At 37.0% G+C, this 60,025-nt stretch overlaps 1 pseudogene; it reads left to right on the top strand.

Moving 5' to 3' along the window:
- The first annotated feature begins 36,546 nt into the window (after positions 1 to 36,546).
- Positions 36,547 to 37,141, top strand: LOC100949082 (annotated as a pseudogene).
- The last annotated feature ends 22,884 nt before the right edge of the window (positions 37,142 to 60,025 follow it).

Here is a 60,025-nt window from a genome sequence, read left to right as displayed (position 1 = left end):
GTACTTAATTAAACTGAAAAGCTTCTGTACAGCTAAGGAGACAACAACCAAAGCAAATAGACAATTTACACAATGGGAAAGGATATTTGTATATTTTGAATTGGACAAAAGCTTTATAACTAGGATCTATAGAGAACTCAAATTAGTCTACATGACAAAAGCCAACAATCCCAAATATCAATGGGCAAGACAGATGAATAGAATCTTCTCTAAAGAAGACAGATGAATGGCTAGTAAACATATGAAAAAATGCTCATCATTCCTAATTATTATAGAAATGCAAATCAACACTACCCTGAGATATTATCTAACCCCAGTGAGAATGGTCCACATCACAAAATCTCAAAACTGCATATGCTGGTATGGATTTTCAGAGAAGGAAACACTTTTACACTGCTGATGGGACTGAAAACTAATACAACCTTTTTGGAAGGAAGTATGGAGAATCCTCTAAGAACTCAAGCTTGATCTCCCATGTGAACCTACAATCCCATTACTGCATATCTACCCAGAGGAAAAAAAATCTTTTTACCATATGGATACTTGCATTAGACTGTTTATCACAGTTAAGTTTACAATCGCCAAAATGTGGAAGCAGCCTAAATGCCCACTAACCCAGGAATGGATTAACAAGCTGTGGTATATGTATACCATGGAATACTACTCAGCCATTAAAAAGATGGCAACTTGACATCCTTTGTATTAACCTGGATGGAAGTGGAATACATTACTCTTAGTAAAGCATCACAAAAATGGAGAAGCATGAATCCTATGTACTCAATTTTGAGGACGATTAATGACCTAGTACACAATGGGGGTGAGGGAAGGGGAGAGCAGAGAGAGAGAAAGAGGGAAGGAGTGGAGGAAAGGAAGAGCAGAGAGAGGTAAGGAGGGGGTGGGAGACGGGAAGAGAAGAGAAAAGGAAAGAGAATGGGGGGTGTAGTCTCAGTTGTGGCACACATTTTGGGGCAAGACACAATTGTAAGAGGGACTTTACCTAACAAATGCAATCAGTGTAACCTGGTTTTTTGTACCCTCAATGAATCCCCAACAGTATAAAAAGGAATATCTTGGACCTATACTGAAAAAGCCAATTAAAAACTTTAAGGAGAAAGAACTTTAACCAACACATTCTATGAAGCAAATATCATCCTGATGTCAAAACCAGTAAAAGACTCAACTAAAAGGAAGATCTACATACAAACCAATTTCACTAATGAATATTGATGCAAAAAATAACAGTATCTTAGCCAATATATTAGGGTTACACATTATCAAAATTATACATTATAATAAATAGGCTTCATCTCAGGGATGCAAGGCTGTTTTAACATATACAAATCCATAAATGTAATTCACCAGAAGTAGGTGCAAAACCAAAGACCATATGATCCTCTCGATTAATGCAGAAAAAGAATTTGATAAAATTCAGTAAAATTTTCTAACAGGAACACTTAAGAATATAGGCATAGGGAGTACATTTCTTAAGCTAATTGAAGTTATCTACAACACACAGGTACTATGATACTGAATGGAGTAAAAATGGAAGCTTTTCCATTTGGAATTGAAACTAGACAAGGATGCCCTCTACCACTACTGCTATTCGACATAATACTAGAGGTTTTAGCCAAAGTGATCAGGCAAGAGAAGAATATAAACAGCATCCAATTGAAGGCGGGGGGGGGGGAAATGCTTGTTCTTTGCTGATGATATGTTTTTATACTTGAAAAACACAACAGACACAACTGCAAAACTCACGGAATGGGTCAAGAAATACAATAATGTCTCACAGTATAAAATCTATGTCTACAAATCTGTAGCTTTTGTATATGCAAACAACAGCCATGTTTAGAAGCAAATCAAGAACACAATTCCCTTCGCAGTAGCTTCAATGAAAATGAAATACGTAGGAATATACCTAACAAAAGAGGTGAAGGATCTTTACAAACAAAATTATGAAACCCTAAGAAAGGAAATTGCAGAAGACATTAACAAATGGAAGAACATAACATGCTTAGCTGGGAAGATTCAACATTGCTAAAAATATATATTATACCCCAAAGCAAGTAGATTCAAGGCAATTCCCCATAAAATACCATCATACTCTGAATAAGTGAAAAAAAATAGTACTTCGTTTTGTATGGAAGCAGAAAAAAAATAAACCAGTATAGCCAAGGCTATTTTTAGTAATAAAAACAAAGCTTCAGGCATAACTCTATCATACATCAGATTATAATACAAATCCACAGTATTGAAAATAGCATGGTATTGGCATAAAAAGAAAGATAAAGACATGCCAAACAAAATAGAATACCAAGAGAGCAAACCAGTCTCTACTTGCCATAGGATCTTTGATAAACCAAACAAAAGTATAGAGAGGACGAAAGAATCCCTATTCTATACATGGTGCTGAAAGAACTGGACAACCACATGTAGCAGACTGAAAATGGACACACCCCTTTCACCACTAACAAAAATTGACTCAAGATGGATAAAAGATTTAAATATAAGAAATTAGATAATAAAAATCTTAGAAAAAAGTGTGGGAAAACCTCTTGATGATTTCGGACTGGGGAAGGATTTTATGTAGAAGACTTCAGCGGCAATTTCGAGAACACCAAAATAAACAAATGAGACTTAATTAAACTGAAAATCTCCCGCATAACTAAGGACACAGCAATTAAAGTAAATAGACAACCTTCAGGATGGCAAAAGGTATTTGCAGGTTATGAATATGACAAAGGATTGATAAATAGAATCTATAGAGATCTCAAATTAATCAACAAAAATGAGCCAACAATACCATCTGTCACCTGGCAAGAGATTTGAACAGAACCATCTCTAATAAAGACAGATAAATGGCTAACAAATATTTGAAAATATAATCCTTGTTCTTCTTTTTTTTATCCTAATACCCCAACATAATATTTTTATTTTTTTATTTTTACATATACATAAGATTATTAGGTTTCCACTTTTTGCCTTCACAGAATTAAAAAGACTTAAAATTTAACAACAATAACAATGTTTAAGATAAGGACTAGAAACAAAAACCTTGTAAAGAATGAATGAAGATAAATACATTCAGAAAAGAAATCAGACAATTGCTGCAACAAAGTATTAAGCAATAATAATAATAGTAATGCAAAGAAAATCACATTAACTTTGTCAAATAAAAGTATGAATATAATAGAATGCTTTGACTCTGAGGTTCATTATAGAGTCATCAATTAACTTATTATTTTTTCCAAAGTCTCAAATATTATTTTTTCAAAGTCTCAAATAAAATATAAATATTTTATTTATAATATTTATAATAAAAGATAATTTTAAAAACTGATCATACCAAATCTTATAGACAATAGTAAAAGAAGAAATACTTTAAAATCATTCTGCTTAATCTGGATACACCAGATATTAAAATTGGAAAAAAATATAATATTATCAAGGTGAAAATACAAACATAATTCACTTTTAAATGAGGATTCAGTATCCTGTATCCTAAACAACATATTAACAAGTAAAAATTAATGTTTAAGTGATGTACTTTAGTCAAACTCAAATCCAATTTTTGTGAGAATTAATCACTATTTTCTGTTTTTTTTCTCATCCTTGCCCTCACACCCTCCCTCCTTCTCTGTCTGCTCACCCCTTTCCCCATGCCCCACCATGTCATTGTCATTAATTGTCCTCGTATCAAAGTTGAAAACATAGGATTCATACTTCTCCATTCCTGTAATGATTCACTAAGGAAAATGTGTTCCACCTCCATCCAGGTAAAAATACTGCAAAATCTCAAATTTTTAATAGCTGAATAATATTCCATGGTATACATACACCACAACTTACCAATCCATTCCTGGGTTAAAGGGCATTTAGGCTGTTTCCACATTTTAGATATTGTAAATTGGGCTTCAATAAACAGCCTAGTACAAGTATCTTTATAATAAAAGGGATTTTTTCCTTTTGGATAGATGCCCGGTAATGGGGAGGCAGGTTCAAATGGGATGTCGAGGTTCAGTTCTTTGAGGTTTCTCCTTACTTCCTTCCAAAAAGGTTATATTAGTTTGCATTCCCACCAGCAGTGTAAAAGTGTTTTTTTCTCTCCACATCTGTGCCACCATCTGTAGTTTTGAGATTTTGTGATATAGGGCATTCTCGCTGGGGTGAGATGATATCTCAGGATGGTTTCAATTTGCATTTCTCTAATAATTACGGATAATGAACATTTTTTCATATGTCTGTTGCCCATTCGTCTTTCTTCTTTAGAGAATGTTCTGTTCATCTCTCTTCCCCATTGATGTATGGGGTGGTTGTTTTTTTTCTTGTGGATTAATTGAAGTTCTGTATAGATCCTAGTGATTAAACTTTTGTCTGATTCAAAATATACAAATATCCTTTCCCATTGGGTAAGTTGTCTATTTGCTTTGGCTTTTGTCTCCTTGGCTGTAAGGAAGCTTTTCAATTTAATTAAATCCAATTTGTTTATTGTTGTGGTTGTTGCTATTGCCATCGCAGTCGTCCTCATAAAGTCTTTCCCCAGGGCGATATCTTCCAGTGTTTTTCCTATCCTTTTTTGAGGATTTTTATCACTTCGTGCCTTCAATTTAAGTCCATTATCCATCTTGAATCAATTTTGGTGAGTGGAGAAAGGTGCGAGTCCAGTTTCAGTCTTTTACATGTGGATATCCAATTCTCCCAGCACCATTTATTGAACAGGGAATTGTTCCCCCAGTGGACATTCTTGTTAGGTTTATCAAAGATTAGGTGGCTGTAAGTTGCTGGTTTCATTTCCTGGTTTTGTGTTCGATTCCAAATGTCTATGTCCTTATTTTTGTGCCATTACCATGCTGTCTTGACCACTATGGCTTTGTAGTACAGCCTAAAATCTGGTATGGTGATACCCCCGGCTTTGTTTTTATTACTAAGAACTGTCTTAGCTATACGGGTTTTTTCTGGTTCCATACAAAACGCAGAATAATTTTTCCAAATCTTGAAAATAGGGATGATGGTATTTTAATAGGGATATTGTTGAATCAGTAAACTGCTCTGGGAAGTATAGACATTTTAACAATGTTGATTCTTCCCAGCCATGAGCACGATATGTTCTTCCAGTTGTTAAAGTCCTCAGCTATTTCCTTTCTTAAGATTTCATAATTGTCTTTATAGAGATCCTTCACCTCTTTTGTTAGGTATATTCCTAAGTATTTCATTTGGGGGGGGGCTGTGGTGAAGGGAGTTATGTCTTTAATTAACTTCTCATCTTGGCTGTTGTTGGCATATACAAAAGCAACTGACTTGTGGACATTGATATTATATCCTGAAACATTACTGTATTTTTTAATGACTTCCAAGAGTCTTGTGGTTGAGTCTTTAGGTTTCTCTAAGTATAAGATCATATCATCATCCAAGAGGGAGAGTTTGACCTCTTCTGCTCTATATTCCACTTAACTTAGAAGAGTATAGAATTCTGGGCTGGAAATTGTTCTGTTTAAGTATATTAAAGATATATGACCATTGTCTTCTGGCTTGAAAAGTTTCATTAGAGAAGTCCACAGTCACCCTGATAAATTTGCCCTTTTAGATCAGTTGGCAATTACTCCTGGCAACTTGCAAGATCTTTTCTTTTGTCTTAAATTTAGATAATTTCATCATAGTGTGTCTTGGAGAGGCTCTGTTTGAGTTGAGGTGACCAGGGGACCCATATCCCTCAGAAAGAGTATGTCAAAATCTTTGGTGATATTTGGGAAGTTTTCATTTATAATATTCTCTAGAATGGCTTCCATTCCTCTGGGGCATTCTTCTTCCCCTTCAGGGTTCAGGGATACCTATAACTCATTTGTTTGAATGCTTCATAGAGTCCTGTAATTCTGTAAATGAATGTTCTGCTTTCTCTACCTTCTTTTCTGCCTCTTTAACTAGCTGAGTTATCTCAAAAGCTTTATCCTCAACCTCTGATATTCTTTCTTCCACATGGTCTAATCTGTTATTGATACTTTCTATTGCATCCTTAAATTCCCTAGCTGACTGCTTCAGTTCCTTCAGCTCTGCTATATCTTTTCTATATTCTTCATACAGTTCATCTCTAATTTGATTCTGTTTTTGGATTTCCTTTTGGTTATTTTCCACTTTATCAGCAATTTACTTCATTGTTTCCATCATTTCCTTCATTGATTTCATCATCTGTATTCTAAAAACCCTTCATGTCATTTCTAACATTTCTTAATCAGAGGAATCCTCTGCTATAGCTACAGCACAATCGCTAGAAGGAGTACTCTGAACTGGTATTTTCATGTTGCCAGGATTTTTCTGCTGATTCTTCTTCATGAGTGCTTTCTTATATCTATTTCCTTAGCCCAATTTTTCTTTCACTTATTCTTGCTCTTTAAGTAACTGTGCCTCTGGCCTAAAGTTTTAATGAATCCTTTTGGTACAGGACCAGAAGGATGAGAAGATTGAAGAGCAAGAAGGGGGAAAATATTTTAAAAAGAAAGAAAAAAGAGAAAGAAGAGAGGGTGAGTAAAAGGAAATATTGACAAAAAGAAGAAAGGCACAGAAAGAAGAAAACAGGAGTAATTTAGGTTTATAGTAGGGTACTGTGACTCAACCTTAAAAAAAAAACCCAACCTCTGGGGGTGATGGAATGGGTGGTTCCCTTGAAGTCAACGGCTCTTTGCCAGCTGGATCAGACACAGTACCTCACCTCTACCAGGTATAGAAGAAAGACAAAAATACTGTAAATCGAACCAAAACAAACAAGCAAAAACCCTAACAGGAAAAAATTGGGGGGGGGACAATTAATAGGGGCAGAAACGTTGACAAAAATGAAATTTTACTTGTTAAAGAAGGCAAAATGGAAGATTGTATTTAAACTAGAATAGTGAAAAAAGGGAGAAAAACGAGCAGAAATAAAAAATAATAATAAAAAAATTTCAAGGAAAAATGTTGAAATTAAGAAACAAAAACCCAAAACCATACAACCAAGCAGTATATATATATATATATATATATCCTGCTGAATGTTGTCCAGGGAACAGGTGACCTTCTGAGGCATGAGATGTTGATTGCAGTATTAACATAAGTGTTTGAATTGGAGACTGGAGGCCTCTGCTGGTCTCTCAGACCCTACAGGCTTGTGAGTCCAAATGTCTCCTTAGCCCACTTAAAAAACACTCCAAACTATGAACCTTGGCCAAGCAGAAGCTTTCCAAGGAAGGTACTTATGGCTGGGATCTCTCCTGGTGTGGCGTGGCTGCCCTCTTATCCAGTGCACCAAATCCAGACTCCCTCTATGCACCTGAGGGCCCAGGCTGTTAATTTGCCAAACACTTGGATCTCCACTCTTCCCCAGCATCTCAGTCCCCACCTTTGGGAAGCTCAGTCACTAAATTGCTCAGTCAAGATCTCCCAGCTAACTCCACACTGCAGCATGCAGGGGAAGTTCCCCCACATTAGCTGTGCAGGCAGCCCATAGATGAAAAATATTAGCTCCCCTCTGGCTCAGCACCTCAGTCCTGGGCCCCCGACAATGCCCAAAGTCATTTGTACACCTGCCCAAGATTTCCCAAGGCAGTTCAATCGAGGGCCCAAGTCCAAAAAAACCAAAACAGCCCACAGGTAAGGCTTTTCCTGCTTGTAGTCTTGCCGTTGCTATGGTTACAAATGCGGGCAGCCTCCAACCGAACAAATACACCCAGCACTTGCCAGTTTTCCACTGCATCTGTCCTCCTTATGGGGTCCAGAAGTCTCTTGCTGACTTCTTGTGCCACCAAAAGGAAGCCTCTGGGCAAAACCCACCAGCCAGAGATTGGAGTCTTCTCTCCCCATTCTCACTGCACCCAGCTGCACAGAAGCCTACCCCTTGTTCTTATTCATCAGAGTAATTCAAATCAAAACCACTCTGAAATATCACCTAATCCCAGTGAGAATAGTCCACATCAAAAGTCTCAAAGCTGAATGCAGATACTGGTGTGCATATGGAGAAAAGCTAACACTTTTATACTGTTGATTGGACCGTAAACTAATACAAGCTTTTTTAAATGAAATATGGAGAATACTCAAAGAACACATATTGGACCTCCCATTTGATCCCACATTCCCATTACTAGGCATTTATTCAGAAAAAAAATTATAGTAACAACATTTTCAGCAGATTGTTTTGATATTCCAGCTCAATTTATAATCTCCAAAATGTGGAAACAACCTAAATATTTGCCCACCATACCAGGAATGTATTAACAAGCTGTAGTATATGTATACCATGGAGGACTATTCAGCCATAAAAAGATGGAGACTTTGCATATTTTGTATTAACCTGGATGAAGTTGAAACACATTATTCTTAGTAAAGTATTGTAAGAATAGAGAATCAAGAAACCAGTGTACTCAATTCTAAGATGAAGACAATAGATGATTTAATACATGCCCATGTAAGAGAAAAATTCAAATCCATTGAAGGTGGGGGAAGGGGAATGAGGGATTGCAGAAAGAGATTGAGGGAAGGGGATGGGTGTGCTCTCAATTAATGGGTACAGTGTTAGGATTTATGGCACACCTCTTGGGGGTGTGACATAATTATAGGTGGGACTTTTCCTAACAAATGCAAACATTGTAACCTAATTCTTTGTACCCTCAATTAAGCTGAAACAATAAAAAAGAAATATTTATCTAAAAATGTTAATCAAATATAATTTGTAATAATGAAAATGGGGAAACAAATGTCCAACAACAGGGGACTGGTTAAAAAAATTCCGTTTCTTTCTTCAAAACAATATAGTAGAAGTTGATAATTTGATGTGTAAATGCTAGAAGTATGCCATATCATTTTAGAGAAACTCTATATGTTTTTAACTCTGCTCTTACAAAAAGGTCTAACCATTTTTCTAGCATATCAATAAATCCTGTTTTGTTCTAAATAAACATTCAGCACCTTTTATGATCTGGAGTTTATCATTCAAAATGTTGGCTTCCCTAAGCAGCTTTGTTTTTTTTATATTCATGATAAACTTACCTTATGAATCTTCATCCAAATAATAATTAAAATGCTAAAGAGACTAGGGTGATAAACAATGCTGTGTAGGACAATAATAATTAACTTTTGAAAGTAATATAAATCAACACTGTTGGGCGGTGCCTGTGGCTCAAAGGAATAGGGCGCTAACCCCGTATACTGGTGGCAGTTTCCAACCTGGCCCTGGCCAAAAACTGCAAAAAAAAAAAAAAAAAAAAACACTGTTTGGGCTCAGTTGTAGTTGTTTAATTAAGGTAACTCTAGCATTCAGCTATCATTTTCTCATCTTATTGACTAGAAAATTATAAAACACTTTATCAAATGACTTGTTGAGAATGAGAGATACAATATCTGTGGCCTTCCCTTATGTACCTATATAGTCACCTCATCAAGAAAGGAAATGAGACTCATTTGGTTAATGACCTGTTTCTCATAGACCTTTTTTGCCTCCTATATTCCTTCTAAGTATGCAAAAATTATTTACAATATAATATTCTTGAATTTTTCAATCATCAAGGTTAAATTTTACCTATGCATAACTTCCAAAATCCTACTCCAAAATCTCTTATTATCTTACACTTTCATAATTGGTTGAAAATTACTAATAGTGGTTCAGCAACCAAATCAGCAAATTATTTCAGTTCCTTTAGTTTTAATTTCCTGAGTTGGAGAGTTTCATCTACAAAAGGGGACTCTGTTATCTTGAGAATGCCTCCCCTATCTTGGGTGCCCTTTCTTTCTTCAAATGAATAATATGATTTAATTTTTTTATACTGATGTCTCCCATGTCAGTTTTCTTTCTGCTCTGTCTTGTTTCTCACTGGAAAAGACAAATGAATATGTCATTGCTAATTATCTGAATGAGATGAATTCTGTGTGAAAATGTTCTCAATATAAGAGCATTTTTTAGTATTTATACTTACTGTCATTATCTCTCACTTTTATTTACAATCAAAATAGCATAAAACTAATGTCATCTAATCATATAAACATTAAACAAATTAGATTTGTATGCAATCATAAATCAAAATCTGCTATGCTCATAGGAGACAAAAGTTTGGAGTGGGGGGAAAGTCACCAAAGTGAAAAGTGAACAACCAAAACTGTTTGAAGTCAATCTAATAAAATAACACATGAAATCTCAAAAGCAGGCAAGGAAAAAAGATCAGACATAATAAAGACAAAGATCTTACAGTTGATTAGACTGTAAGACTAATAAAGACTAGCAAGATCCTATAATTTAGAATTAATAGATTAAGAGTAAAAAATAATTAGTAATACATTTCAAAATCAAAATGACTAGTTTGGGGACAATGTAGGTAAAATTGATAGGAATTGAGGGTAAAAAGAAGTTACTTTGCCAGCATGCCAATTCCATAGTAGTAACATTAGTATCTCTTCTCCCTGACATATTTTTCTCCAAATTATTAGCATTATTTTTTTTGCAGTTTTTGGCCATGGCTGGGTTTGAACCCGCCACCTCCGGCATATGGGGCCAGCACCGTACGTCTTTGAGCCACAGGTGCTGCCCTCTTCTCCAAATTCTAAAGTAGCAAATAATGTCTAGGATCTGAAGATTATTTTATTTTTCTTTTACTTAATTAATCTGCAAAAATGTTCCAATCAAACACGATTGTGGTGATATTAATAAATGTGCCATAAGAATTAGTGCAGAGAGCACAAAGAAATATATATATTGGTTCCAAAGTTATATAGCTGACAGTTATATTACATTTGCCCTCAGATTATGAGTAAAAATTCAGACATGGTGTATTAATCTTTCTAAGATGCACACACACACATGCACACACACACACAACTAATTCTTTCCTGACTACTAGGAACCCCATTATATTTTGATCTCAGATGCCAGGTCCCACATCAACTTGGCTGACGTTTACCCTCTGTACCAGTTTCCTAAAATTGTCTCATTCCAAATTATTTACCCTATTGGAGATAATCTTTGATTATCTTTTATTTTTATAATCTACATCATTTTTCTTTCATAAATATGAATATTTGAGAACCGACTGTATATACTACTGATATACAGCCTCAACTTTGTCTCTTCTCATTTAAGATTCTACTATCACAAGACTTCTTTGATGAGCCCAGAGATCTGATAATCTTTTTAAAAAGAGACTTGTCATGACCTTTTATAAAATATGGAATTGGGCTGTATCTATGTGAGATAAATGTCTGTTTACAGGAACCTAGAAAAAACTAGTTGAGAACATGCCTGGATGTGGCACATAGTCATGTAATTCAGGAAGTTTTTTTTCTGGAAAGTTTCCTTAATGTGATAGAACATAATGGTTGAAAACAAATTTCTAACGAAGTATTTGGTAGGGTAATGCCAGTGCTTACATTTATGCATTCATTCTGAAATTTAGTGCTCTGGCTAGCTGCTTCCTAAAAGATTTATTTCCTACATTATATGTAAAGTATGTGTTAGTTAATCTTTTCAGTAGTAAAAGAATGTGCCAAATTTCTTGAAACTTATTGAGTTATGCTAAGAGACACATTGTTTCTTAGTTCAAAATTTAAGGAAATGAAAATACAAAGCCTAGATGTACAGAAAAAAATAAATAACCATTGATGTTCACTTGAATTGCATCCAAATCGAAGATAATTTCTCAGTGTTCAATTTTCACTATCCATACCATTCTACTCAATTCATTGAGCAACCATTCTACTCAATTCATGCCACTGTAATAGACAAGATCATTCCAAAATAGCCTCCAGTCATCTTCCTTTTTCAAACCAAACAGAAACACTAATTAAAAATAAAACATCTGGCTCAGCACCTGTAGCACAGTGATTATGGCACCGTCCACATGCACCAAGGCTGACAGGATCGAACTCAGCCCAGATCAGCTAAACAACAATAACAACTGCAACAAAAATATAGCCAGCCATTGTGGTGAGCATCTGTAGTCCCAGCTACTTGGGAGGATAAGGCAAGAGAATTGCTTAGGCCCAAGAGCTTGAGGTTGCTGTGAGCCGTGAGGTCACAGCACTCTACTGAGGTTGACATAGTGGGACTCTGTCTCAAAAAATTAATAAATGAATAAATAAGTAAAAATAAAAATATAACTTGTTTCATCCATCTATGAGGTTGAGTTTTATTATTTTATATTTTGGAATAGTTTTCTTTTAAGACCTCTATAAACATAACATTTGGTTATTTAATTACCTATAATCTGTGTGTTAGTGCTGAAAAGAATCAAATAGGCCTTTGATCTCTTTCAAAATAATTGCCTTTGCAGTGATTTTTTTGCAGCTAATAAAACCATGGTAGAGATAAAACATTAGGAATAACACGAAGGCTACATAAATAATACCTTTAGAATTGAATTCTTTAAGAGAGTCCTAAAAACAGCAATTGCCTTGATGAAGAATACTTACTGAGTAGTCATTTATTTCATTTTCCATTAAGTAAAATATATAAGGCACTTAATTCAATGCTATGTACCTGACCATTACTTAAATAAAGATGATAATGACTATGATGTATGCAGGAAGCTTTCTCTGCAATAGCACTCAAGCTCAACTTTCTTCTTAGGCAATTTCTTCTAAATGAACTCATGTATTATAGTTAGTATAGATTACTGTATATTTTTCTCTACACATTTGTGCATATTAGCATTTTATTAATCTGTTTTCTCTTCTTTAAGATAATAAAAAACATAGCAAGAAGAGATATGCTTCAAATGAAACACCTTGAACAAATAGTAGGTATTGTTAGTAGTAATTACCTCTAACACAGTAGTGTTCATATCCATTGATCTATGTGTTCTTCTTACCAAACAAAATCTACATGTTTCCCTTGCTCAGTTAAGGTACAATGAGGCAGGTACATTCAAAAACTGATGGTAGATGTGCAATTTTGTACAGTTCCAAAGAGCAAATAAAATAGTATTAAACTAATAGTACATGTTATACTTGACTAACATCAATTAATTTATGATAAGGGCATAATTATAAAATACACAAAGACTTCTTTGCAAAATATTTATCAATATTTGTGATAAACAAATGTTTAGCAGTAGATTAAATTATGTTGATTAGGTATTACATGGCTATAAAAATCTTCTTGAGGTGCAATATATATTGGCATTAGAATATTTACAAGATATTGCTAGTTGAAAAAAACAAGTAACAAAACAGTATGTTTAGATGATACAATTTGTTCTGGAATTTGTACACATAGGGATAAAAAAGAGACTTGAATGACATTTGTCTTCAGTAGTAGGGGGTTATGGGTGATTTATGTTATCTTTTTTTCTTTCATATGGTCTCCCAGTATTCTGCAAAAACAGTTTGTATTATTTTAGACATTAGGAGTGAAAGATATCAATTGATACTTTTCTTCTTTTACCAGTGAAAGCATGGGCATATAAGATGTTTTGAAGGGCTTTCACTTCAGCATTATAGTTCTCTAACTCCCTATTCACTCCTTTAAAAGTAGTACCAAAAAACAGAGATGGAATGGGATGACGGAGTGGGTTAAACTTGCCTGGCTTCCTGTATGTCTGCTAGGGATTTTCTACCCTGCCTGAGTCTCTGAGTCTACCCTCCTTCCAACTCCTCAGAAATACCTCACTGACTACACCTCTGCCAAATGCACTCTCTATTACTGGATAGGAATTCTGATCCTAGCCCCGATTATTTTCCTGACCTAATTAGCTCAGATGGTCTATAAATACCTCTACTGAATCTCTGGAGTTTAGAGGCAGCTCTGACAAAACAGCCTTGCTTGTCTTCCTTTTAATCCTCCCTCCCCACTCTGGTGATTTAAATGCACTTAACAGAATTCTACCCCAGCCCACCAAATCAGCCTCTCCCTGTATTGCCACCAAAAGAACCCCCTCCCTGCAAAAAAAAAAAAAAAAAAGAAAGAAAGAAAAAGAAAAGTTGCATAAGCTTTTATTCTTCCTACAATAAGCATAGAAGGGGACAGATAGGTACACACCACACACATCTACCAGATTTCCCAGAGTAAAAATTTTGTCACTGTTGAAAATGTGTTAAATTTATCAAATGTACCTGAAGTCAGGTTCTAAATGTAAATAACCTCTTGCATTCATTCTGTGACTGTGTGAAACTCACATTTTTAATAATATTTAAGATAAATTCTGAGTACTGTTAACATCTGTATAATTTCAAAAATAAAGGTGGACACTAGTTAAAGCAGTAAAGAGAGATTTTAAACAGTAATAACTATTGCAAAAGAGGAAAAGAGTTCAGGTGAACTGAACTCAACTTCCATTTGTACAGAGGTGATAGCATTTTAAATGGAGAATGAGGAAATAGGTAGGAGGCATGAGTAGAGGCTCAATAGGGTTAAAAATGTAAAAAGTTACAAAGAGATAATCAGTGTAAATTAAATTAGGCCAGGTGCATCTGCTAGCTTTAAATTATTGAATTCAGGATTCTATTCTCTCTGAGACTGGGAGAAAAGGCTTATCCTTGAATGTTGGTTGTAGCAAAGTGTACAGTTTGCTTGAGTTTTCTCAGGCAAGACTTTAAAGGGGGCTAGAGCCATCTTAGAGATGTGCCCTTGAACTGTTAGAAACTAAATTAGTGTTTTGGTTGAGTCTTTATGGGCCAAACTTGAGGCCTGGTCAAGAAAAGGGCCAGATAGAGATTGGTCAAGGAGAGAATATTTGTCATCAATAATTCTAATCATTTGGCCACACTGCAAATTTCTCACTATAAAGTTCATTCTCACATGTCACATATTGTACTAACATGGGGAGAGAGTTGGATGTGATGAACAAGGAATGTGTATTATTCTCTTTGCCCCTCCAAATGATATCTTTCTACCTCTCTACTCTTTTCATTATTGTGGTCATCTTTTAAAGCTCCATGCCAGTGCTGTGGAGAGGATTGAAATAAAAACAGGAAACTTAGGTCTCACAGCTAATTTATTCAATCATTAAATCTCTAGTAAAAGAATTCTAAAGTTCCACCTTTCAAGCTCCCAGTTCAAATAGACTATGTTCATCTAAATTTTAAACTGAACAAATTTAATGAATGTGTTTTTCTTCCCTCTTAGTATTTTCCTAGCCTAGACTGTTTTTCTATAGAAGTATCCAGTTCTTACATATTTTCTTTTTGTTTTCCCTATAACTTTTCCTATAAATTTCTATTCTGTGCTCCTTAAAATTAGAATGACTGAACTTTGACACAGGGTTCTAGGTATATACATTTTTTTATTATTCTCAAAAGCTTTATGAATTTTAATATTCATAGTTGTCCAACCTTGCACATAAATTCTTTCATCTCTGAAATTCAGGAACCTTGTTGCCTTAAGTTTTAGCCCTTTCCTTCTTTCCTCATGTAGATGTTGGCTCTTCTTAACGATTGTAGATGTACTAGAAGACTTAAATATTTGAGTTGGATAATTATTTCATTTTTTATACTAGAACCTTTCTCTAATTTTAACTACCATTCCTGTAATGGGTAAAAGCCTATCTAGGTTAGAACAGGAGACCTAGATAGGTAAAAGCCTATCTAGGTTCTGCACAGGAGAAAAATAAAACCAAGTGAATTTCTAACTAGAGTTTTACTTTTCTTCCTTACATCATAGTAGTACTAAAAAATGCCTCATACTTGTATAATCATATGAGCATTTTTCTTCTACAAGCTAAAACATTTAAGATTAATTATTAAAATGGAGTTTTATTGTATTACGGCTTTGTATTAGAAAAATTAATGCTTTGTAGTTTTTTCTAGAACCTTTGTTAATGATTCCATGTTTCTATAATTACTTCTTAATTCTTTAACAGTATTGTATCTAACATTTTGTATTTGGGGTAATTTTCCTGAAAATATGTTTATTTAAAACCAACCCATGATGAAATTCATTCATACTTTTTAATCTTCTCAGCCTTGGGAGAGTTTTCTGATGTTCTGACCACAGACCTGAGGTGTACCATCTAGAGAGAAGGTAAGTATCTCTTGCAAATATGGAGGCCCAGAGACAGTGTATTATAGAAGAAAATCTTAACTAAGGACCAAAAAAAAAAAAAAAGAAAAGAGAAAATCTTAACTAAGGACCAAGATATCACAGTTCTTATCAAAGACTTCACTATTAACTAAATACATGACATGAAAGAAATCACTTGGAGCCTCTTCTGTTATGTAATTTCATTATGGGCTCCATCTTCCATACTATTTACTAAATTATTAAATATTATTGAAGATTGTCACCATCTCTGATAGTCACAAGGTCTTGGTCTCCTAATGAATAAAAATAAGGCTTCCTGAAAGTAGGGTACCTGTCTTTGGCTGGAAAATAAAATGAGATTCAAGAAAGACTTCAGAAAAAGTATCACAACCAAACATAAGACAGGATACCATGAAGAAGAGTTCAAACTTTTGCTTGAATTTACATTTTCTCATTATTTTTATAAACATAACATCAATAAAGGATAAAAACAATTAAAGCCACCTATATGACAATGTACCTACTTACTTCAAATACTTCATAGACCAACTTATATATCTATCATGATAGGTTAAAATCAACTAAAGAAGAAATGATTTTCCTTAATTTTATCCTTTGTATCTGAAAATATTTATGATTGCATTTTTTATTTTTTTATTAAATCATAGCTATGTATATGCAATCATTTGGTACAATGTGCTGCTTTTATATATAATTTGAAATATTTTCATCAAACTTGGACCTACACATAGTCATCAATAAGATTTTCACCTGACTTATCTTTATTGTTGACTCTTGTATTTCCCGTATTCAAACCTAGAACAATATGTTCCTAAATCATCCCTTATGAGCCAATTTTTAGTATTAACAGTGAATCCCTCATGATAATAATGGTATAAATGGTGACTAGATTCCCAGGGTAGCACACAAAATAAATTTAATTAATGTGAGTGAATAATATCATCAAGATATTGGTTAAAAATTATAACAGTTTTTTTTGTTTGTTTGTTTCATGTCTTAAATATTTTATCTGGAAAGAATCAAATTTGTTAATGGTAAGAGGTGTAGGTCCAATTTCAGTCTTCTAGATGTGGTTAAACAGTTCTCCAGTACCATTTACTGAATAGGGATTCTGTTCTACAGTGCCTGATGAAGTTGAAACACATTTTTCTTAGTAAAGTATCTCAAAAATGGGGGAAAAGGTATCTAATATACTCAATATGAAAACAATATATAAAAAACTACATGTCCACATGAAAGAAAAAACACAAGTCTAGCAAGGGGCATGAAATAGGATGGGGGAGGAAGTGAGGGTAACTGGCAGGATCTCACCTAATGCCCCTGGGTGAAGGTATGAACTATAACTTAAATTTTACCTTAGAAATTAAAAGAATGTAACCTAAACATTTGTACCCTCAAGTTAATCAGAAATTTTTTGAAAATTATAACCTAGGACTGTATTGGATAATGGTCCAGAAAATACCAGTCAAAACTAGACCAAATCCTAGTCAAAGCCAGGATTTGAAAAGGCAGGTGATTTGGAGTCGTGTTTATAGCTGGGAGTTACCTAGTAGGCACCAGAAAATAAAGATCATAATTCAAGAAAAATTGAAACTTACCTTATTATGTCCAAGAGAAAGGAAAGAAAAAGAAGGGGAAAAAATGAAAAATAGGTCTTACTGATAGGCCAACTAGAAGTTAAGCTACTCGCCTTGCCTGAATGAACTGCAATATAATTACATAACCATAATTTGAGTGGCATCAACATGGAAATAAAATTTGGTGACTTTATAACAAAATATTCTTTGATAATTCAGTAAAAAATTTAATCCTAAACATGTCTTCCTTCTTGTTTAAGGGAGACTCAGAGGTGTTTTTACATATACTCACAAATGACAAGTTTCCATGTCTACAGATAGTTTCCATCACTCTGCCTGACATTCCTACCTTGACTTCTTGGCCAGTTGAAGCTTGCATAATAATTCCATGAAATCACGTCTTGTTATTGAAGTTTTTATATTGTTCCTGATGGTTCATTTACATAGAAAACCAGGATTTTATTTCAATAGCCATGACACTGAAATGGAGAATAAAACTTCCTCCTGTATTTCCTGCCCATCATCTGCTCTGTTAATGAGACTCAAAAGCAAAAGCTCCTCATTCTTTCTATTTCTGATCAACCTTAAGGACATAAATGCTGCTCTTTTGTTTTATCCACCCTTTGAATGACTTATTGACCTTTTTGGCCCAGACATTTACCACAGTTTCCGAGGACAAGACCAGAAGTCATAACTATCCCCTGGTTCTCACTGTCACCTGAATTTTTGCATTTATAGTCCTTTTTTACCTGATATATCCACCAGGCTTATAAAGCAACTTTGAATATCTCAACTCCCATTTTTCTAAAAATAAATAATTGCCTTCACCATTAGGATAACATTCTAAAAGAGTATAAGTCAAAGAGTCAATTTCTCCTTTAGAAATCGGGTGTCTTTAGTCTGAGAAGTCATCTGTCAGCCCCAACTCATCAAGTTTTTGTCATACTTGAGGATCCTTTACTCTGATCTAAATAAGCTCCATTCTAGGTATACAGCAGCTCATCATGCTTTTTTTGATATCCTAGAATCACATTTTCTAAATAATTGATTCTTATTTAGACTTCAGGCTAAAGAAAAGACAGATTTCTGGAACTTGAAAAGCTATGAGAAAAAATATTCAATATAATTATTCACTAGAGAATTGTAATCAAAGGAGATACCACTACACACCCACTAGAATGGCTATAATTTTTTAAAAAGAGGAAATAACAAGTATTGACAAAGACGTTGGGAAACTACAATCTTCATACACTGCTGGTGGGAAGATAAAATTGTAGAAAGTGTGGTGGTTTCTCAAAAATTTAAACATAGGATTACAAAGTAACCAGCAATTTAATCCCTACAGCTCTATCCAAGAAAAATAAAAACATAAATTTTCACATAAAAATGTTCATAATCGTATTAGTCATGATATCTCCAGAATGGAAGCAATCAAATTGTTCATCAATTGATAAATGAATACACAAAATGTTATTATATCCATACAATTGATTTTCAGCCATGAAAAGTAATAACGTATTGATACACACTACAATGTGGTGAACCTTAAAAACATTGTGCTAAGGGAAAAAGAAAAGAAAAAGGTGTCAGAGTAGGGGCATCATTTGTCAGACCATTCCAGCAGACAGGTAGGATATCAGAGAGGATGAGTTACAACTCATGTGTGGATCACAGAGAGAGAAGACAGAGATGGCTGGAGAAAAATTGTGATGCTAAGAAGGAAGAAGACAAAGAGATCAGCAATGATCAAACAATAGAGACTTGGAGCACAGTGAAGGTGTAAAGGGGAATTCCCCTTTCCTTCCTACATGCCTTAAGTGAGCAGCAGACCACTGCCCTACTTTTGAAGGTGTTTCCACTCTCCAGGAGCCAAAGCACAGTAACAAATAAGGAGTAAGGGGGTGAACTAGTGTGTCTCTATAGTTTGGACAGTTCTTAAGGGGAATGCCCCTGGGAAAGTGCCATGAGAAGCTAAAGTGCTGGCTTTCTTAATCCAGATGCTTCTTTCCCTGCACCTCTCCCATCCACTGCGACTGAAAAAGCAGTTTGAGCATGGATTAACTAGGCCCTTACTCATCCAGTACAGACATGAGGGCAATTTGAGCTGAGAAGTTTGAGAACAGCCACTTCTCTCTGGCAGGTGCACACTTGACACTGAGGTGTCCACAAAGAGAGGAGCTTCCACCTCTCACCTTGACGATGTATGGTGGAACATGGGTACACATTTTGGCAACTCTCGGTAGATCAGCATTTCCTGAGGTCACACACTGGTGGTTCAGATAAGTAAGCCAGTTGCAGTACACCATGAACTTGCGAGTAGTGCCAGTGTTATGGGAGAAGTTTGAGAGGTGGACTTGGGGGGGGCAAAAAAAACCTGTTTAGACAAATCTGACTGAAGAGTGTAGTAGGGCCCTGAGAAATGGGGATCTTGGAGGGCACCCATTACCCCATACAGGAGAACCACCATATTGGATAGGAGCATGTCATTTGGACAGCAATAGCAAAGCCCCTTGTTCCATGGAAATTGAACACCTCGAACTCAGTCAAGTGCACTGAATGCCCTGATGCTATGACCCCTCCCACAGTCATTATAACAGAGAGAGAAATTTAAGGCAAGAAGTACCTGAGTGTCTCTTTCTTCCTGGTAGATCAATGGTGAAGGCTGGGGTATCCACTGACACTAAGGCCCACACCTCTTCCTTTGAGAAAAGGAAGAAAAGGAACACCCTGCTGGCCAGTCTCTCACCGAGATGCACACTAGAGGGGCAGACACACAACCCAGGAGGAGGTTTGAGAGTTGAACTCAGGTGGTGAGGGAGCCTACATGGACTAAACTGATGGAAAACAGCTGTGGGGGTCCAAGGGACAGAAATTTGGGAGAGCATACACCCCTACCCACAGATAATCTATGTTATTGGATAAGGGCATAAAGATTTGGTTAGGGGCCTTAGCAATCAAGCATTTATGCCCCTTCCCCATTAACAACACTCCCAGTTTGGAGAGCCTCTCCTAACCCTCCTAACAGTGGCTCCCTGTAGTGGCCATAAAAGCAACTTCTGAGTCATACGATAGCTTTGCAACCTTTCAGGCTCCCACAACCAAATCATAATCTAATTTACTCTTCACACCACCTCAGTGGTCATGGAGATCAAGCAACCCTCTAGGAGCTACAGGGCCTCTCTTAAAGGTAGGAACACTCAAATACTCCACCTGAGGGATCAGATCCTACAATGGGCACAAAAGAAAATCTCAGCAGCTGGCTCTGTCACATAAACATAAACCAATGATAGGGATAAAAACACTATAGCTCATCAGAGCATCTACCAGCTCAATCTAAGAGGGCATGGCTGATTCATACCCACAAGTAACACCACTATCTTGGATAATAAGATGTGAGGCTCAATACAGTTCATAATACTGGGAAGAATTAAAGACTGCAGGATAGGGGCAACATGAGAGTATCATCAAACATGTTTTAACACCCCATAGGCAACTTAGAACAAGTACATATCTCTCTAGTCCCATCAGGTATTGATCTTTAGGGATGCAGGGACAGTCCTGCAGGCCAGTCCAAGTGAAAAATGACTCTGTGAGTGGCTAGAAGAGAAGGAATCTGTGAAAAAACTATGAAACTATGAAAAATCAAAGTAAAAGTACAACCCCCAAAATAAACAGCTGCTCTTTTTTAATGGATATCAAAATTAAAATATTGAAATGACAGATAAACAAACATGGATTATAAGAAAACTCCAGAAAATCTGAGAGAAAATGTAAATCCAGAACAAAGAAACCAAAAAAAATCTAGAAAATGAATGAAAACTTCACTAAAGAAGTAAAATTATTTAGAAAACATAAATAGAACTTAAGGAAATGAAAAATTTAAGGAAACAAAACACAGTGAAATGTTTGAAGAATAGAGTAGACCAAGCACAAGAAAGAATCTCAGAACTCAAAGACACCTTCAAATTAAACAAGTAAGTCAAAGATAAAGAACAGAGACATAAGAAAAATGAATAAAGCCACCAAGAAATACAAGGTTGTGTAAAGAGGTAAAATGTAAGAATCATATAGTAAATCCCTAAGAATGAGGAAGAAAATATGCAAGAGATGGAAAACCTACTTGAGGAAATAACTGAGGAAAACTTCCTTGGTCTTCCTGGAAATTTAGATATCCAGGTACAAGAAACTCAACAAATACCTGAGGCATTCCTCACAAATAGGCAATCACCAAAGCACATAGTCATCTGACTGGCCAGAGTTAACATAAAGGTAACACAAGGTAATCACTAATCTTCATTCTATACCTAGGAAGTTACCTAAAACAAAATAGAAGAATCTCAATGTGTATTTCGTGGTTAGATTGATCAATGAATATATATTTAATTGAGAACTATACGTCTTAGAAAGGATCTTTTTTCTTATTGAGCAATTTGTACATAGGTCATAAATACACTTATGCCATTATGGAATTTAATGTGTCTATTATTTGTACAAATTGGAGTGATTACATCCTACTAATCAACATAGCCTTAACTGCATTTACCTAATTACAGCATTAAGACATTTGTGTTCTACACCTGATGATCCAACTTGTACTTCCAATATGCTCCATAGGTGTGGTCCCCCAACTAACCCTCCCTCTAATGACCCACCCCTCCTCCCTTCCCCTCTCCCTCCCCTTCTATCCTTCATCCTAGGCTATAGTTGTGTTTCATTTTTCATATGCAAGTGTGAGTGAATATAAATTGGTTTCACGGTAGTACTGAATACATTGGATATTTTCTTTCCATTCCTGAGATATTTTACTAAGAAGAATATTTTCCAGCTTTATCCATGTAAACATAAAAGAGGTAAATCTCCATTTTTTTAATGCTGCATAGTATTCCATGGTATACATATACCACAATTTATTAATCCATTCATAGGTCTATGGGAACTTGGGCTTCTTCCATGATTTGGGAATTATGAATTGAGCTGCAATGAACAATCTGGTGCAAATATCTTTATTGCAAAATGATTTTTGGTCCTTTGGATATACACCTAGAAGAGGAATTGCAGAATCAAATAGCAAGTCTATATTTAGATCCCTGAGTGTTCTCCAAACTTCCTTCCAAAAGGAACATACTAGCTTGCATTCCCACCAGAAGTGTAGAAGTGTTCCCTTTTCTCCACATCAACGCCAACATCTGTCGTTTTGGGATTTTGTGATGTGGGCTACTCTTACTGGAGTTAGATGGTATCTCAGAGTACTTTTGATTTGCATTTCTCTGATCATTAATCATGATGAGCATTTTTTCATGTCTGTAGACCATACGCCTGTCTGCTTCAGAGAAACTTCTGTTAATGTCCCTTGCCCACAATGAAAGGGGATCACTTGGGGGGTTTTTTCAGTAATAATTTTGAGTTCTCTATGGATTCGGATTATTTGACCTTTCTCAGAAATATAACTTGCAAAAATCCTCTCCCATTCTGAGGGCTTTCTATTTGCTTTACTTAGTGTGTTCTTGGCAGTGCAGAAGGTTTTTAATTTGATCAGATCCCAGTAATGTATTTTTGATGTTGCTTCATGTGCCAGGGGTGTCCTCCTCATAAAGTATTCTTTCAAGCCAATTTTTTCAACCATTTCCCCTGCACTCTCTCTAAGAATTTTTATTGTTTCATGTCTTAAGGTTAAGTCCTTTAACCAGTGAGAGTCAATTTTTGTTAGAGGAAAAGCATGTGTTCTACATGTCAGCCAATTCACCCAGCACCATTTGTTGAACAGGGAATCTTTTCCCTAATTTATATTTTTAATAAGCTTATCAAAAAATCAAATGATGATAAGTGTCTGGGTTCACCTCTTCATCTTCAATTCTGTTCCTTACATCTACCTCTCTACTTCTGTGCCAGTACCATGCTGTTTTGATCACTATCGATTTATAGTATAGTCTGAAGTCTGGAAGCATGATTCCTCCCAATTTGTTTTTATTTCTGAGTAATGTCTTGGCTATTCAAGGTTTTTTCTGATTCCATATAAAATGAAGTACTAAATTTTCCAGATCTTTAAAGTATAGCAGAGGTACTTTAATAGGGATCACATTAAATCTGTAGGTTGATTCTTCCCAGCCATGAGCATGGTATATATTTCCATTTGTTAACATCTTCAGCTATCTCTCTTATCAGACTTTCATAGTTCTCTTTATAGAGATCTTTCACATCCTTAGTTAGATACACTCCCACATATTTCATTTTCTTTGGCACTATTGTAAAGGTAATAGAGTCCTTGATTGTTTTTTCCCCTTGACTATTGTTGGTATATATAAAGGCTACAGATTCGTGAGTGTTAATTTTGTATCCTGAGACATTGTTGTATTCCTTGATCACTTCTAGGAGTTTTATCGTTTATTTCCATCAGTTTTCCAGATATATAATCATATCATCACAAAGAGTGACAGTTTAATCTCCTGTGGTCTTATTTGGATCGCTTTGATTGCCTTCTCTTGCCTGATGGTGGTGGCTAAGACTCGCATTACAATGTTAAAAAGCAGTGGAGACAGTGGGCATTCTTGCCTGGTTCCTGATCTGAGTGGAAATTATTTCCATTTTACTCCATTCAGTACAATATTGACTGTGGGTTTGCTGTAGATGGCCTCTATCAGTTTAAGAAATGTTCCTTCTATACCTATTTCCTTAAGCATTCTGATCAAGAATGTATGCTGGATATTGTCAAAAGCTTTTTCTGCATCAATTGAGAGAATCATATGCTCTTTGATTTTTAATTTGTTTATGTTATGTATTATATTTATGGATTTACATATATCAAACCATCCTTGGGACCCTGGGATGAAACCACCTGGTCGTGATGTATAATTTGTTTGATGTGTTGTTGGATTCTGCTTTCTAGGATCTTATTGAAAATTTCTGCATCAATATTCATTAGAGATATTAGTCTGTAATTTTCTTTTCTTGTTGTTTCTTTTTCTGGTTTGAGTATCAGGGTGATATTTGTTGCATAGAATGTGTTGAGAAGTATTTCTTCTTTTTCTATGTTTTGGAAAAGGTTAAGTAATATAGGTAGTAGTTCCTCTTTAAAGGTTTGGTAGAATTTTGATGTGAAGCCATCTGGCCCTGGGCTTGTCTTTTTGGGGAGATTTCTTATAGTTGATGCTATTTCGGAACTTGTTACAGGCTTGTTCAACATTTCCACTTCTTTCTGGCTAAGTCTAGGAGGTGGCATGTTTCCAAGCATTAATCTATTTCCTTCATATTTTCATACTTCTGAGAAGAGAGTTTTATTTATTTATTTATTTCTGTGGAGACAGAGTCTCACCGAATCATCCTTAGAAGAGTGTCATGGAATCACAGCTCACAGCAAACTCCAACTCCTGGGCAGAGGCGATTCCCTTGCCTCAGCCTCCCGAGTAGCTGGAACTACAGGTGCTCACCACAACACCTGGCTATTTTTTTGTTGCAGTTTGGCTGGGGCTGGACTTGAACCCACCATCCTTGGCATATGGGACTAGTGCCCCACTGACTAAGCCACAGTCACCACCCGAGAACAAAGTTTTCTGTAGTATTCATTAAGGATTTGTAGAATTTCTGAGGAGTCTGTTGTTGTTTGGCTTTTATCATTTCTGATTGATGAAGTTAAGGATTTTACTCTTCTAATTCTGGTTAAGTTAGCCAAAACTTTATCTACTTTATTGTCCTTTTTAAAAAAACAACTCTTTGATTACTTAATCTGTTGTATGATTCTTCTGTTTCCAATTTCATTTACTTCTTCTCAAATTTTAGTTATTTCTTTTCTTCTGCTGGGTTTAAGGTTGGAATGTTGTTCCTTTTTCAGTTGCTTGAGATGCCCCATTAAGTTGTTGACTTCCTCTCTTTCGGTTCTCTTGAAGAAGGATTGCAATGCTATAAATTTCCCTCTTAGGACTGCCTTTGTGGTATCTCTGAGGTTTTGGTAATTCATGTCTTCATTGTCATTTTGTTGCAAAAAACATGGTAATTTCTTTCTTAATCTCATCTATCACCCAGCTATCATTCAGCATGAAGTTATTTAGTTTCCATGTTTTTGTATACATATGCAGATTCCTGATGTTACTGAGTTCAACTTCTATTCCATAATGGTCTGAGAAAATACAAGGAATGATTTCTATTCTTTTAAATTTGCTGAAGTTAGACTTGTGACCTAAGAAGTGATCAGTTTTTGAAAATGATCCATGGGCTGATGAGAAGAATGTGTACTCAGTTTTGTTAGGATGAAATGTATTACAGATATCTGTTAGATGCAAATGTTGAATGGTTAAGTTTTAGCCTAAAATTTCTTTGCTTAGCTTCTTTTTGGAGAATCTATCCAGGACTGCCAAAGGAATGTTAAAATCCCCAACAATTATGGTGCTGGAGGAAATCAAGTTGCTCATGTCTGTTAGTCTCTCTTATAAATTGAGGCACATTCTGGCTGGGTGCATAAATGGTGATAATTGAAATCTCATCTTGTTGAGTGTTGCCTTTAACAAATATGAAGTGGCCATCCTTATGTTTCCTTACATTGGTTGGTTTGAAGCCTATTGTATCTGCAAATAAAATTGTGACACCTACTTTTTTTCTGATTTCCATTTGTCTGAGTTACAGATGATCATCCCTTCACCCTGAGTCTATGTTTATCTTTTAAGATAAGGTGAGTTTCTTGAATGCAGCAGATGTCTGGCCTCAGTTTTTGTATCCAGTCAGCCAACCTATGCCTCTTTAGAGGACAATTTGAGCTATTCACATTAATTGAGAGTATTGATAAGCCAGATAGTATTTTGGGTATCGAGTTTTTTGAAAGTCTACTGGACGTTTTTAATCCTTTTGCCACTGTGAAAGTTGGAATTTGATCAGAAGTTTCTGAGCGAGTTTACATTGGTGGTAGAAGATTGTGCTGTTCACTATGGAGGATAGGTCTGAGGATATCCAGCAGAGCTGGTTTAGTTATGGCACATTTCTTCAACATGTGAATGTCATTAAAGTATTTAATTTCTACATCATAGATGAAACTCTATGTTTAGCTGGATACAGGATCCTGGGTTGAAAGTTATTTTGTTTAAGGAGATTAAAGTTTGATTACCACCCTCTTCTAGCTTTAAAGATTTCAGCAGAGAGAGCTGCAGTCATTCTAATGTTCTTCCCCTTGTCGGTTATTATTATTATTTTTTACCTGGGCTGGGCTTGAACCCACCACCTCTGGCATATGGGGCTGGGACCTTACTCCTTTGAGCCACAGATGCCACCCCAGGTTATGGTTTTCTTGCATTATTTCTTATGAAATTCTGCAGCTTGCAGAATTTTTTCCTTCATATTAAGTTTGGCAAAGCTAATTATAATGTGTCTATGAGAATTTTTATTTGAGTTGAGTCATGCTGGTGTTCTGAAACTGTCTGCTATCTGCATTTCAGGATCTCTTGGCATGTCTGGAAAATTCTCTTTGATTATTTAATGAAGTAAAGCAGCTGTATCCTTCACAGCAACCTCATCACTTTGAGGTATTCCTATAAGGTTATAGATCTCTTTGAATTATCCCAGAGTTCTCTGAGATAATGATCCATTTTTGTTCTCCACTTTTTTTCCTCTTTGAGCATTTTGGAGCGTTCAAAAGCATTGTCTTCAATGTCAGAGATCCTTTCTTCTGCCTGTTCCATTCTGTTACTGAGAGATTCTACTATATTTCTGAGATCTTTGAGGGCTACAAATTCTTGCCTCAATGGGTCAAAATCTTTGATGATTTTTGTCTTTAAATCATTGAATTCTTGAGACCTCTTTTGAATTACTCCTTGAAATTCTAATTCCATCCTTACCTCCATTCTGTTGATCTTATTTGCTATCCAAATTCTGAACTCAATTTCTGACACCTCAGCCTTTGTTTATGAATGAGATCTTGTGCTGTGTCCACCATATTGTTCCTTGGGAAAGTTGATCTACTCTGATTATTTATGTGGTCAGAGTTTTTCCACTAACTCTGCCTCATGATTGTTTTTCAGCATTGGCTAGATGGGCAGGTAAGTTGAAATTGGATTGGAAGTTCCTGGGATTGTGGTTAACCAGCCCTTTGTCAAGGATCTGGGACTGATGACTACAGCTTTTTCCATATAGCTTTGCAAAGGAGCCATATAGTATTACAGTCTGAGGCTAAGGAAATCTGCTTGGTGTGGTGAGGTTAGGTGGCTCTGTCTTGTATTCAACTTGTTCTTGTCTGATCCTAGTGGATCAGTAACTCTGGTGAAGTCATAGCTGTTAAGAAATACAAGCAACTAAAACAGCCCATCCCCCATGGACCACAACTGGAAGAGGAAAATCACCCCTTCCCGTTATCACACAACCAGAGTACCACCCAAGAGGGTCTTTGGGTGATTGGCTCAGGTTAGGAGTTCCAAACCAATTGACCCAGTCAGTACGAACTCTCAAGTGGGAAAGTTCAAAAGGTCTCTAGCAACAAGATGGCAGAGATCTACTGACTGCTAAAATTTGGATTGCTCTGGTGATCTGTGGAGTTAGAAAACCCCACCCAATAGCAGACCTGGACCAGGGGGCTCAGTCTCTTTCTCCATTTTGCTTCTCTTTCATGCCCAGTCACTGGTGACCCCATAGGGCTGAGGTCCTGCTCCCTCCAATAAGCAGATGTGCCAGGGGTTTGCACCTGTCAAATTCAAAGGAAGGTCAATGCCCCCACAGCCTGGCCACTACCCTCTGCTACCAGCCAGTTGGGGGATCTGAGGCCTGCCTTCCTTGGATACTCAGTAGCCAGTGGCGAGTGTTCCGCTTGTACTCAGTCTAATCCTGAGGGTAACAAGTTAGCAAATGCTTTTCTCCCTTAGCTACCTCACCTTTGCCCCAGCAGCTCTGCAGCACGTGTATCCCTATGGAGTGAGTTCTGGTTTCCTCTGGAAATCTTCATAGTTGGGGAGGTATCTCTCCAAGATTACACCCTGGTGGGATCACTCTATTCTTGCTGGATCTTTGTGGGAAGTGATCCTGCACAGTTCCCAGATGACTGCCATAGCCAGGGAGTTCTGGCTGTAGGAGCAGGTCCGAGAGCACAGGGCACATGGATCTAGCAGTAAGATGCTGCATAGGGTTCTGGCAGTGCCTGGAACCCAGTGACATCAGCATGGAGAGCACTCAGCTCACAAATCTGGCCAGATGGGGGCTGGGCAGAGGCAGGGAGGTCTTGGGAGTAGTGCATGGGAAGCACAGCTCTAGCAGGCTCTGGGGGAGGGGAGATGAGGAGGTGGCGGCACACTTTGTTGGGGGGGCGTGGCTCTTGAACCTCCTTCCACAATCTCTGCATGGGTTAAGCTTCTGGTTCATCAGGCAAGAGGGGATGGGTTTACTGGAAGTTCAGAATGGCAAGTAAAATGTTAGTTCAATTTTTCTGCCTGGCAAGAGAGTGTTTAGAGTCAAAACAGGGTCCCTCTGAGGAAGTAGACCCCACTTCCTACAGCTCTCACCCATGGGGTGAGACAAGTAGTTCTCTATTCCCTGCTTGCCTGTAGAAAAACTACAGGAGCAAACGCAGAGAAAAAGGAAACAAAAACAAAAACACAACTTTCTTGGGGGCAGGGATGAACACTTTTCCTGTAGGATAAATTTTCTGCCTGAAGTCTGCTTTCATGGAGTCGCAGCTAGCCTCTGCAGAGGTGAACTCCAGTTATTACTCTTCTCTCTTGGCTTGGCTCCCAGTCTTCAGCTTAACTGGGTACTTTCTGGACATTATCCTTTCCTCTGTAGGGGAGCTTCTGTTGGAAGCTGGCTCCTGTCAGCTATATTGCCCCTCCCCCCTTAGAAAGGATCTTATGAAGCAGTCAAGGGAAAACAAATACTAGATCCATTTTGTAAAGAAATAAAAATCTAACCTAAGCAAAAAAGACTGACACATTTTCAAATGATTAAAAACTTTACAAAGCAGCATACAATTAGGTGTAAAATTAAATGTTCTAAGTATCATTTAGAGCTTTGAGTGATAGTGAAGTTTTGGGTAATTGAAACATTAAATTATTGATATTCTCAGTGAATAACTATATATTCACTGGTGGTAGGGTAAGATATCTGACTAGAGCAACTTTAACTTAAGCACCTGTTCAGAAGAAAAAAATTGGACAGAAGTGAACTTAGAGAAGTTGAAATTGGGATATTTGACACAAAGAGAATAAATCAAAGTGTCCAACATCCCCCACTGAGACAAACCATGAGAATGAGTAAACAGGAAGGAAGAGAACAGATATAGATATCAGGTATGAAGCAATTAGACTAAACATGCCTAGTAAAGAGAAAAGGAGAGCCCCACTGATCAGGTGAGGCTTTCTATGGGCTTTCTTCAAGCAGGGAACAGAGGACCTTCAATCTCACTCCAGAGGAGAGAACTACACAGTCCCACTTCTCCTGCACCTAGGAATTTCCAGTGCTGAGTCCCCATCTTGCCTAGCACAAGAGTGAACAACTTTCCTCTCTGCCATCTTGAGCCCACAGCCCATCTCCTCACCTCTCTAGTTGACCAAAAGACCCTCCCTTGGCAGAAGCTAGCTTCCCAACACCCAGGAGAGGCAAAGTGCCAGTCTGTCCCTGACAGCCTAGAGGGTCTGCTCCATCCCCAGTCACCCAAAAGGCAAAAGAGCCCCTGACCACAGAAGCAAGGATTTCAAAGGCCACTTTCTCTGTCACCACAACTGGCCAGATCATTAAGTGGCCACAGGAGGAGGGGGAGAAAAGCCCTGCACTCACAGTGTGTCTGGTAGAATCCTTGGGTTTCTCTGTATTGTATGATCTGGTTAGCTGATGGTGCTCCATCCCACACTGTGAGAAAAAAAAAATGTGACTTGGCTTCACTGACTTCAGTGGAGTGGGATCACTCCTGGATCACTCTCTGGTGAAGGGAAACTTTCCTCTGCCCCCTGGAGTAGTTCTGCCCAGGCTCTGTGCCTGGAAGCCCCTGCTCCCCTCCTTAAAACTAGGGAAGAGACAGGCTTAGCCTCAAGTGATTCCATTCTGGGAGGGTCCAGGAAACAGACTGTGGGTCACAGATCCCCTCTCCCAGCTGTGTGATGACTGCATTGTATTCACTTGCAGGCAGGACTGGGTGGGGAAAGGGGGAACACCTTTTTGAACTTGGTAACACAAGGAGCATTCATGCTGGGCCAGGGTATGTTGGAGCAGTCTTCAGATTACCCATTTCCAGCCACCAACAGGGTGCCACAGTGGTTTGAGTCTTTTACATTAGGAACACCAGTAAAAAGCCACATCTCTTTAAAACTGAGTGGAGGGCAGGATGATATCAGGACAAAAATGGTTCCTGCTAACTGGGAGACCCCCTCCAGCCTAGAAGTATCACATGGATGTCTGCTCCCAACACTATCCTACAAAACTTTGACAAAGCAAGGCCTATCCTCAGAGAAGCTCAACCTGCATCTCAAGAGTGAGATTTGTGAGGCTGCGTGGGAAGATAAACAAGTATAAGGTCCACTTAATCTGAACAGTACATAGTGAAGGAGTGGTGAGCTGCATATGTTGGAGCCTCCAGATTTGATTTTACCCCTCCAGTTTTAGTTGCCAGTAGGTCCCTGGGGTTGCTCACTAAAGATCCTAAATTAGATTATCTCTCAATAATTATTTATCAACAACCTAATATTCCTGTTTTAAAAGTATAATAAATATATGAATAAACTGAAAATTCACATAGAGAAGAACCATAACTTTCTCTGTCACCACAACTGGCCAGATTACCCCTGGAAACATGAAAAATCAGAGTAGAAAAATATGTCCAAGAGATTTTAAGAGAAATACAACTGAAATTGCTATCCATAGAGAAATTGTTGAAATGACAGAAAGAGAATTCAGAATATGGAGGACAAATAAAAATGAATGGAACAGAGAAGATAAAAGAAATCCAAACAAAGTCCAAAGTCTGTCTCAAGAATTTAGTCAAATTAAAGACAAAGTCATGAAATATATGGCTATAATTGGGAAAGGTATAGCAGAGCTTAAGGAATTGAAAGAAGCATTCAAGGAGATTCAAAACACAGTTGAGAGTCTCAGCAATAGAGTAGAACATGGATAAAAAATAATCTCAGAAGTCAAAGGCAAGACTTTTGAACTAACCCAGTAATTTAAGGAGGCAGAACAAAAAAAAAGAATAAAGACAGAGTTTTATCTGAGAGAGTTATGGAAATGCTCCAAAAGATAAAACATTTGAATTATAGGGATTTCTGAAGGAGACAAAGATGAACCAAAAGGCACAGGAGCTCTATTTTAAGACATCATGGTAGAGAATTTCCCAAACATCACAAGAGAACCAGAAATCTAGATACTAGATAGTTTCAGATCAATTGAAATAAAGCAACTCCTAGACACATGATAATTAACTTGGCCAAAGTCAAAATGAAAGCAAAAGTTCTGCAAGCAGCAAGCCATAAGCAATTTCTTACTAACAAGGAGGAAAAAATCAGGATGACAGGGGACTTCTGAGGTGAAATTTTCAAGCCAGAAGATGGTGGTCATCTGTCCTTAACCTGCTTAAAATAATTTTCAGCCCAGGATTCTGGATGCTGCTAAACTACATTTCACTTTTGACAGAGAAATTAAATATCCTGACATGCAAACACTGAGGAAATTTGCCACAACAGGGTCAGCTCTGCAGGAAATACCCTACCCATTCTTCACACTGGCCTGCACAATGGATCACTGGCAAATTAAACACATAAATAAATAAATTAAAGGCAAAATCTCACTGCCAAAATGACACAAGGGATAAAAGTAATCAACAGATCTCTACAAAAAAAAAAAAAATAAAAAAAATAAACAGAACTGTAGTTTATCAATTAAACTATCACCTTATTTAACAATTCTCTCAATAAATGTGAATGGATTGAATTTCCCACTGAAGAGGCACATGCTGGCTAAATGGATAAGAAAACACAAGCCAGATACATGTTGTCTTTGGGAAATACATATAACCTCTAAGAATAAAACAAGGTTCAGGGTAGGGGGACAGAAAACAGTATTTCAGGCAAATGGAAATCAGGGGAAAAAAAGAGGAGGGTTTGAAATCTTATTTGCAGAAACAATTGTATTTAACCCAACAAAAATGAGGAAAGACAAAATAGACATTGTATACTGGTCATGGGAAAAATAAAACAAGAAGAAATTTCAATCCTAACATCTATGTACCAAACTTAAATGCCCCTAGATACAGAAAACAAACCTTAACAAATCTACAAAATATGATATACTGAAATTCCATAATAGCTGGGCATTTCAGTACCCCTTTTACTGATGGGTGGTACCAATGAAAATATATGTACAAATAGTCCAAGCATAAAATAAACAAAGAGCAGTAGACTTAAATATGGCCTTAAAATAAATAGGCTTAACAATCATATACAAAAAATTTTATCCTAATGAAACTGAGTGTACATTCTACTCATCAACCCACAAATCATATTCCAAAATTGATCATGTCTTAGGGAAAAAATAAAATCTCAACAAATTTAAAAGAATAGAAATTATAACTTGTATCTTCTATGACTAATATGAAAAAAAACAGAACTCAACTCCAATAGAAATCTTCAAATGCACATAAAGTCATAGAAACTAAACAACTTTATGCTGAACACACAGATACCTGGGTCAAGGAGATTTAAAAAAAGGAAATCATTAGATTTCTCAAATAAAATGACAATGAAGACACAAGCTATAGAAACCTATTGGATACTGAAAAAGCAGTCTGAAGAAGGAAGTTTATAGTATTAGATCCCTACCTCCAGAAAACAGAAAGAGTGCAAGTCATCAGCCTAACAGACCATTGTCAGAGTTCTGTGGGGACACTGTTGGGGATCAACAGGGAGGCAATGCTTGGAAAATAACAAGACTTTATATCTACTTAATGTATAAAGTCCAGGTAGTGTGGACAGTCATGCATTGACTCACATGACAAGTGACAGCTTGAAGCAATGCAGCAACCATCTCACCCTTTTATTAAGGAATTGAAAGAAGCCTTATTATTAAGGCTTTAGAAACCTTTTATTTATCTCTAAAGCAAAGCATCCATGCAAAAATGTAAAGGTAACAAAATTCAAAAATAAGATTAAAAGAATCCAAGGCCCCAGGAAGATTGGGAGAAAAGACAAAAGCTGAATAATCAGTAACATAGGGTAGTGAGTTGTTAACAACAGCCAATGAAGGAGTTACAAGGAAACTTTCCCTTTTCCCTTACATTGGTTCACTGAAAAGATCAACTCACAGTTATGGTAGATTAAAAAAAGAAAGGTTTATTTCCAAATACCATGTGCATGGGGAGGAACCACAAGAATGATTTCCCAAAATCTCCATGATGGTCAGTGGCTTTTAAAGATGTTTTTTAGAAGGGCGGGAGAAGAGTGTGGAAAATATACACAGCATTTGGTTGCAAGAGGGAATGTGTGTTGATGGGTGGAAATAGATTGATTTGCAGATTAACCCCTCATGCTTCAATCGACCTTAGGGCCCTGTCTATGTGATAAGGAGTCCAGTGGACTCTTTTCTGTCTGTAAATCGGGTTACTTAGTTTTACTCAGGTTTTATAAAGGAGAGGCCAGTGCTTTCTGATCAAAAATGATCTTTTCATTAAAATATGCTTTATACCAAGTAATCATATTTTGGGGTGAAATTTTCTTAGCTCTTTCATCAATAATGACTTTAGAAAGGGGGAAGGGAAAACAAGTTTTATCCCTGTAGGGCAAATAAGCCAGCTTCCATAATCTAACTGCCAATCAGGAATTCAATGGGCTCAGTCCCAACCCCCTGATGATTCTCTGTTCAGGACATTATCCTGTTTGGGCACATCTGTGCTCCTTCCATTTTCAGTGGTCTTGATAAGGAGCCCCAGAGATGGCTGACTTGCATGCTTTACCCTGAATTCAGGTGCCCTGTTGAGAGATCAGCCAGTCTACCTCCTACATTCCATCTCAAGAAGCTAGAAAAATGAAGAGCAAAATAATCTTAAATCTAGGAAAAGAAAAAAATAACAAAAATTACAGCCAAATTAAATAAAATTGAAGACAGAAGAGCCATTTGAGGTCAGTAAAACAAAAAGTTGATTCTTTAAAAAGATTAATAAAAATTGATAAATCTTGCACAGATTAACTAGAAGTAGAAAAGTAAGATTGCCAATAACCTCAATCAGAAAATAAAAAAGGGAAATAACAAGAGATACCATAGAGGTACAAAATATAATCAATGATTATTACAAAATACTCTATGCCCAGATATTTGAAAGTATCAAAGAAATGGATCAATAACTGGAATAACACCACCTTCCTAAACTAAACCAGAAAGGATTAGATATTTTGAATAGACCAAAATCAAGCGCCAAAATTGAAACAATCATTTAAAATCTTCTAGAAGAGAAAAGTCCTGGACCAGATTGTTTTCCACAAGAATTGTACCAAACCTGTGAAGAAAAACTAGTACCTGTATTGCAGAACCTATTCCAAAATATGAAGAAAGAAGGAATCCTCCTCAACACATTCTACAAAACCAATATAATCCTGATACTGAAACCAGAAAAGATCGAACAAACAAGTAAAAGTACAAACTGATGTCATTGATGAAAAGCTATACAAAAATATTCAGTAAGATCCTAACCAACAGAATACAGCTACACATTAAAAAGTTGTACATCATGATCACGTGGGCTTTATCCTGGTGATGCAAGGATGGTTCAACACACATAAATCCAGAAATTTAATTCACCACATAAATAGAAACAAAAGCAAACTCAATATGATCCTCTCAACACATGGAGAAAAAGCATTTGACAAAATTCAGCATCATTTTCTGACTAGAACACCTAAAAAAATAGGGATAGATGGGACATTTCATAAATTGATAGAGCCCATCTATATCAAATTTATAGACAATATCATTTTGATTGGAGCAAAACTGAAATTATTTCCATCTAGAACTTGAAACAGACAAGGATATCTATTTTCTTTTTTTATTATTAATTAAATCATAGTTGTGTACACTAATGCAGTCATGGGGTACAGTGTGCTGGTTTTATATGCAATTTGAAATACTTCCATCAAACTGGTTAACATAGCCTTCATACACTTGATAACCTTCTCTTGCTTTATTGTATTTCCTAGGCCATCCAGCATTGTGTTGAATAGCAGTGATGATAGCAGTGATAATACTGCTATTCAACACAATGCTGGATGGCCTAGAAAATGCAATAAAGCAAGAGAAGGTTATTAAATGCATACAGATGGGACATTAAAGGTCAAACTCTCACTCTTCATGGACAATATGATTTCATACTTGGAAAACACCAGGGACTCAACCACAAGGATCCTTGAAATGATCAAGAAATTCAGAACCATCTCAGATTATAAAATCAATGTCCTACATCAGTACCCCTTATATATAACAATAACAGTCAAACTGAGAATAAAATCAAAGACATAATATCCTTCACACTAGCTTCAAAATAATGAAATACTTTGAGTATATCTATCAAAATGTGTGAAGTATCTCTAAATAGAGAGCTATAAAACCCTGAGAAAAGGAATGGCGGAAGATGTTAACAAATGGAAAGACATACCATATTCATGGTTGGGAAGAATCAACATTGCTAAAATGTCCATATTACCGAAAGCTATCTACAGATTTAAGGCAATCCCCATCAAAGGGCCAACATCACACTTTGAAGAACTTGAAAAAACAGTACCTGGATCTATATGGAACTAGAAAAAATGCTGAATATCCAATGCAATTTTAAGAACTAAAAAAATATATATCAGGCATCATATTGTCAGATTTCTAGTTATAATACAAGTCTACAGCGATCAAAACAGCATAGTAGAGATCAAGTCACATGTCAGCCAAAGCTAGCTGTATTCAGAAGAGTTGAACAAATGTTTCAGTGAACCCTGGGCTTAGCTGAGAAAAATCAGAGGTGTCAACAGCTCCTGAGAGAAGGAGAGCATAAGGCCCAAGATGGAAAATCATAAACCAGATGATACTAAGAAAAACTAAACACATTTCATTATCATAACCAGAAAAAATAACCAGCTTCCAGAAACAGAAAGGAATTTACTTGAACATGGATCAGTATATATTGGGCTTAATGCTGCTCTCTATGGCCTAATAGCAAACAGTCTTTTTCAACACATGGTGAATGCAACAAAAGCTCATATTGCCACTGGCTTACCAATGGCAGTGCTTCCATTTCTGACAACAGATGTAGCTTACAGAAGTTTTGTCACTTCACCTTTGACTACAGGTTAACTGAACTGTGAAACCTGTACTGTAACACTGAGTGGACTGACTGGTCTTGTTTTTGGTGGTCTGTATCCTGTTTTCTTGGCTACGCCAGTGAATGCTGGCCTAGAAGCCAGGTATCAGTCACCTCTGCTACCAAAAAAAGGAAACATCTTAACATACTGGATTAGAATTTCTAAGGCTGTCTTTAGAAAGATGTTATTTTCCATTTTTCTGCAGACTGTGTTTACAGCATACCTTGAATCTAGACAATAAAAAACTACTTATAAAGTCCCTTCAATTACCTAAACCTGACCTAGAAATTCATTGAGGACACACTGTAAGCAAATGTGCACACACAAAAAAATAAAATGGCAAAAATAAGCTGTAAAAAGAAAAAAAAAAAAAACCAGCATTGTACTGGCACAAAAATAGAGATGTAGATATATGGAATAAAATAGGGAACCCAGAGGTGAACACAGTGATACATCCCCATCTGATATCTGATAAATAAAACAAAAGCATACACTGAGGAAAAGAATCCTTATTTAATGCATGGTGCTATGAGAAGTTGCTAGTCACTTGTAAAAGACTGAAACTTGACCCTCACCTCTCAATACTAGAAAAAAATTACTCTTGCTGAATAAAAGATTGAAACTTAAGACACAAAACAATAAAAATCCTAGAAGAAAGTGTGGGAACAACTCTTGACAGCATCAGCTTAGGAATAGAATGCACTAATAACACCCCAGTTGTAGCAACACAAAAAATAAATAGGACATGATCAAGCTTTAAAGCTTCTTCACAGCTAACAGTACAACAACTAAAGAAAACACACAAATTTCTAAATGGGAAAAGATATTTTCATGCTATGAATCTGACAAAAGACTAACAGAATCTATAGAAAACTCAAAGTTATCCACAAGAAAAGAGAAAATAACACCATTTGTAACTGGGCAAGAGACTTGAACAGAAAATACTCTGAATAAGACAGATGAATGGCCACGAAACACATGAAAAAAAGTTCACCATCTCTAATCATCAGAGAAATGCAAATCAAAACCACTCTGAGATATCACCTAAGTCCAGTGAGAATAGCTCACCTCACAAAGTCCCAAAGTTGCACATGCTGGTGTTGATGTGGAGAGAAGAGAATGCTTTTACACTGCTGGTGGGACTGCAAGCTAATACAACCTTTTTGGAAGGAAGTATGGAGAACCCTTGAAGAACTCAAATTAGACCTCTCATTTGATCCTGCATTCTCTTTACTAGGCATCTATCCAGAAAGGAAAAAAAGTATTTTACCATAAAGACATTTGCACTAGAATAATTGAAGCTCAACTCATAATTTCTAAGACATGGAATCAACCCCAGTGTTCATTAACCTAGGAATGGATCAAGAAGCTGTAGTATATGTATACCATGAAATACTTTTCAGCCATAAAAAAATGGAAACTTTTTATCTTTTGTATTTACCTGGATAGAGTTGAAGCACATTCTCCTTAGTAAAGTATCACAAGAATGGAAAAGTAAATGTCTAATGTACTCAGTACTAATATATAACCTGTACAGGAATAAGTACACACCCGTGGGGAGAAAAACACAATAAAATTTAAATATAGGGATGAGGGAAGAGGGAGAAGGGTTGGTATTCTCTTAACTAATATAACTAATATGTACAATGTAAGGGTATACAGCACACCCCCTGGATGATGGGCTCAACTACAACTCAAAATTTCCTAAGAAACACAAACACTGTAACCTAATCACATGTATGCTCATATTAATCTGAAATTTAAAGACAAAATTCTTGACACAAATCAAAAAGAATGCACAATATATCATAACCTATGGGACACAGTAAAAGAATTTAAACAAAGAAAGTTGACTGCAATAACTGCTTACATCAACAAAGTAGAAAAGCATCAAATAAATAATCTAATATACATTTCAAAGAACTAGAAACACAAGAGTAAACAAAACCCCCAAATTAGCAGAATAAATAATAAATATAGTAGAAATAAATGAAATTAAAATAAAAACCAAAAGATAAAAAAAGACTATTGAAAAGATAAGAAATAACAAGCCTAGAGCCAGAACAACTGAGAAAAAAGAAAGACAAAAATAAGTAAAATAAAATATATAAAAGGAGACATGCACAACCAGTACTACACAAATACAAAGTATTATTATAAACTATTATAAGCAATTGTAGGCAACTAAATTGAAAAACCTAGAAGAAATGAATAAAATGCTAGACATGCCCAACCCACATAGACTGAAACATAATGAAATCCAAACTCTAAGCAAACCAATAACAAAAATATAGAAGCATTAACAAAAAGCCTCCCAGGAAAGAAAATCCCAGGCCCCAATGACTTCACTGCTAAATTATTACAAACCTTCAAAAAAAAAAAAAAACCCACTAATAGCAATCCTAGTTAAACTATTTCAAAAAATAGACAACTAAGAAGTACTCCCAAACTCATTCTACCTGGATTGATAAGAAAACCAAATAAAGATACAGCAAAAAAGAAAACTATAGGACAATACTTGTGATTAACATAGATGCAAAAATCCTCACAAAAAAATGCTCAAAAAATTCAGCAACACATTAAAAAGATTCTTCATCATAATGAAGTAAGATCCACCCCAGAAATGCAAAGATTGTTCAACGTAGCTAATCAATCAATATGATACATCATGTTAGTATATGGAAGGAAAAAAACCATATGATCATTTCCATTGATGCTGGGAAAGTGTTTTAGAAAATTGAATAGTTCTTCATGATAAAAGTTATCAAAACTGGGTAGAGAAAGAATGTATTTCAACACGATAAAAACCATATATGACAGACTAAAAGCTAACATCATAGTGAATGAGGAAAAATTGAAAATCTTTACTTTAAGATTTGGAATATGACAAGGATGTTTACTTTCAGCAACATTATTTAACATAGTACTAGAAGTTCTAGATGGAGCAATCAGAAAAGAGAAAGAAAGAAAATGTATTCCAATTAGAAGTCAAATTATGCTTTTTTGTAGATGATACGATCATATAACTAGAGCAACATACAAAATCAAAACAAAGAAGCTTTTAGGATTGATAAATTCCATGAAGTTGCAGAATACAAATCAACACAAAAATCAGTAGCATTTTTATATTCTAAAAGTCAACCACCTGAAAAGAAACCAGGACTATCCATATGACAAGGAACTGATAACTAGGATATATGAAAAGCTCCAACAACTCAATAGAAAAATTATTAAATAACCAATTAAAATGTGCAAAAAATCTGAATAGACATTTCTCAGAAGAATTTATACAAATGGCCATAGGTGTATGGAAAAATGCTGAACATCTTTAGCTCATCTGAGAAATTCAAATTAAATCTACAATGAGATATCATCTTACCCCAGTTAAAAAGCTTTTTTTTAATTTATTTTTTATTAGATCATAATTGTGTACATTAATTCTATCATAGGATACAGTGTGTTGCTTCCATATGCAGTTTGGAAAACTCTCATCCAATTGGCTAACATAGCCATCATGTCTTTCTCATAATTGTTGTGTTAAGACATTTATATTCAACCTTTAGACAAATTCACATATACCCTAATAGGATAAATTATAGGCGTGGTCCCCACAATATCATTCTCTTCACCCATCCTCCCCCTCCCCTCCCCCTCCCCTTTCCCCATAGTCTAGGGCTCCATTAGGATTGTAGCTTTCCTAAGATACCTAACAATTAGTTTCATAATAGTGTTGAATACATTGGATACTTTTTCTTCCATTCTTGAGATACTTTGCTAAGGAGGACATTTTCCAGCTCCATCCATGTAAACATGAAGGAGGCAAGGTCTCCATCTTTCTTTGTGGCTGTACAATTTCTAGAAGAAGTAGAGAAAGGGAAATCCTCCTGCACTGTTCGTGGAAATGTAATTGAGTGAAACCACTATGGAGAACAGTATGTATGGAGGTTCATCAAAAACTAAAAATAATACTAATACTACTAAAAGTACTACCACCATATGATCCAGCAATCCCACTGAGAAGTATATATCCAAAAGAAAAAAAAAATTCATTGTATTTAAAAGATATCTGCACTCCCATGTTTATTGTATCATACTACTCACAGTGGCCAATATTTGTAATTGACCTAAGTTTCCATTAATGGATGAGTGAATAAATCATGGTACATATACACAATGGAATATTATACAGCTACAAAACAATTAAATCCTGCCATTTGGCCATTTGTAACAAGATGGTTGGAACTGGAGAACATTATGTTAAGTGAAATAAGCCATTCACATAAAGGCTAATTTCTTACGTCCTTGCTTATATGTTGGAGCTAAATATTAAAAAAAAAAAAATTGATCTCCTGGAGATAGAGAGTAGCATGATAGCTACCAGAGGTCAGTAGTTTGTGGGGGAAATGAAGTGGGGATGGTTAATTGGTGTACAAATATGGTTAGATAGAATGAATAACATTTGATAGCACAACAAAAATGACTATATTCAACAATAAGTTAAAATTGTTTGTTTGTTTGTTTGTTTTTGAGACAGAGCCTTATTATGTTGCCCCCAGTAGAGTGCTGTGGCATCACAGCTCACAGCAACCTCAAAATCTTGGGCTTAAGTGATTCTCTTGCTTCAGCCTCCCAAGTAGCTGGGAATACAGGCACACACCACAATGCCCAGATTTTTTTGGTTGCAGTTATCATTGTTTAGCAGTCACGGGCCAGGTTCAAACCCACCAGCTTTGGTGTATGTGGCAGGCACTCTACTCACGGAGCTACAGGTGTCAAGCCTAAAATATACTTTAAAATAACTAAAAGAATGGAATCAAAATGTTCCTAGCACAAAGAAATGATAAATACCTGAGGCGATGGACACTCCAGTTATCCTGATCTAATTGACTCACATAGCATGCCTGTATCAAAAATCACAAGTACTCTATAAATATATACTTCTAATATGCGCCCATAATAATTAAAAATAAAATAATCTTAAAGTCTACATATTGTATTATTTTATTTATATGGTATTCTTAAAAAGATAAAACTATAGAAATCCAAACAAATAATTAATTGTCAGGGATTAGGAGTCAGGGGAGAGTGTGAATATGAAGAAATAACACAATTAAATTCTTTTAGGAGTGATGAAAAAGTTATGTGTTCTGGTTTTGATGGTTACAAAAATATATATTTTTGCTAAAATTCATAGACCTGTACACCAAAAGAAAAAGTCAGTTTTACTGCAAGATAATAAAAAAAAATAAGCAGGCAAACAACATGCTACTCATATAGCCTTGATTTTTTTCCTGAATATGCTCAAAAAAATACCCAATCCTAGACAATCTTAAACTAACTGATAATTTTTTTCCAGTAGAACTACAAACTAGATTGAATTCAAGATGGCTGACCAGAGACATTAGCTGCCAGACCACCTCATAAAGAAGGAAAATTTTAAATAGAAAAGAAAAACAAATTAACAAATAAACATCATAGAGCAGTTGTAACTCTGTGGGAAAAGTGACAGGACCTATAAAAGGTTCCACAGGAATAAATTACTGAGCAGAACAAGAAAGAGCAAGATATGGACTGAAGACAACCCCAGAGAGACTGATAGCACAACAGGAAGGATAGGTGGAACAGTTTGATTCTCTCTTTCTGACATCTCTGACAGCAGAAGGGCTCCCAAGCCAGTGGAGTGACTTTCTACCCACATAAGCACTAAGGCTTCTGCCTTCAGAGAGTTGGGAACTGCTAGTATACAGGGCATAAAGCTCCCAACCCCCCTAGAGCACTTCCTAACCCACATACCCATATGTATGCTGAGATGGCAGGTACCATATTGCTTCTCCACTCACCCTGTGCCTTCATATTCCCCAGGGGACTTCTATTCCTCAGGTTACACCCTGTTCATTTCCACATGGTTACTTCCCAACTCCAGCACAAACTGTATATCTTATTTGAGATAACATCTTCAGTACTTCTGGACATTATACAGTGTTTGGTACGTTTTATTAAATAATTAATCATGTGTATCACTTCTATAAAGGCAAAATTTAGATTTCAGCACATGATTAGAATTGCTACCTAGAATTTAGTGCTTTTCCAGTTATAAAGATGGGTTGTTAAAATAAATCTAGTTGAATGGAAACCTGTGTTTATGGGCAGAAGGAAGACCCAGATATATTTCTCTCAGTTATCAGTGTTTATGACCTTTAAGTTAACACCGAGCTGTTCTGCTTTGATCTCTTCCTGAAAGCAAAATGATGATAAATAACATGATTACTAGTGGTTCTCCTGAAAAGGCTGTGTCTTCAGTGGCTTCTAATAAGTAGAAACTTGTGGTTCTAAAGCTACAATAATCTCATTGTCTTTTTTCTATAATAGTCCTGGATTCCCTGGGTGTCAATCCTTTATTATTAATTGGAACTTCTGTTTGAGAAAGCACTTCCACCAGACTTGTACTATACATGGTTCCGATTGAGCTGGGCTAAATGTGGTCACTTAACAAATCTCATAAAAAGCCTATATTATAAACATGTCAGTTCTGACTATTAGGCATATAAGTGGTTCTTAGTGGAGAGGAGGGAAGTTGTTAAGACTGAGGAGAACTGACATTATTCAAAGGCAGTAGCCCCCAACATTTTTGGAACCTAGTACTGATTTCATGGAAGGCAAGATTGCCACAGAATGGTGAGGAGGGTGATTTCAGGATAATTCAAGCACATTAAATTTATTGTGCCCTTTATTTCTATTATTATAGTACTGTAATACAGTAGAATCTCCATAGTTGATCACCATTGACCACCTCTTTAAGTTGACTTAATTTTCATAGACCTGACATGCACCACATGTACATATCAATATGGTAGGCCTAGTTCCTTAAGATGGCAATTTCAGTATATTGACCAGTTTGTTATAGTCCCTTGGGTCATCAACTTACAGAGGTTTTACTATATACAATGAAATAATTATACAACTCACCATAAATGTAGAATCAATGAGAACCTTAAGCTTGATTTCCTGCAACTATATGGTCCAATCGACATGGGGGTGTGGAAACAGTGACAAATGAAGTTTCACTTGCTCATCTGCTGCTCACCTCCTGCTGTGCCACCAAATTCCTAACAGTCCATAGACTAGTACTTGTTCACAGCCTATGGTTTGGGAACCACAAGTATAAAGTAGAGCCTAGGGAAAGAATCAGGGAAAAATGACTAGCTTCCTTTAATGAATAACACAATCCAAATCATGAAATTTCAAGTATGTGAGGAACTAAATTTCAATCCATATAATCATCCATTTGTTCAGCCAACAAATATATATTGTGTGACTACTCTGTTCCATACACTGTTCCACATGATAGAGATAATGTAGTAACCCAGAAAGCGAAAATTTTTCATCTCATGGAAAGTATAAATTTAATGGGAAGATAAAGAAATGTAAATAAAATAAATAAGATAGTTTCAGATTTTCAAAAGTAATATCAAAGAAAGAAAATAGTAATGTGATAGTGACTTGAGGACAAGGATGGGGTGGGGATGAGGAGGTTATTTTACATAAGAACGTCAAGGGGACATTTGAACTGAGACTTAAATGATGAGAAGGAGTCAGGCATGAGAATATCTAGGTTGAAGAAAGGGCAAGTGTAAAATCCCTGAGATGAGAAAAAGTTTGACCAGTGTGGCTAATGTATTATAGAAGTACACAGGAAGGAGACAAATCATTTAAGGTTTTGGTAACCATAGTAAGTAGTTGGATTTTATTGTGAGTATAATGGGAAGCCATTGGATAGTTTAAAGTGGAAAGAGAATAATTTGATTTACATTTTTAAAATTTTCCTTAGATATTATATAGAGTGCAGGTTTTAGGGAGATAACGAGTGGGGCAGAGAAGCCAGTTAAAGAGATACTGCACTAATCCAGAAAAAAAAAGAGAGAGAGAGAGATTTAAGTTTTGAACCAGTTTAGTGGAAGTGGACATAAAGGGATGTTAATTCATTCAGAATACATTTTTGTATATGTTGCTGATAAGACTGGATGATGGATTGTATGATGACTATGAAGAAAAGAGGATTAAAGAGTGAAGTTTGTACCTAGAACAACAGCATTGAAGATGGAAGCATTTACAGTGATGGAGAAATGCAAGTTCTTTTATTGAGGTGTGTTAGAATAAGCTGTTCTGAATGTTTTTTGTTTTTGTTTTTTGTTTTGGTCAGAGCTGGGTTTGAACCTACCACCTCTGGCATATGGGTCCAGCACCCTACTCCTTAAGCCACAGGCACCACGTAGCTGTTCTGAATGTTTTTAATTTGAGGTGCCTCTTAGCCATGTAAGTAGGCCTGCCAAGATGATAGTTGAAAACATAAGACTGGAAATCAGAAGACAGGTCGGGACTATAGATATAAATTTAGGAGTCATCAATATAGAAATTTTAGATGAAAATAGGATTTAGTATAAGGGATCAGAGAGTGACAGTCTACAAAAAAAAATTGGTCTCAATGTCAAGGAGTTGTCACAAAGGCAGATCAAGTCATTTCATCCATATTGATACAGTAATAGAAAAAATCCATGTCCAGTTGGTGGGAGGAGCAGGGGAGGGGTCAATTTTATTGCCAGTGTAATAGAAAACCCTTGGAGTATTTTAAGCAAGGGATTAATATATGATTTACATTTTAAAAATATCTTAGAGGAATTATGTGCTTAATGGATAATAAGATGACAAGAAAAAAAGCAGTATGTGCTAGGAATAATTCTATAGTGGCCCCCTAAGATTGTTGGACTCTGGTGTTGACACGCCTTCTCTCAATTATTTTGACACTAAAATCTAGGTAATGTTGTAAAGGGTATTTTCTTTAGCTGTTGTCCCCTTAGCTGTACAGAAGCTATTCAGTTTAAATAAGTACCATTTGTTTATTTTTGTTGTTGTTGGAATTGCCACTGGAGTCTTCTTCATATAGTCTTTTCCCAGGCTCATAGCTTTAAGTATTTTCCCCACACTTTCTTCTAGGACATATTGATTCCTACCTTAGATCAGTTCTCAACCTGTGGGTCATGGCATAAGGAGATTGAGAACCACTGCCTTAGATTTAGATGTTTTATCCACCTTGAATCAATTTTTGTGAGTGGAGAAAGATGCAGTTCCAGTTTCAGTCTTTTACACGTGGTTATCCAGCACCACTTATTAAATTCTTTCCCCAGTCAATGTTCATCACAGATCAAGTGGCTATAGAATTTTAATTTCATATCATGGTTTTCTATTTGATTCCAGATGTCTATGTCTCTATTTTTGTGCCAATGCCATGCTGTTTTGATAACTATGGCCTTGTAGTTCAGCCAAAAATCTGGTAGACTCATGCTACTGGTACTGTTGTTTTGTTTTTTGATTTTGGTTTATGGGTTTTTTTGTTTTGTTTTGTTTTGTTTTGTTGTTTGTTTGTTTGAGAAAGAGTCTCACTATGTTGCCCTGGATAGGGCAGTGGCATCACAGCTCACAGCAACCTCATACACTTGGACTTACATGATTCTTTTGCATCAGCCTCCCAAGGAGCTGGGACTACAGGCACCCACCACAATGCCCAGCTATTTTTTTGTTGTAGTTTTCATTGTTGTTTGGCAGGTCCGAGCTGGATTCAAACCCTCCAGCTTCATTGCATGTGGCTGGCCCCCAATTACTGAGCTACAGACACTGATCCCCCCGACCTTTTTTTCATTACTAAGAATCACCTTAACTATATGAGTATTTTCTGGTTCCATACAAAATGAAGAATTATTTTTTTCTGAATCTTGAAAGTATGATGTTGGTATTTTAATGGAAATTGCATTGAATCTGTAAATTGCTTTGGGAAGTATAGACATTTTCAGAATGTTTATTCTTCCCAGCCATGAGCATGGTATGTATGTTCTTCCATTTGTTAATATCTTCTGCTGTTTATTTTCTTAAGATTTTGTAGTTTTCTTTATAGAGATCCTATAGCTGTTTGTTTGGTATGTTCTCAGGTATTTTATATTATGAATCAGACAAAAGCTTGATAACTAGAATAAACAGTGAACTCAAATTAAGTAACAAAAAAGCCAACAATCCCTTATATCAATAGGCAAGTGAGATGAATAAAACCTTCTCTAATAAAAGAATACAGATGAATAGCTAACCAGCGTATGAAAAAATGTTCATTGGCCCTAATTAACAGAGAAATGGAAATCAAAACCACCCTGAGATATTACCCAACCCCACAAAGACTCAAAGCTGCTGCAGATGCTGGCATGGTGTTGAGATAAGGGAACACTTTAACACTTCTGGTGCGACTGAAAACTAATAAAACCCTTTTGGAAGGAAGTATGAGGATTCTTCAACTAGACCTAACATTTGATCCTGCAATCCTTTTACTGAACATCTACCCAGAAGAAAATAATCATTTTATCATAGGGACATTTGCACCAGACTGTTTGTTGCAGCTCAATTTACAATTACCAAATTTTGGAAACAACCTAAATGCCCACCAAACCAGGAATGGTATATGTATACCATGGAATACTATACAGCCAATAAAAAGGATGACGACTTTACATCTTTTGTATTAATTTAGGTGGAGTTGAAATAGATTCTTCTTAGTAAAGTATCACAAGAATGGAGAAGCAAGAATCCAATGTAATCAATTCTGATATGAGGACAATTGATGCTAGTACATGGTGAGGGGAGAGGCAATGGGGAGGGGAAAGGGGGACAGGGGGAGTGTGAAGCTATGGTGCATGACACACCTCTTGGAGTCAGGACACTATTGATAGAGGTACTTCACCTAGCAAACTCAAGCAGTGTAACCTACCTCATTGTACCCTCAATGATTCTCCAACAATAAAAAAAGTCAAGAACTAATAAGTTAAAGAATGGGGGGGGAAAGTTACATATATACTATACTATAGTTTATTAAGCATGCAATAGTAATATGTCTAAAACATTTACATGCCTTAATATAAAAATACCTTTTCACTAAAACATGCTGATGATTAAAAAAAGAAAGACATTTTGAGATTTCTTTATAACATTCAATATCCATAATAAGGTAGAAAGTGGAAGGTTCAATATGTGTGTGTAGGGAGGTGTCGAAGCAAAATGAAGACATGAAAGTAAAGAGGGAGGTTGATTTCAAAGTATAAGGTACTTGAAAACAAAGCTAAGAACTTCAGGTTTAATTATACAAAATATGGTGAGATTCTACAACGTTCAAAGAAAAGGCCTATCCAAAGAAAGACAAGGTTTTCAAAAGATTAATTGGGTTCTTGTACAATGGATAGTTGAGGAGAGTGAGGGTGGAGTAGGAAAGAATTTAGAATTCAGGAGTAGACAGACCAATTTATGGTTATTATAAGAATCTATGCAGGATCATCTGAAACCAGGATTCATGGAGATTCAAAACTGGTAATATAGGGTGGTGCCTATGGCTCATAGGAGTAGGGTGCCAGCCCCATAGACTGGAGGTGGCAAGTTCAAACCCAGCCCCAGCCAACAACAACAACAACAAAAAAATGGTAATATAATTTTCCTGGGGGGAGTTCTGGAAAGATGGCCAATTGGTAGCAACCTTTGGCAGAGGTACCTGAACAGAGGAAGAAAAACAGGATAGAATTGGACTCTACGAGGCCAAAGACGGGGAGTTGAGCCAAGAAAGAAGTTTGGCAAGGTGTAACTACAAGGAAGAGCATCCAAGAAAACAAATTACAAGTACATAGTCTATGGAATAGAGGACAGGAGACCCCTCCCCCAAGCAGGAGGCCTGCCTCAGGCTATCTGTGAATAAGCAGGGAACAAAAGACCTCTCATTCTACCTTGCTGGAGAGAGATGCTAAACTCCAAGTCTCTTTCTCCAGGGAGTTCCTACTTATGAACCTAGACACCACCCCACAAGGCATAAAATTGAACATACATTTTCCCCCACAGGTCCAATCTCTCAGTCCCCCCTTTCCCCCTCACATGGTGGTCTGAAGTTCTGCCCCCTGCAGAGTACAAGCTTTTTTGTCTTGTCCTGAGAGAACTGGGCATAGTGTGGACCACCAACCATCATGGCAGAATCTGTGACTAACAGGGAAGAAAGAGGGTGTGGGAAGAAAGGGACACTTGGCAGGAAAAGCAGGACCCCGATTATTACTATGCACAGTCAATAGTAGTGTTGACCCTTGGTTCAGGCTGTGTCTGGCAGAACAGGGTGCAGAACCCTCAGTTCTGATGGTACCCACAGTGGAAGAGTGGTTGCCCTATGTTAACTGAGTTTGGCAGACAGGGCTGGTCCCCAACCCCTACTGGGCCTGTGAGCAAAGGCTTGATAGGCATGGACTGTAACCTGAGAGCATGGGCATGGTCCTCTGATTCCAACAGAACCCTTGAGCAGTGGCTTACTGGGTGTGAACCAAGTCCTGAGGGCTCGGGTGTGGTCCATTGTCTCCAGCAGGGCTGGTGAGCAGAGGCTTACCAGGTGAGGACTGAGACCTGTGGGAGGCAGGGGGGAGTGTGGTGCACTGATGCTAACAGAGCCTGCAAACAGAGGCTTGCCAGGCAGTGGAATGAGACTGGCAGGTGGGGATGTGGTCCCCTGACTCCAACTGGTCTGGCAAGCAGAAGCTAGCTGCGTGTGGACTGAGACCAGTGGGTGGGGGTGTGGCCCTTGGCTCCAGCTGGGCCTGTGAGCAAAGAAGTGGACAACAGTATGAACTGAGTCTGGCAGATGGGAGTATGGATCCCTGACTCCAATTGTGCTGTTGGAGACCCTTCAATCCCTCTCTGTTTGCGCTGCCTGAGACAATTTGGTTGGAACCCATGTCTGAGGGCGTCTACTCAGGGACATTCCGCGGTTGACCTTCAAAGTTCTGTAGTGGAAAAGAACAGAAAAGTGGGGGCTGGGCACCACAGTTGTTTGTATCTCTTCACAGTCAAGATTTAAACCTAATACTATGGTTTCTTAGGATAGGGTAGAGTTCAACTGACATCAAAACGAAGCTAGCTTGTGCTATCTCACCAAATAGAACCTCAGAGTCTCTGGCTAAAACTCTGAAGCGGCCTTTATCAGGATGTAGGAGATAAGCCACAATATACAAAGCCTAGCACTTGGGTAAGGGGCTGTCTCTACTACCAGGGAATCCCAATTTAATTTCATCCTACCAGTTCTAATAACCAAACAGTAGAAAATGAACATGGTGCAGACCCAAGAGAAGAACTGTGGCAACATGAATAACCAGAGTACATCACCCCCCCACCCAGGAAATGACAAAAGAGATATAACTGAAGATGCCACACATAGACAAATGGCAGCAATGTCAGAAATTGAATTTAGAATATAGATTGCAAATAAGATAAATAGAATGGAAGAAAAGATAGAAATTGAATTCCAGAGAGTAGTTCTAAAGTTGTCTCAAGAAATTAATGAATTTAAAGACCAAATCACCAAAGATATGGACATAATAAGAAAAGAGATAGCAGAGCTCAAGGAAATCAAAAAGTTAGTTGAGGAACTCCAAAATACAGTAGAATCCCTTAGTAATGGAGTTGACCAGGCAGAAGAAAGGATCTCTGTAACTGAAGACAAAGCTTTTGATCATTCCCAAACACTCAAAGAGGCAGAGAAATGGAGAACAAAAACTGATCATTCCCTGAGAGAGCTGTGCAATCACTCTGAAAGATCAAACATTCATCTTATAGGAATTTCTGAAGGTGAAGAAGATAGTCCTAAAGGTACAGAGGCTTTACTCCAAAAGATTTTAGAGGAGAATTTCTAAAGCATTGTAAGAGATACAGAACTTCAGATAGCACAGTTTCAGAACCCCAGCAACATTCAATCCAAATAAAGCATCTCCTAAACACATTGTGACTAACTTTGCCAAAGTTAAGATGAAGAAGAAAATTCTACAAGCAGCCAGATATAAGAAAAGAATCACCTACAAAGGCAGAAATATCAGAATGAATGAAAATCTCTCAGCTGAAACATTTCAAGCCAGAGAAGATGGTCAATGACCTTTGGTCTCCTAAAACAAAACAACTTCCAGCCCAGGATCCTCTATCCAGCTAAACTGAGTTTCATTTGTTATGGAGAAATCAAATACTTTAATAACATAGACACATTGAAGAAATTGGCCATAACTACAGCAGCTCTCCAAGATATTCTCAGATCCGTCCTCCATGATGACCAGCACAATGCTCTACCTCCAAAGTAAAGTAAACTCACCCTAAAATCTTTCAACAAAATCCAACTTCCACAGTGGTGAAAGGACTAAAAATGTCCTATGGACATCTGAAAATCATGACACCCAAAACACAACCAGGCTTATTAATTCTGTCAATTAATGGGTATGGTTTAAATTTTCCTCTAAAGAGGCACAGTCTGGCTGATTGGATACATAAACTCGGATCAGATATTTGCTGTATACAAGAATCTCACATTACATTTATGGATTAAAAATAGAATGGACTTGTATACTACAGGCAAATGGAAACCAGAAAAAATCAGAGGTTGCAATATTAGTAGCAAATACAATTGACTTTAAACCAACAAAGTTAAAGAAAGATAAGGAAGGTCACTACATATTCATCATGGGAAACACGCAACATGAAGAGATTTCAATAATTAACATATATGCAGCCTCTCAGAGTACTCCTTAATTCATAAAGCAGACCCTAATGGATATGAACAACTTGATATCTTCCTGCACTATAATAGTTGGAGATTTTAAGATTCCTTTGACAGTTTTGGATAGATCCTCCAAAAAGAAACTAAAAAATAAATATTACACTTAAACCTGACCCTAGAATAAATGGACTTTACAGACTTCTACAGAACATTTTACCCTAATAAAACTGAGTATACATTCTTCTTATCAGCCCATGAGTCATCCTCCAAAATAGATCATATCCTAGGACATAAGTCTAACTTGAGCAAATGTAAAAGTATAGAAATTATTCCTTATGTCTTCTTGGACCACCATGGAATAAAAATTGAACTCAACAGCAATGGGAATTTTCATACTCAAAGTCATGTAAGCTAAATAATCTTAGGCTGAATGATAGTTGGATAAAAGATGGGATTAAGAAGGAAATCACAAAATTTTTTGAAACAAAATGATAATGAAGACATAAATTATCAAAACGTGTGGGAGCATGGTGCTAGCGGGCCAGCTCGCCGACACCATGCAGTAGTGCCTGCCTGGGTGGCTACCATTACCAGGGCAACCAGGGCGCTTCCTCTATGCTGGCCTGGATCATCTGTCCAGGCCATTTTCAAACCTTTCTACCTCTGGAGCCGGTGGCCAGGGAGAAAGAAAAAGCAAGGAAGGCACGTCCTGAAGGTGATGTGGCTGCTGAAGTAGGGAGTAGTAGCTGGAGCAGCAGGTGGCAAAGAAAAGAAGCATTGATTTTAGGGGTCAGCATATGGAAATTGATGAAGTAGTTGCTTCCTCTGCAGTCAGTTCATATCCAATTCCCTAGCCAGATGATGCTTACATTGAAGATCTCTTACAAGTGGGTGATAACAGGGAAGGGCAAGATGGCTGACAGGTACCAGCCTCCAACAAAAGCTCCCATCGAGAGGGAAGAATAAAGTCCAGAAAATACCCAAAAAAGTTGAAGACTAGGAGCCCAGTCAAGAGAGAAGAGTGCAGGACACCTCTGCTGAGGCAAGTTGCGACTCCTAGAAAGCAGTCTACAGGTACATAATCCATTCCAAAGGAAAAGTGTCCATCCTCTCCCCCAAGAAACTTGTGTTTTTCTCTTTGTTTTCTCTTCATCAGCTCCTGTAAGTTTCCTGCAGGAGAGAGGTTAACTGAGGACCTATTATCTCATCCCATGTGTGAGAGATACAGAAAGTGGGGTCTACTCTCCTAGAGGGACCCTGATAAGACTCCAAACACTCTCTTACCAGGCAGAAAAATCCAACTAAATTTTCACTGCCATTTTAAATTTCCAGTCCACCCTTTCCCCCTTGCCTGCAGAGACAGTGAGAGGATGCCCAAGAACAGTGTCCCCCCAGGTCTGCGGGACAAAGCGCCCTGTCCCAGCCCTGTAGCCGAAGAGTTGTTCGAGCCCCCAGCTGCAGCTGCTGGTGCTCCTCCCTGCAGATGGCTCCCTCGCAGGCTGCCCCCAGGACCGATCCAGTTGCCACGTTCCCCGCGCAGCTGCTGGCACTCTGCACTGGTGCGGGCATCCTCATGGGCCATTCCGAGGAGGGATCAAAGTGCACATCCCAGGCACCCCAGGACCAGTGACCTGAGAACTGTGAGAGGATGGTCAGATGAGAGGGAACCACAATGGAGAGGCGGTACACGGAGGTGAAGAGCAGCAGCCGCAGATGCTAGAACAATAAGGTTCACACCCCTGAAGCTTTGCCACACAGACACCCCGTATCTCTCTGGGCAACCAGAAGAAGCCGGTACCTTCTCTGAGGACAGCCACTGGCGGAATGGTTTTGGGACAATATTCAAATGGTGCAAATTCAGCATGAGGTGGAATCAGTGGACAAACTCTAGTAACCTGAATAACCAGAGTAGATCAACTCCCCCAAGGAAGGATGGGACAGATGCAGTTAAAGATCCCATCAATAAACAGATGGCTGAGATGTAAGAAATTGAGTTCAGAATGTGGATAGCAATTAAGATTAACAGAATGGAGGAAAAGAGGGAATTAGAATTTCAAATTATTCAAAGCTGCCTCAAGAATTCAATGATTTCAAAGATAAAATGACCAAACATTATGACACACTGAGGCAAGAGGTTGCAGCCCTCAAAGATCTGATAAATAGGGTAGAATCCCTTGGTATCAAAATAGAGCAAGCAGAAGAAAGGATCTCTGACAACGAAGACAAAGCTTTTGAAAGCACCCAAGCACTCAAAGGTGAAGAGAAATGGAGTGCAAAAATGGATCACTCTCTCAGAGAACTCTGGGATAATTTGAAGAAAACTAATGTTTGGCTTATAGGAATCCCTGAAGGCGATGAAGTTGCTTCACAAAACACAGAGTCTCTTCTTCATGAAATTATGAAAGAGAATTTTCCAGACATGCCAAGAGATTCTGAAATTCATATACAAGACAGTTTCAGAACCCCAGCATGACTCAACCTGAACAAGACATAACCAGGCATATCATAATTAACTTCACTAAAGTTAATATAAAAGAGAAAATTCTGAAAGCAGCTAGATGTAAGAAAATGATAACCTACAAGGGGAAGGATATTAGAATGACTGCATATCTCTCTGCTGAAATCTTTCAGGCTAGAAGAGGATGGCCATCAACTTTTAATCTCCTAAAACAAAATAACTTTCAACCCAGGATCTTGTATCCAGCTAAACTAAGTTTCATTTATGATGGAGAAATTAAATATTTTAATGACATTCACATGTTGAAGAAATTTGCCATAACTAAAAGAGCTCTCCAGGATATTCTCTGACCTATCCTCCATAATGACCAGTGCAATCCTCCACCACATAAGTAAACTCACACAGAAAATTTTGATCAAACTCCAAGTTCCACAGTGGTGAAAGGATTAAAGATGTCCACTGGACTTTTGACAATTTCAATACCCAAAATTATACCAGCCTTATCAATATTTTCAATTAATGTGAATGGCTTAAATTACCCTCTAAAGAGGCACAGGCTGGCTGACTGGATACAAAAACTCAGGCCAGATATCTGTTGAATACAAGAACCTCATCTTATCTTAAAAGACAAATATAGACTCAGGGTGAAGGGATGGTCACCTATATTCAAGGCAAATGGAAAGCAGAAAAAAGCAGGTGTTGCAATTTTATTCACAGATACTATAGGCTTTGAACCAACAAAAGTAAGCAAGAATAAAAATAGTCACTTTATATTTGTTAAGGGTAATACTCCATATGATGAGATCTCAATTATTAATATTTATGCATCCAACCAGAATGCACCTAAATTTATAAGCAATACTCTAATAGACATGAGCAACTTGATATCTCCTAGCTCCATCATAGTCAGAGACTTTAATACTCCTCTGGCAGTGTTAGATAGATCCTCCAACAAGAATCTTAGCAGGGAAATTTTAGAATTAAACTTAACCATTCAGCATTTGGAATTCACAAACATCTACAGAACATTTCATCCTAACAAATCTGAATATACATTTTTCTCACCAGCCCATGGAACATACTCCAAAATCAACCACATCTTTGGTCACAAGTCTAAACTCAGAAAATTTAAAAGAATATAAATTATTGCTTGCAACTTCTCAGACCATCATGGAATAAAAGTTGAACTCAGTAACAACAGGAATCTGCAGACTCATGCAAAAACATGAAAGGTAAATAATCTTATGCTAAATGATAGTTGGGTCAGAGATGAGATCAAGAAGGAAATTACCAAGTTTTTGGAAAAAAATTGTAATGAAGATAAGAGTTATCAGAACCTCTGTGATACTGCAAAGGAAGTACTAAGAGGGAAATTTATAGCACTGCAAGTCTTCCTCAAGAAAATGGAAAGAGAGGAAGTTAATAACTTAATAAGACATCTTAAGCAACTGGAAAAGGAAAAAACACTCCAATCCCAAACCCAGCAGAAGAAAAGAAATAACCAAAATTAGAGCATAATTACATGAAATTCAAAAAAAAAAAAAGATTACACAACAGATCAATAAATAAAAAAGTTGTTTCTTTGAAAAGGTCAATAAAATACATAAACCTTTGGTCAACCCAACCAAGAAAAAAAGAGTTAAATCTCTAATTTCATCAATCAGAAATGGCAAAAATGAAATAACCACAGACCCCTCAGAAATTCAAAAAATCCTTAATGAATATTATAAGAAAATTTATTCTCAGAAATATGAAAATCTGAAGGAAATTGACCAATGCATGGAAGCACGCCACTTTCCAAGACTTAGCCAGAATCAAGTGGAAATGTTGAATAGGCCTATATCAAGTTCTGAAATAGCATCAACAATACAAAATCTCCCTAAAAAGAAAAGCCCGGGACCAGATGGCTTCAAGTCAGAATTCTACCAAATGTTTAAAGAGGAAGCTATACCTATACTACTTAACCTTTTCCAAAATATAGAAAAAACAGGAATACTACCCTACACATTCTGTGGAGCAAACATCACCTTGATATCCAAACCAGGAAAAGAACCAACAAGGAAAGAAAATTAGAGACCAATATCATTAATGAATATTGATGTGAAAAAATTCAACAAGATCCTAAGAAACAGAATTCAACAACACATCAAACAAATTATACACCATTACCAAGTGGGTTTAATTCCAGGATGTCAAGGCTGGTTCAACATACATAAATCCATAAACGTAATTCATCGCACAAAATTTAAAAAACAAAGACCGTATCATTCTCTCAATTGATGAAAACAAAGCTTTTGATAATATCCAGCATCCCTTTATGATCAGAACACTTAAGAAAATTGGTATAGAAGGGACATTTTTTAAACTGATAGAGGCCATCTACAGCAAACCCACAGCAAATATTGTATTGAATGGAGTTAAATTGAAATCATTTCCACTCAGATCAGGAACCAGGCAAGGTTGCCCATTGTCTCCATTGCTCTTTAACATTGTAATGGAAGTTTTAGCCATCGCAATTAGGGAAGAAAAGGTGATCAAGGGTATCCAAATAGGGTCAGAAGAGATTAAATTTTCACTCTACATGGATGATATCATTGCACATCTGGAAAACACCAGGGATTCGACTACAAAACTCTTAGAAGTGATCAAGGAATAAAGTAGTATCTCAGGTTACAAAATCAACACTCATAAATCAGTAGCCTTTATATATACCAACAATAGTCATGCTGAAAAAACAGTTAAGGACTCTATTCCATCCATAGTAGTGCCAAGGAAGATGAAATATCCGGGAGTGTACCTAAAAAAGGACATGAAAGATCTCTACAAAGAGAACTATGAAACTCTAAGAAAAGAAATAGCTGAAAATGTTGACAAATGTAAAAACATACCACTCTCATGGCTAGGAACAATTAACATTGTTAAAATGTCCATACTACACAAAGCAATATATAATTTTAATGCAATCCCTATTTATGTTCCATTATCCCACTTTAAAGATCTTGAAAACATAATACTTTGTTGTATATGAAATTAGAAAAAAACTTGAATAGCCAAGACATTACCCATAAATAAAAACAAAGCAGGAGGAATTACACTACCAGACATGAGACTATATCATAAATCCATAGTAATCAAACAGCATGGTATTGGCAGAAAAACAGAGAGGTAGATATATGGAACAGAATAGAGAACCAAGAGATGAACCCAGCTACTTACCATTATATGATCTTTTACAAGCCAATTAAAAACATTGAGTAAGGAAAAGATTCCCTATTTAGCAAATTGTGCTGTGCGAACTGGCTGGCGACCTGCAAAAGATTGAAACTAGATTCACAACTTTCACCACTAAGATAGATTCTCACTGGATTAACGATTTAAACTTAAGACATTAAACTATAAAAACACTAGAAGAAAGTGTAGGGAAAACACTTGAAGAAATCGGTCTAGGTGAAAATTTTATGAGGAGGATCCCCTCCCTGGGCAATTGAAGCAACATCAAAAATATGCTATTGGGACCCAATCAAACTAAAGAGCTTCTGCACAGCCAATAACACAGTAAGTAAAGCAAGCAGACAGCCCTCAGAATGAGAGAAGATATTTGCGGATTATGTCTCTGACAAAGGTTTAATAATCAGAATCCATAGAGAACTCAGACATATTAGCAAGAAGAGAACATGTGATCCCATCTTAGGGTGGGCAAGGGACTTGAAGAGAAATTTTTCTGAAGAAGATCAGCGTATGGCTTACAGATATATGAAAAAATGATCACCATCCTTAATCATCAGAGAAATGCAAATCAAAACTACTTTGAGATATCCTCTAACACCAGTAAGATTAGCCCATATCACAAAATCCCAAAATCACAGATGCTGGCATGGGTGTGGAGAAAAGGGAACACGTCTACACTACTAATGGGATTGCAAACTAGTATGTTCCTTTAGGAAAGACATCTGGAGAACACTTAGAGAACTAAAAATAGACCTGCCATTTGATCCTATAATTCCTCTACTAGGTATATATCCAGAAGACCGAAAATCGCACTGCAATAAAGATATTTGTATTGGAATGTTCACTGCAGCCCAATTCATATTCTGTAGATTAATGAAGAAACCCAAGTTCCCATCGATCCATAAATGGATCAATAAATTGTGGTATATCGCGCAGACATGTGCTTGCCTCCTGGGACCTCCCAGCTTGCGATCACCACCAACTCCTGCCTGAGAGAGTTGTGCACAGGGTTGCACCATCCAGCCTGTGGGGCTTTGGTGGCCTGCAAGGACAACTGACTTCTCCTGGGGCAGGTCCTGCAGCAGCGCACTCACCTCTCGGGGCCTTGCCAGCTCACGGTGGCCAGCAGCTCCTGCCTGGGAGGGTTGCGCTACCCCACCAGCCGTGCATCTGCCTCCAGGGCTTTGGTGGCCAGTAAGGACAACTGACCTCAGCTGGGGCAGGTTGCGCCTGCCTCCCAGGGCCTTGACGGCGACACAGACTCCTGCAGGGGTGGGCTGTATCACCCCGCCTGCTGGCCCCGCCTCCCGGGGTCTTGCCAGGTTGTGCCCAGGAGAAAACTAAAAGAAGCCACTGGGAGAACAGTTTTAGGAATGGTTTCTGAAAAGTGCAAATTCAACATGGGACGGAATCAGCGGGAAAACTCTGGCAACCAGAATACCAGAGTATATAAATCTCCCCAAAGAAGGATGGGGTAGACACAATGGAAGATACACTACATAAACAGATATCTGAAATGTCAGAAATTGAGTTCAGAATCTGGATAGGGAGTAAGATCAACAGGGTGGAGGAAAAGAGGGAGCTAGAATTTCAAATCATTCAAAAGCTGTTCCAGAAATTCAATGATTTCAAAGATAAAATGATCAAGGATTATGATACACTGAAACAAGAGGTTGCAGATTTGAAGAGCACCGTTGAATCCCTCCGTCAGAGGATGGACAAGGCAGAAGATAGGATCTCAGACACTGAAGACAAAGACTTTGAATGCACCCAGACGTCCAAAGATTTTGACAAATGGAGAACAAAAACAGATCTCTCACTTAGAGAGATCTTGGATAATTCTAAGAAAACTAATATTTACCTTACAGGAATCCCTGAAGGTGACGAAGTTGCTTCACAAAACACAGAGGCACTCCTTAACGAAATTATGAAGGAGAACTTTCCAGACATGCCAAGGGACCCTGAAATTCAGATAACAGACAGCTTCAGAAACCCAGCATGACTCAACCCGAACAAGACATCCCCCAGGCATATTATAATCAACTTCACTAAAGTTAACATGAAAGAGAAAATCTGAAAAGCAGCTAGATGCAAGAAAACATTAACCTACAAGGGGAAGAATATTAGAATGACTGCAGATCTTTCTGCTGAAACCTTTCAGGCTAGAAGAGGGTGGTCACCGAACTTCAACCTCCTAAAACAAAAAACTTTCAACCCAGAATACTCTATCCAGCTAAACTGAGCTTCATTTATGATGGAGAAATTAAATACTTTAATGATATTCACATGTTGAAGAAATTTGCCATTACTAAACCAGCCCTCCAGGATATCCTCAAACCTATCCTCCATAAAGAACAATGCAATCCTCCACCACACAAATAAACCCATCCAGAAAATTTTGACTAAATTCCAATCTCCACAGTGACAAAGATGTCTAATAAACCTTCAAAAAACTGGACACCCAAAATTTTGTCAGGATTATCAATAGTCTCAATCAATGTAAATGGCTTAAACTGCCCTCTAAAGAGACACAGGTTGGCTGACTGGATACAAAAACTCAAGCCAGATATTTGTTGCATCTAAGAAACTCACCTTATTTTAAAAGACAAGCATAGACTCAGGGTAAAGGGATGGTCATCTATTTTCCAGGCTAATGGAAAGCAGAAAAAAAGCAGGTGTTGGAATACTATTTGCAGATACAATAGGTTTTATATCAACAAAAGTGAGCAAGGACAATGATGGTTACTTTATATTTGTTAAAGGTAGTACTCAATATGACGAGATTTCAATCATCAATATTTATGCACCCAATCAGAATGCACCCCAATTTTTGAGAAAGACTTTAACAGACATGAGCAAACTGATTTCTCCCAGCTCCATCATAGTCGGAGATTTTAATAC

The sequence above is a fragment of the Otolemur garnettii genome, unplaced genomic scaffold (assembly GCF_000181295.1).
Source record: "Otolemur garnettii isolate 467f Iridium unplaced genomic scaffold, OtoGar3 scaffold00186, whole genome shotgun sequence".
NCBI lineage: Eukaryota > Metazoa > Chordata > Mammalia > Primates > Galagidae > Otolemur > Otolemur garnettii.
The sequence above is the reverse complement of the archived record's forward strand: the minus strand, read 5'-3'. Positions and strand labels throughout refer to the sequence as shown.